The 63,787-nt window shown below is 34.7% G+C and overlaps 3 protein-coding genes and 2 pseudogenes across 4 annotated transcripts; 3 read left to right on the top strand and 2 right to left on the bottom strand.

The window, feature by feature from the left end:
- Positions 1 to 7,266: 7,266 nt before the first annotated feature.
- LOC132191934 (large ribosomal subunit protein cL37-like) lies at positions 7,267 to 8,448 on the bottom strand. The gene is made up of 2 exons (XM_059607070.1): positions 8,196 to 8,448; positions 7,267 to 7,858 (listed from the first exon to the last, which is right to left on the bottom strand). Exons 1-2 carry the CDS (start codon positions 8,323 to 8,325, stop codon positions 7,494 to 7,496), a joined length of 495 nt encoding a protein of 164 aa, XP_059463053.1. The 5' UTR covers positions 8,326 to 8,448; the 3' UTR covers positions 7,267 to 7,493.
- A 1,785-nt stretch (positions 8,449 to 10,233) lies between these two features.
- Positions 10,234 to 13,679, bottom strand: LOC132192065 (large ribosomal subunit protein cL37 alpha-like). 2 transcript variants are annotated; one of them, XM_059607260.1, is made up of 3 exons: positions 13,488 to 13,679; positions 12,206 to 12,563; positions 10,234 to 10,656 (listed from the first exon to the last, which is right to left on the bottom strand). In XM_059607260.1, the coding sequence occupies exons 1-2, from the start codon at positions 13,676 to 13,678 to the stop codon at positions 12,230 to 12,232; spliced, it is 525 nt and encodes a 174-aa protein (XP_059463243.1). In that variant the 5' UTR covers position 13,679; the 3' UTR covers positions 10,234 to 10,656; positions 12,206 to 12,229. The 2 variants fall into 2 exon arrangements, with proteins under 2 accessions (XP_059463243.1, XP_059463244.1); XM_059607261.1 differs by having other exon boundaries at positions 10,234 to 10,609.
- A 9,543-nt stretch (positions 13,680 to 23,222) lies between these two features.
- On the top strand, positions 23,223 to 31,147 carry LOC132162278 (putative receptor-like protein kinase At3g47110; annotated as a pseudogene).
- Positions 31,148 to 31,157: 10 nt separating this feature from the next.
- On the top strand, positions 31,158 to 40,623 carry LOC132162277 (putative receptor-like protein kinase At3g47110; annotated as a pseudogene).
- A 21,669-nt stretch (positions 40,624 to 62,292) lies between these two features.
- Positions 62,293 to 63,781, top strand: LOC132191632 (3-ketoacyl-CoA synthase 19-like). Its single transcript, XM_059606721.1, has one exon. It carries the CDS (start codon positions 62,385 to 62,387, stop codon positions 63,750 to 63,752), a length of 1,368 nt encoding a protein of 455 aa, XP_059462704.1. The 5' UTR covers positions 62,293 to 62,384; the 3' UTR covers positions 63,753 to 63,781.
- Positions 63,782 to 63,787: the final 6 nt, after the last annotated feature.

Below are 63,787 nucleotides of genomic sequence, written 5' to 3'. Positions count from 1 at the left end.
TAGGTAGTAAACAATTCCAAAGAGAGAGAAAGATTGGTAGAAATTAGGTGGGAAGCTGGTGGGGAGTTGTTTGGTTAGGGCAGTAGTAGTGGCGGTGAGAGTAACCCATGGGAAATGAGACCTTTTTGTTCATTGTGCTTTTTCGGGAATACCATTTTTATGTAGAAACGTTTGTGCCTATAAAAATACTAAAGGGTCAACTTTTTTGTTCAATATAAATTTAACTTTTGACTTTTTTTTTTATTTAAAAAAATAAAATAAAAAATGAAAAAAAAATATATGAAGCAACTTTATTTATTTTTTGTCTTACTTATATTTGGTATTTTTCTTTAAGAAAATGTCATTATGATGAAGAAAAAATACCATTTTTCATTTTTTTTGAAATACCAAATAAAAGAAAAACAAAAAATAGGTAAGGTTGCTTCAGACATTTTTTTTTTTTTTATTTTTAAATAAAAAATAAGGCAAAAGTTAGACTTATGTTGAACAAAAAAGTTGGGTTTGTATCATTCCTCGCATAGAAAAGGGTTTGTATCATGCCTCTTCTGCATATTATCGACTTAGTCAAATGAAAGAGAATTTGCTCATGAGCTTGTGATTTTTTTTTTATTATTATTTTTTTATTTTCTAAGCCAATAAGCAAATTGTTAAAAGGGTCAAAGACTCAAAAATGTTTCTGAACAATAGATTGGAAGCGGCCCATCTGAATAAAAAAAAGTGCACAATAAAATGTAATCTTAAAAATTTTCCAGGTCTACCAGCTAAACAAAGATAGTAAAATATCAAAAAACTAGAATCCAATCTTGAGATGCTTGCAACATAGTATAAGCTTCATCAATTCATTCTACCAACACACTTCTCTCGTCTTCCCACAACTACAAATGATAAATCTCTCTTAACCGGAATAGTAAAACACACACCGTATGAGACTGAAACAAAGTAAAAAAACATAGTCTAACCCAAATTTAAAGCTCACACAAAATAACAAAAATACAAAGACAAAAGCAAAAAACACCAAAACAACCAACTACCAATAGCTACTCTGAAGCGGGAAGTGATATTACATTCTACACACATTTATTACACTCGTATCATGTCGAATCGATTGACATGACCAACTTATATTATTTTAAGAAGTGGGTTATGCCAATTCGTATGATATTAATGTGATAAATTAATGTAAAAAGTATTATTATTCTTACATATGTGTAACATTTCTTGTCGAGTTTGTTTTGCGTAGAGAGGTAATGTTTGCTTGTGGAGTTAACTATATAATTAATTAATTAGATGGGAAGTATGTAGGTATGACAAGTAATGATTTTTTTTTTTTTTTTTTTTTTTGAGCTGACAAGTAATGAATCATTTAGGAATATGATCTTCTCAATTTCAAGTGAAATAGAGATGAATCATTTCATGTTTATGATTTAATGAAATGGTGTGAATGATGATAAGTGATAAATATATTAGCATGTCATTCTAAAAATTTAGATGATGTGGTGTTATTTTATGTTTATGCATGCATAATAGCTTATGTATGGAATAGAAATATTCCAATTGTCGGGACAACTATTTGAAATCTTAGTAAAAGACTGAATTTGTTATCTCATGTTTGCTCTTCGTAAAAAGAAAACCAAGTGGGTAGACATCTGTGTGGGTTGTAGCACTACTTAGCAATATATATAGCTATGCGCCTTGACCCTACAACATTAAATTGTAACCATAAAATGACTTGTCTCCGTTTCAAGATTACAGGAGCCTAATCATTTTCTTTAAATGAGAAGGATTGGGATTCTTAGCAGCTCAACCCCAATTCAAGCCTCTCCCGATTAATTAGTATATATATATATATATATATATATATATATATATACTCTTGGCTTTTTTTTAGTCCTACTCACATGCTACAAAGTGTGGGTCTTGGATATTTGAGTTGTTGAGAGGAAATGAAGAGCCTTGAGGACAAAACACGATGGGGCAACTTGAGCAAATTCCACCACCGATCAGGTTCTCTATGGTGCAAGCGTGTCCATTGTGACTAACTAGCCTCTGTTTTCGGTTGCAGACCCATAAAGAAGATAGAGCCTTAGACCAAGCCCAATTAAGGGATGAAGCTCGAGCAATGGGCACAAAATTGCTCATAAAAAATTTCTCTAATCCTAGTCCTTCAATGTTATTCAAGGGTCTACAAGCCGTCACGTATCTCATTAATAATAAAATAATAAAATATTATTTAAATTTTAAAAAGAAATTGTAAAATAAAATAAAAAAATAAACTAATTAAAATATATGGGGTGGCCGGCCAACCCAACTGAGCCACCAACCGTTCTTTGGGGGTGGCCGAACCACCCCCTAGGGCCATGGGAGTGGCACCTGCCGCGCCTTGTAGACCCTTAGATGATATTAGGGGTGCAAAGGCGGTTACGGTTAGCGGTTAGTGGCAATAACCGCTAACCGTAACCGCCCTAGCGGTTAGTAAATTTCACTAACCGCAACCGCTAACCGCCTAGCGGTTAACGGTTAGCGGTTAGTGGCCGGTTAGCGGTTAGTGAAATAGATAACCGCCCGCTAACCGCTTTTTTAAAATTGGGCTTTTTTTTTTTGGCTTTTTTTTACCCTCATTTTTTTTCTTGTATTTTTAATATCTTCTTGGGCCCAATTGCTATAAATATTTGAATTGTCATTGGATCATATGATTAAGTGTTGATCTTATACACTTACAAACAAACAAAAATACTTCAATTGTAGTTATAAGTAACACATTGTTTAATCCAATGTCAATTACTTAATTTGATATTATATGAATCACATTGTCAGTGTCATTGTACATGAATAATTGATTAAGTATTGGAATTGTAATTGGATCATATAGTTAAATATTTATCTTATACATTTATATTATTCAATATGCATATAATATAACTATAAGCAATTATATATATATATATATATAAATTCAAAATTGTTCAAAATTGTTAATTTTCTTTTTTTTTTTTTATTTCAAAAAATGGTTAAATTTCTTTTTCTAAAAAATGTTCAAAAAATACATTAATACTTCAATTGTGATTATAAGTAACAGATTGTTGAATCTAATGTCAATTACTTAATTTGATATTATATAATCATATAGTCTCATTAAATTATATCATATGATTCATATGATTAATTATTTAAATTCTTATCATATTTACTTATAATTTTTTTTCTTTGAATTGAACTTAATATCTAATGGTAAATGGCAATGTTCAAACTCCTAAATCCTAAATTCCTAAAGTATCTAATAATGCTTTAATTAAATTGTAGACTTGTAGTTATAAGTAACATATTGTTTAATTCAATTGAATCAATTGTGATTATCATTGTACATGAATCATATGATTAACTTGTAGACTTATGACGTATGAGTTATGTCATATTATATATGTATTATTTATTATTATATAATCATATGATTTAATGATCAAGTCATCATGTGATATAATCATATCAATTATAGTGATAATATATAAATTACTAAAATTATAATGATAATACATTAGTACTTAAATTATGTTTATAAGTAATACATTGGTCATTGTTTAATCCAATGTCAATTACTTAATTTGATATTATACGAATCATATCATCATTGTACATTAATAATATGATTCACTTGAAGTCTTGAATAAAGTATTTGAATTGTCATTGAATCATATGATTAACTATTGATATTATACATTTATATTATTCATATACATATGTAGACTTATATAGACTTATAGGTTTATAACATACATTGGAAATAAGTCTCTAGATATTTAATTGTTGTATTAGTATGAATAGTATACTTATGAGTTATGTCATATTATATATGTATAATTTGTTATTATATAATCAAATGATTTAATAATCAATCTCATGTGATATAATCATATAAATTATAGTGATAATATATTAATACTCAAATTGTGATTTAATTATTTTTTAAAAAAAAATTGTGATTTAATGATCAAGTGATTATATGATATAATCATATAAATTATAGTGATAATATATTAATACTCAAATTGTGATTTAATTATTTTTTTTTAAAAAAATTGTGATTTAATGATCAAGTGATTATGTTATATGTATAAATATTTTTATAATTATAATTATAAAAATATATTATATAAAAAGGCGGTTAGCGGTTAGCGGTTACGGTTAGTAGACCCAATAACCGCTAACCGCTAACCGCTAGGCGGTTATGGCGGTTAGGCGGTTAGCGGTTAATGCGGTTAGACGGTTAGGCGGTTAGGCGGTTGGCGGTTATAGCGGTTAGCGGTTAGCGGGCGGTTTTTGCACCCCTAGATGATATTGAAGGGTTAGGATTAGAGAAAGTTTTGATGGGCAATTTTTTGCCCATTGTTGGGAATCCCAATCCGAAGCTCTCGTAATTCCAAAAAGAATTGAAATCCTCTCCAATTGAAGAGAAATTGAAAATTCTCCAATTGTTAATCGTGACCCTTCACTTTAAATCCAATGGTTTATAAAATGCTAGTCGTTTAAATGAAGAGCCACTATTAACAATTGGAGAATCTCAAATTTCTCCCCAATTAGAAGGGATCCTGATCCTTCCAAAAAATAGGGATCTTCTCCCATGATTCAAGGGACGAAACCAACTCTCTAAATTTGATGCTTCAAGCCTGAGATTCTCATAAATCGACTACCGTAGCTTAACGGTTACCATGCACAACGCCATATCCAAGTAATAGAGACCTTTTCGTTTCCTTAAAAACTCTTGTGTTCATGTTGTCGTTATTCCTTGTCAAGACATCCCGGTAAGCTCTTGTGCTTACACGGTTTTTTTTTTTTTGCAAGTGTTCATCTCGTCAGAAAAATGTTCTAACAATACATTATGGAAGTTTTCTCTGCATGGTAAATTGGTAATATTTGTTACCATAATAGTTATTGTAATATGGTAGGAATATTTTGTGATTACGTAATTATTGTGTTTCCTTTATTTTCCTAGCATCATTTAACTATAAATGAGATATTATATTGTACAGTTTACATATATCAGAAATACAAGCATATTTTCTATAAGTTCTCCTTTATTTAGCTTTTCTTTTTCTTCGCGGTATTAGAGTCACTGTTTTTCTGGTGCTTCTCTTAAGCCTTCGTTCTCTGCCCGTGTAGTTTTTCCTATATGAGCGTATCTTCGGTGTTTTTCACTGCAACAACAATACATCAAACGCTTCGTTGAGATTGTTTTTGCACATTACGTAAATTTGGAGTTCATCAGGTCAAGCATGCACCTCCACATGCCACCTCTAGTTTCTACCGCCACCTTCATGCACCACACGAGTCGCCTCCGAGTGACAAAATCAATTTGTCAATCATAGATCAATGATTCTATGAAGAAAAATACTCCAAAAACCGTTGGATACGCCTACACGCACCATCTCCAGCTTGGTGTAGCTGCCATGCGTTGCCACAAACCGTCACACTCCATCACTTGCCAACAGTGCCCTCTAGCCCTAACAGAGTTAAAGGCCTACATATTGTTTACCACATCCAATAAAAATCTAATTCCTACACAACTAAGATGTATAAACCCACTGATTCAGTGATAACGCAACTAAATTTGGGTCTCTCACTCTAGATTGTGTCCAATCTGTTTTAACAAACCAAAACCCACAATCAATGGAAGCTCAATAAAGAAAATATTATAACTGTTAACTCCCAAAACATTTAGGCTTCATTTGTTTCGATGTAAAATATTTTCTAGAAAACGTTTTCGCTATTTTCCAATATTAGGTACGACTAAAAATCGTAGTCAAACTAAAAACATTTTTAGTTGACCAAGAAAACCTTATTTAATCCCTGTAAAATGGTTTTTCTTTTTAAAGCCATACACCATTTTCTAAGTTTGAGCTTTTTCTTCTCGCGCACACTCTTTTTTGCAGTTCATTCTCTGTCATCACTAAAGGTTGCCATAGGAGTTTGTCGAAAGTCACTGTCGGCTGCCACCACTAGAAGTTGCTGCCAATTGCAACCATTGGAGTTAGCCGAAAGTTGCCTGCCGTTTCTCGCCACCGCCAGAGTTCACTTGCTGTCGGCTGCCATGGTCACTGATCTTTCATACGAGCCAAATACCAAAAATTTTCAGCTGAAATTATTTGGCTGAAAAATGGTCTTACTGAATATATTTTTCAATATAAAACATTTTTACGTCGAAACACATGATTAAAGAATCATAAAACTTCAAAGTGTGATGGCATAAATCCTCGAACACATGAAACTAGATGACAAGGAATTTCAGTGGGGGGCGGGGGGTTGACACAGTTCAAAGCGCAAAGCTAAGACTCAGCCGCGTTTCTAGTTCAAATGCCAGTAGACTCAAAGCGAAACGACAAAACAGATCGACCAAAACTGTGAGATGCAAAAGACAATGTAATTGGTGTTAAATCCTTCCCATGGCTTCCGTCTCCCACTCTGGTGGTGAACTAAACCAACTCCAGAGAATCCCTTTAAACCCAAATCTTATACCTGCAATCTGCTGCAGCTGAGGGCCACAACAGATGTACATAGCCAGAGTTCCCCACAAACCCAAATTCTTATACCTGGAAACTCTAAAAGGATTGCTTGATTTCCTCCATCAACTCAGCGGCAGCAGTTGACCCTTTAAGGGATTCAAAAAGACTGTTAAATCTGCAAATCCTCAAGTTAAGTGAAATACGGAATTTAGGCACACACCAAGATGTTTGGACCTAAACTTTGGGAATATTGCTTGACTAAAAATTAATAATTTCTGCAGCTTTGTTGCAACTAACGAGGAACTCAGTAATTTCTGTAATTTCTCCAAGTTTAAGAACACAATTTATCTCTTCTATAGCCTGTTTGTGAATAGGATGATAATGCATCCCTTTCATTTATGAAGAATGGTTTACAGAGCATCCACCACAGATTTAGTGGCTTATAAATAAAACACTAGTCTTTCTAGTTATACTGAATTCAAAAGTAGAAATTTTTGAATTTGTGCTCTTTTTCTTCCTAATTGAAGTAAAAGAAAAGAACACTGAACTCTCTGACACAGGATACAAAAATTAGACGTGCTCTCTCGGTCCTTCTCTCATTCTTCTAATTTTCCAAACAACCATTGAATCTGTGAGGCCCATTTGTGGGTTCTGCGTAAACCCCACAAATTAGAATGTAGTTTTGAAAACTGAGAGAATGGGAGAAGAACCTTCGGAGAAACGGAATCATTTCTGCATCCTAATAAATGAAATGTATTTTAAGATAAAGAGGGGAATTTAAACAATCTGTAAATGCAAATATTTCATCTATCAAGACGACTAAAAGATGTAACTTTAAACCATCTACAATTCAACTTGAAAACAAATTGGAACATGTTACATCCATTGAAGTCCTTAATGATGAACAAAGATGTTGTCTGAGCTCGCAAAAACAAATTGAAATGACAGAAATAAGCAAAAGGGTCAGCACATAACCTGCAAGACATGTTGAGGCAAAGTTCAGACATTCTTTAGCTTCTTCATCTTCGAGGGCGGCCATCGACCCTTCTTCCTCATCTTCCGCTTTCGAAGAAGCCTCTTTCTCCTAAGCCTTATCTTCTTCGCCAATTTCATCCTCAGCTTCTGCTCCGCCCTCTCCTGCAGCTTCGACTCTAACGGGAGATTCTCAACCGGCACAACCTCCTCCTCCTTGCTCTGAGCCTCTTCCTTGCTACCTGAAGAAGGCTCACCACCCGTTCCGTCAATGTCAGAAGAAGCTCTGGCGATTAACAAACCCGTCCTGTTGATGATAAAGGGTGTGCGAATCCGAATTCCTTTAAAAGATTGTGGGTGCAGATCAATGGGTTTCATGTGCAACCTGGAGACTGGAAACCAAAAGCACAAGATTTGGATATGAGTTGTGCTTGAAAATACAATAAAAAGAAGGCAGATTGAGTTACTCAAAACAAAACCCAGATAACATAACGGTTTGTGACGTTAAAGAAAGATGGCATTATACCATTTAGAAATTCGTCAAAAAAAAAAAAAAAAAAGGATGCAAATTAAAGTGAAGCTCATGTGTTTGAAGAAAAACCCAAGCGGGTTTCCATTGAACATGAAGTATGGCCCGGCTGCTAAAACAGAGCGTTTCCGAGAACAACAGTCACCTTTCCCATTAAAATGTAAATAAAAGGGGCGAGAGAGAGAGAGAGAGAGTCTTACTTGGGGTAGCATTGATGGAAAAGGTTGGTGATGATGGTGATGATGATGAGGACCAAAATGAAGAAGAAGAAGAAGAGGAGGAGGAGGAGGAGAGAGAGGTGAGAGGATTGAAGCAGAAAAGGAGAGCCATTTTCTAAAGCAGGCTCTCTCTTTGTTCAGTCCCTTCGAAATTTGGTCAGTTTCGATTCGGAGTGTGGATAAGCCTAAGCACCTCGTCCGTCCCCGTGTCAGAGTGTCATCAGCGTCTATCCTCCTCCATCCGATAAGGTCTCAACACGCTCCAAATTTTCCTACCCATCCGGAATTTCATGTCTATTGGGTCTGGTTTTTGGAAAAATATTGAAAATTACAAAATTAAAAATTAAAAATTAAAAATTAAAAATCATATATTTTTAATGACTTTTTTTTTTTTTTTTTTTTTATCCTTAAAACTGAAAACAAAAAGTAATTTTCGATACTAATTTTTTAAAAAAAAAATTTTTTAAATCCAATATCCACTTAAAACATATTTTTACGACAACAGCTTAATAGAATGCTTTTTTTTTTTTTTTTTTTTCTGTTTTTATTGATTTAAAATTTTTTATGCTTCATCTGTTTTGATGTAAAGTATTTTCCGTCGAAAAGTATTTTTATGAAAAATGATTTCATGAAAAACATTTTAGATATATAGTGTGTATGGAAAATCACAAAATTATATATATATATATATATATATTAAACTCTAAATTATGAAAATGTCCTGATCAAATCTTGAAAGTGTCCTAACCGAGTCTTGTTGGGATTAACCCAGGACCTCGCCGAGACCTACTCAGGACCCGACAGGGACATTTTCGTAATTTGGAGTTTAATATGATTTTGCATACATGACAATAAAGAAAAATGTTTTATAGGAAATCATTTTACAAAAAAGTGTTTTCTGCAGAAAATATTTTCTGATGTCGGGTCCCTTCAAGGTCTTGGGCGAATCTCGACGGGGTTCCGGGTAGGTCCGAGCGAATTCTAGTCAAGTCACGACAGGGTCCCGGATAGGTCCTAGTTTAGTCCCGACAGGGTACCTGGAGTGTCTCGGCAATGTCTCGAGCGAGTCTTGGCAAGCCCGGTCGGGTCCTGGTGGAGTCACATGTGGATCTCAGTGGGGTCTGTCAATTTGAGAATGAGATGCTCAAACTCAAAAAATGGTATACGATTTTTTAAAATGGAAATAATTTTCCGAAAACTAAAGAAGAATTTTTAGTCAAATGAAAAATATTTTCCATTGATTATTATTTTACATTGCATCAAACACCTGAAAATATGAAAAACATTTTCCAAAAATCATTTTATAGCAAAACAAACGGAGCATTCAACTAATTCTTTATTGAGATGTGTCATTCCTTTATCTCTCATCTATCTCTTCTTCAAATTCGTTATTGGATATGTAGGATGTGAGTCTTAGAGATCTATTGGTGGATTCTAAAAATATATGGATGAAGATGAATAAGAGATAGAAAAATAGCTTTTCTCCTCTTTGTTTTTTTTTTTTTAAAAAAATAGAAAACTACATTTATTATCCTCTTACACTATCAATAAACTTACAATGTTTCTCTGAACTTTAAAAAGTTGCAATTTCTCAAACAAATCTATCAAACCCTTTCATTAGCCTCCTATTGTTAAAATATTCTACTAACTTAGATGGTTAACACATCACTAGATGTAAAATGTATATTATACCGTACAATTTGTTAAAATAAAACTATGCCCTTAAATTAAAAAAATAATAAATTAGCTATGGATCACACAGTTGTGATGACCTACTACCTGGGTCTTTTTTTTTTTTTTTTTTTTGAATTTTTTATTTTATAAAGGGCTACTTTTGTCATTTTTACTTATTTCTCTAGGATTTACATAGAAAATCTTAACGAGAGATAAATAAAAGGGATTTAGGGCTGGGAGATTAGAAAGGGACATTACAACTTTTTGAACTTTGGGGAATATTGTAAAATGAATGGTAGTTTAGGGGAGTAAGTATTTTTCTCTTCTCATAAATCACACTACAAAATCATTACCAAATTACATTTCTTTACTGAAAATAAAAAAGCACATTTTAACAGAGAAATTTTAACCAAGTTTTGGGGAGAGAAAGAAAAGGATAAAAGGACCAAATCCCCCTAGAATTTAGTGGTCAAATGACTCAAATGTTAACTAATACTAGGCCTCAGAGAGCTAGCAATGACTACAATTTACAACATAACAACAACATTTGACCTAAAAGAAAGCCACACGGACCAGAAAGAACCAAAACAACAAACTCCACCGAGGCTTGAGCAAAAGAAAACAACTAGCAGGGAATGGCTCAGTCAGGGCCAACAAAAAGAATCACCAACTGAGCCTATGGCCTTCATTAGTAGGTTGTAGGGTTAATTTGTTAACATGGCCTGCATTCAACATATTCACGGGCACTTCAGTTAGCTGGTGAGGATATCTGTTACACCAAAGAACAACAGCAAACATGATCATATATGTTCCATCGAAATCAAATATTTAGGTCCAAGAAGAAGAATGCAGCATGAGTATATTAAGTTGCAAGCCAGAAACCCAAGCCATATTCAAAAAGATCATCCATTAGATTTAAATTTCAATCAAAAAGATCTTAGCAAACCCACACCTAGTTCCTGAGCCCACATTTTGCCCTGCTTCTTCCGTTTCTGTGCATATCATGACCGGGTACCCAAAACTTTGAATTTTTTTCCTATCATCCATGCCATATTTCCTTCATTAGAAAGTACAGCATCAGGGTGTAGGTGATCCACATTCAAAAAAAAAAAAAAAACAAAACAAAATTCAGAACTCAAGTTTTCCACTTGAGTGACCAAAACAAGCAAGAACAGATACCGAGAGAGGAAGAAATGTGTGTGTGATAGTGTCTCATACGACTCAACATCCACCTCATTATCATGTGTCAAGACATGGGTGGTAGTTCTTAGCTTCAATTGTTAACTTTATTATTTAATGTCAATATTTGTTAACATGGGTGGTGGGTAGTTTTCTTTAGTAAAAATAGTAACCGTTGTTGTATTAAGTTTATATATGTGTGTCATTAGAATAGGAAGAGTAGAGAAGAAAGTGTTTGTATTGTGGTATTCCTCCAGCCCTAAGTGGAGATTTGTATTGTGGTTACTCCCACTCCAAGCGGAGATTATCAGTCTATCTTTATTGACTTTGACTGGGACCTATTAGTGTGTGTGTAGGGGGGGTGGGGGCGGTGTTTGTGAATTCAAAGCTCAAAATGCAGGAGTGATCCATGTTTTAATGGCGAGTACGCAAGAGTGTCTTACATTATTGCAAAATAACCCTCAAATAAATGAAAAGTTAGGCATATCTGAGTCCTAATTTACTCCTGAATCTTGCCCATAGCTTAATCGCCGATTCCTGTGTGTGAAGCTGACCAACCTCGAAGACAGAGACATGCAACTGCTGACTTTCAGAGTCTCATCAAACCAAAATCTTTGCTCACATCAATCAGATGGATTCCATTTGCTGCCCCAGTGCAGCAATTTTACAGCATGTACATAAAACTTAAAGATTTTGAGTTTCAGAGAGTCACCTCAAACCAAATGTTTTATACCCATAAAATGTGAAAAGAATGGTCAATATTCTTGGTTGATCTTAGTCCATTATTTTAGTGTATGAGGCTTCACTTATTTAGCTGCTCAAGAAAATGTCTAAATATGGATAGTTTCCCCATTGTTGAGGAAACTATAGGTACACCAATAGGTACAGAATCCAAAAGCACAATAGGTAAATGACAATGTGGGAGGACATTTTATCCATGAAGATGGCAAAGGTTATGCAATGCTACACCATCTATTTAACTTCAAAACATGCAGGATCCATTGAGGACACTGAGATTCGTGTAAAACAAGATACATCCATATGAAAAAAAAAAAGAAAAAGAAAAGGAAGCAGATATATTTAAACCGACAAAAATTAAAATGAAATAATATGAGCACAAAAGATGGTCATCACAATACCTGCAAGATAACTTGAAGCAAAGGTCAGACATTGCTCATCTTCTTCATCTTTGAAGGAGGCCAGCAGCCCCTCTTCCTCATCCTTCGCTTCCTTACTAGCTTCTTTCTCCGAAGCCTTATCTTCTTATTAGATAATTTCATTCTCATCTTGTGCTCCAGCTTCTGCTGCAGCTTCAGTGGAAGTCTGTCAAATGGCACATCCTCATCATCATCACTTTCTGACTGGGACTCGCCACCATCAGGAATTTCAGAAGACACATTAGCCATAATTCCAGCTCTTTTGTTGGTGGCAGTAGGTGCAGGAATGCTCACTCTATTGAACAATTTAGCATGCCAGTCAATGGGTTTCACGAGAAACCTAGAAACTAAAAACCAGATCAATATTCAGTCAAAGTACAAGTAAAAAAGGATAGTAAATACAGGCAGAAAACCCCATCACTTCCACTTGTTTTGATACTACCTTTCAAAATTAAAAAATTCTCAATTAAGGTATCATCTTTCAATTTCTTTAAATTACCCCATTCTATTAGGATTTTCAGTTATTTTTTTCAAAATGCCCAAAATACCCCTTTTTATAAATAAAAAATAAATAACTTAAAAAATATTGCAATTTTTTTTTTTTAATATATATAAAATAAACGCTTGAATCTTTATGGTTTTTTATAATAAAACATATGGGCATTTTGAGAATTTTAACATAATTTAATGGAAAATTCTAACAGAAGGAAGGAGTACCCTTAATTGAGAATTTTTTAATTTCAAAAGGTACTTTCAAAACATATGGAAGTTCAGGAAAATTTGGAAAAGTTTCCCATAAATATACTAAGTACTAACCAAAACTTGCTAGAAATGAAGACAAAACCCATAATGGAGATAGAAAATGCAGAATCAAATTAAAAAAAAAAATTCAAAAAAGGGTTTGGAAGAAATCCCAAATCCGTAATGGTGTAACCCTCTGAAAGACATCGGCAACATAGGGGTTTCAAAAAATAAAATAAAGGAGAATTCAACATAGGGATTTTTCAACACCACGTTCTAAAGAGGGACGACATGGGTAAGGTAAGCTGAGGAATCTCGCAGAAATTCTTTCAGTTTTATCCGAAACTAGCAAAAGCTGATATTATACGAGCAGTAAAAGTCCTAAAACCTGGGTTTGGTTCTTCTACAGACAGAATGAAATCATATCCAAGCAGCAATATAATTCATATTTCGTATAACAAGTACAAGTAATTATTGGAGAGTGGTTTGAAGAGGGAGAATAGAAAAGATGACAAAATCTTACTTGGAGCACCATTGGTGATGGCCAAGGTTGATGATCCACTTGAAAATGATGATGAAAATGACAGAGGAGACGAGGAAGAAAGGGCAGAGAAAGAGGCCCGAGAACTGGAGCTGAAAAGAAGAACCATGTTTGCCCTCTCTCTCTCTCTTCGTAAGCAAAGATGGTCTTGTTCGTTCTTGGTTTGCCAGCATTCAGCAGCTTCATACTCTATTTCTTTTTCTTTTTTTTTTCTTTTTTTTTTTTTTAAGAAACAAAACTACTTTTTCCTTTAATATTCAAATACACTCTGGAGATTCAATTTTGAACGTTTCTAAAACTATAGCATACTTTTTGCTTCTCTATTAAAATAATAGCAAAGCTTCCCTTTATATTTCCCTATAATATTAAAATATTATTATTTTCATATTCATTTATTTTGCATAAGAAGGTGTGTGAGAAGAGAAAATGTCTTTTTATGATTATAATAAACCATATGGATTGCTACAATCAATTATAGCAATCCTAATGTATAAGAGCGTTCACAATGGATGAGTCAAATTTTTATGCAAAATAGCTCCTCAAAACTTATTTTTATCTAGTTTAGCTAATAAATTTTTAAATGTCTCTCCATCCGATTAGTTATATTTCTATCTATTCTATTAAAATATTATTTTTTTACTCTTTATTGGGAAAAAGTTTTGGGAAAAAGTGGAAAAAAAGAGAAAACAAGTGAAAGAAACAATAAAAAATAAAATGGTTCCCTTGAAAAGTATTGCTACATTTAGGTTTTTTTTTTTTTTTTGTTCTTCCAATCAAATATTTATTTTGCATTTTTTTTTTGCAAATAAAATGTAGAGAGTTTTTTACAAATCTGAATAGCCATTTTAGATAAAAGTAACATTTGGCTTAGAGTATTCACAATGGAAGAACCAAATGTATCAATTCCGATACTTTCCTTTCCTATTGATTTTTTTCCGATCGAGGTGTTACTTTTATCTAAAATGGCTAATTAGATTTGTAAAAAAACCCTACATTGGATCAACAAAAAAAAAAAAAAATGCAAAGTGGATATTTGATTGGAAGAGCAAAAAAAAAAAAAAAAAAAAAAAAGCTAAATACAGCAGCACTTTTCAAGGGAGCCTTTTTTTTTTTTTTTTATTGTTTTTCTCACATGTTTTCTCTTTTTCCCAAAACTTTTTCTCAATAAAGAGTGAAAAAATAATATTTAAATGATATAGTTAAAAATATAGCTAATCGGATGTAGGAGACCTTTAAAAATCCATTAGCTAAACTAAATAAAGTGAGTTTTGATAAGTTATTTTGCATAAAAATTTGGCTCCTCCATTGTGAATGCTCTAAGGAAGATAGCGGGAAGATGCTATAGATGACTTTTTGTGATTTTTTTTAGATTTTTCCTATATGTAAGGAAGGGAAGCAGCTTTAGAGTAGCTGCTAGGAATGCTATAAGAGTGAAAAGGCGCGCAGTTATTAACCGCTTGCTAACCCTAACCCCCTTAAAAGTGGTTAGTAAAAAATCGTTAAACGCCTAGTGGTTAGCGGGTATTGAGTTTTTAAAAACCATATATAATAATAATAATAATAATAATAATAATAATAATAATATTTATACTTATAACATGATCAATTGACCATTAAATTGCAAGTTTTATTTTTAGAGAATTAAATCATAATTTAAGTATTAATGTATTATCACTATAGTTAATATGATTATATCACATGATCAATTGATCATTAAATCATATGATTATATAATAACAAATTATACATATATAATATGACATAAGTCATAAGTATACAAATTCATACTAATACAATAATTAAGTACATAGAGACTTAGTTATAATGTATGTTATAAACTTATAAGTCCATATATGTTATAAATTATAATTATACATATATGTATATTGAATAATATAAATATATATGATCAATACTTAATCATATGATTCAATAACAATTCAAATAATTAATCATATTATTCATGTACAATAATAATGTGATTCGTATAATATCAAATTAAGTAATTGACATTAAATTAAACAATGTGTTACTTATAACTACAATTGAAGTATTAATGTTGTTAAAACATTGGTAAATGACTAAATGTTATATAACTTGCATTTTTTTTTTCCTATTAGTATAACTGGTATTCTTAACAAGTTATGATTTACATTTAAGGACTTTTTTTTTCTAAAAAAAAGGTACAAGTAGATGTAAATTAATGTAAAATTGGGGTCAAATATTTTAGATTTTTTAATATGGGCTTCGTTTGGAGCAATTTGGTCCAATGTGGTATATAAAAAAAACCCCAAAACTAAAAATTGGCCTAAAGGCCCAACTTTGAAAAAAATCGGTTATATATTTACTAACTGCTAACCGCCTAGTGATTACGGTTAGTAAAATTTAGTAACTGCATAGTGGTTATTAGCAATAACTTTTTCACCCCTATTTGCCTCTTGAGACTCAATAGAGAGTCAGAGAAAAGAAGACAAAAAGGCTTTTTCATACTTACCCACCTCATTCTATAGCCACATTGTTAACGTCTCAATCAAACTATCAAATTGAATTAATGTTCTCCTTAAACTTAAACTATGAAAAAAAAAAAGCAATCCCATAATAACAAACTTCCATAATTTTGTTTTAAATAAAAGAAAAAATAAACTAAAAAAATCTGAAAAAACAAAAACTAAAAAAGGTTTTAAGTTTTTTTTTTTTTTTCTTCAAATTTATAAGAATTTTTTATGGTCATTTTTTACTTCTTGCAAAGTTTGAGGAGCATTGACATTTTTTTGGTAATTTATGAAGAAATTGAGAGTTTGGGAGACATTACAATAAGGTGGGTATGTGTATTTTTTTTCCTTTTTTTTCCCCCCTTTTATTCTACTCCTCTTTTTTATTTATTTTATTTTTTAATTTCAATAGAAAAGAATTACAATAGAGCCGGACCAAACTTGGCTCAATAGAAATTGATAAGGGTTCGAGCAAGACAAAGTTGTTCAAATTCAGCTTCAAAAAATTTAACCAAATTCGAACTTGGCTTGAGTTTGACTCTAATCATCCAAATGAGTGAGCTCGAACTTGGATCGAGCTTTAGACTCCGTTTGTTTCAACAATAAAGGGTTTTCTGTTGAAAGTTATTTTCAACAAAATCATTTTTCAGAAATAAATAATTTTCCTGTAAATATTTTTTGCTGCTCGACTATTATGGAAAATCAGAAATGGCGAAAAATGGTTAGCAACTTTCGGTGATGTAACGCCCCACCGTTTACGAAAAGGCGTAAGTAGTACTACCTAATCAAGCACGTGATATCACTACATCAAAGACAATAAAATCTCACTGCGAAATACATATATTTTTTTTTCTTTAAAATCATAGGTAACCCTCACATAACACATGAGAGCTACTATATAAACTTTAATTAAATAAGTAAAAACATGACGTTCTTACATTTTAAATACACACTAAAGCAACAGTTCCATAGGGGGCACTAAAACAAATGTAGTTATTGTTAAGGATATAAATCCTTTTGATTTGTGATTATTGTTGATTTGATTTGTTATTAATTACCCTTGATTCAAGGAATTTGTTTTGTATTTGACATTATGTCAAAACTCTATAAATAGAGAGATATGTACTCAAATCATGCATAAGGAAATATGTAGCCTATAAGGCTTTAGTGTGTGAATGTAGGTTATATGTCGAACCATCTTAATTTCTAAGTCTTTCTCTCTTTCCTTTATTCCATATTATTTCGCTTTATATTTATCTTATTATATGTTTCTATATGGTATCAGAGCTAACAGGCTAACGCCAATTGTTAAATCCTAGATTGCAAATTTTTTTTTTAAAAAAAAATTTAATTTTTAATTTTTTATACTTCATTTTTCTCTTCTAATCGTTTTCTCTCTGATTTTAATATGTATCAGAGAAGAAATTGATCTACGAGGTCCATTGCTTGCCTAACGCGTTAAAAAAAAAAAAAAAAAAAAAAAAAAGAAAGAAAAAAAAGGTCTAAAGAGGCAGATTTTTTGGCCCTTGGCCCATTTCAAGCCCATAGTTGACTCATTCTGGCCATAGCAGCTGATGTCAAAATTCTGGCCAAAAGTTGCCGATGTCAAAATTTCGGTTAAAGTAACTGATGTCGACCAAAAAGTTGCAGATGTTTAAGTCCCGGCCACAATCGCCGAAATTCAAGTTCAAGAGCACCCGGTGTTTCAAATGAGGCGCCATCAACTTACTCCAGCCACTCAATATGTTCAAGATCAACGATCGCTAACGGACCGTTCATCTTGCGTGGGCATGTCAAGGATGTAAATCCTTTTGATTAATGAAGATTTGATTTATGATTATTGTTGATTTGATTTGTTATTAATTACCCTTAATTCAAGAGATTTGTTTTATATTTGAAATTATGTCAAAGCTCTATAAATAGAGCTATGTACTCAAATCATATATTAAGGAAATATATAGCCTATAAGGCTTTAGTGTGTGGATGTAGGCTATATGCCGAACCACCTTAATTTTGTGTGTTTCTCTCTTTCCTTTATTCCATATTATTCTGCTTTATATTTATCATATTATGTGTTTTTATAATTATATTATTAATACAATACCAAAAAAACAATACATGGTAAAGGAAACATATACACATAAGGTAAAAACAGATACATAGAAAGTGGTAGACTAAACATGGTAGTTGTTCACACAGTTTCCGGCCACCCAAGGGAATTCTTGAATGGATTGTAAGGGTTTTACATATAGGGTACGAGAAGTATGGGAAATGAATTCAGGACCAGAGAATTGAGAAGAAGGAGAAGAAGAAGAATCATGTACCCCCTTTATTAACAATTTGGATTTCTTATATACATGCACGTTCTGTTATAACTTTAATAATACATGTTTATTTAATTCGACGCCCCACAAGCGATTGCTGTTGTCTACCGTTCAAGGACCTCGGGATTGGTCCTTGGCTAATTGGGCCCATTCCACGACACGTGTGCCTTCGAGATATGTTCCATCGTGGCCATGCTATGTGGTGGACCCGGCCCTACATGAGGGGATGTGTGACCCATGCCTTCCGTGCAAATGGGGCATGCCTGGTACCAATCCTATACATGGTAGTTACCCTGTTTGGTGGAGGCTTTGTCTTCGCCAAACACATATGATGTGGCATCTACTGTGGGGCTGTATGAAGAGCTCTCTAGGCCACATGGGTCATGGTACAACCCACGAAATATGGTCATTGTCTCGCTCTAGGAAAACCGGTGACCAGTTTTCCCAGCAAGCAATGAAGTCGTACGGAGAAAGCCGGACCGATTTTCTCTCCAACAGTTACCCCCCAAATTCGCAGGTTTGACCCTTTGAATTCGAGAGAGAGAACTCGAGAATTTCAAATTTAAATGTTTGTCAGTTTTGTCCCCTATAGGCGGCACTCTATCTCGATAAGCCCAATCGGCAGCGAGCCTTTCTAGGCGATTCTTACAAGCGCGTTCGTTCTTGTCTTCTCCATTTTTCACTGTTGTGCTCCATGTGGTGGGCGCGCCTCTCACCTACAGGGTTCCATACCGCCTTCAACTCACCTATTTATGCACTAACTTAGAGTGTATATCTCCCGTCTTTGCAAATATGGAGAACCGTCTGACTTTGCCCTCTTCACGCCAGCTGCATTTCTTTTTCGCCAAAGCTATATATATATCTTGTCGTTACTGCTCTAGTGGTCACCGAGTTCCAGCAGTTCCTTGGACACTCCAATCCTCTGGGCCCATTTTTAAATCTGCTCCTTCCTTTTCTCCGGCCTGCGATACCACGTTTGCAGTTGAGCGTCACCTATTGCTTGCTTCATCCCTGTACAGCCCGTCTCCTTGCACAGTTAGCACCAAAAATCTTGTTTCTTATGGGTAAAAGCAAATCAATTTTATCTGCCGCCTCCTCGAGCAAGGGTAAAGGTAAGGGTCCAGCCAAACCCCGAGGTGATGATTTCTCTGACGTCTACCTCGATTGGCGGTCGACCCTGTCTGCTAAAGATGTCAAACGCATGTGCGATACTTACGCCATTCCTGAAGGCGTGGTTATTCAGATCCCAAATCTCAACGAAGGAGCTCCCTTCGCGTACAATTGTGAAGTTGCCATAGATGAGGCGATGTTCAGGGCCGGGCTTTGCTTCCCGCTTACCCTGTTGATCTGCGAGCTCCTCACGGAGCTGAATTTGGCTCCCAGTCAGGTAAAACCTAACGGGTGGAGGCTACTCGTCTCTTTCTGCGTTCTGTGGCCGATGGTCTACGGGGTTGGTCAGCGCCCATCCTTAAGGGAGTTCCTGAGCTTTTATAGGCCGGCGAGGTTTGGCCATGGTTGGGATTTCCAAGGGCGACCCACGAAACTCATTATTTTACTCGACAAATGGCATCCTGACAACCATTATGAGCGGGACTTCTTCTTCGTTTCGGGTATCCACTGGGAATTAACCGTGAAGAAGAGGTATTGCATGACTCCGCCCTCCATCCCCATTAGGTGGAGAGCACCGCACTCAAGCCGCTTTGATGTTCCCAAGGCCTTCAATGCCTCAGAGAAGGCAAGGGTGGAGTGTGTTCGTGAATGGGCGGTGGATAATCCTCAGGGGTTCACTCGGAGAACCTCATTACTAAGGAAAATTTAGAGATCTATCTAGGCTATCCCAAGGCCAAGTGGAGTTCAGCACTTTGCACTCCTCTCGCTACGGGGAAGGGCACTACGAGTTGGGGGGTAGCTCTTGCGCACAACCCGCCTTTGGAAAATTCTCCTCCCCGCTCACCCCCCTTGGTTAGAAAGAAAGGAGCGGACGCGGCTCCCAGTGACGCCAGTCTGGAGAAGAGATCTTGCTTTGAATCTACTTCTTGCCTATTTGGAGGGATGCTAGTTCAAAGGGAAGGACTTGACTTGGATACCCCTCAACCCCGCGCTTCGATGAAAGTGACCCCCATGACGGGCTCTACTTCACTGAGAAGGGACATCGATGTAGTGGACCTTGAGGATTCGCCTGAAATGGGTATTCTTTGGTCAATCCTAGAGACATGACGGGGGCTATTGAAGCTAGATCGGGATCCAGAAAGCATGTGACTACCCCCCAGTCCGCAGAGGGGGACTATCACAAGTCCGCTGCTTTCGGAACAGATGGTGATCCCGAGCTGGTGGTCGATGCCTTGTCCTAAGACGGGCCTGCTGGTGGGTTGCTGTACCCGATGCTGGGGGAGAAGAATCCGCGACCCAACGAGTCAGATCTCTTGGAAGGGATACCGCTGGTAGGTCGCCCCCTGTCAACGTGGGCCTGGAACCTAGGGTAGCAAATGAGGCACTAGGCAACTCCCCGTCCCCGCTTGAGGCTGATTTCGAGACTGCTATGAACTCTCTCTCTCCTTTAGTGGAGGAGATTGCCGCTGGCGAGGCCTTTTGTTGAAACGGACACCCGCAAATCGGGGCTCACGCGTGTGCTAGATATCGGAGACAGCCAGGCACTTGAATAAGAGGGGGTTGCAGATTAACCTCCTAAATTAGTGACTCCCAGAGATGCATTAACAACATCGGCGAGCTGGTGGGCTTTAAAGGGGTTTCTCGCGGATCCATGCGCCGCTCTGGTGGCGACATTCCTTGTCGGGCTTGCTGTTGCTTCAACTGCTCGCGAGGACCTTCTGGAGGCATGGCAGTAGCAGTACTTCCTTGTAAGTATTTTCGATGTTTTCATTTTCATATTGTTGCTACAAGTTATCTGATGGTGGGCCCCTACTGCAGCAACCTGCAGAGCTGGCTCGTATCTTTGCAGTTCGTGATGACTGTCTGGCCTCCGCCATTTTAGAGGTTGCAAGACTGAGAGCAGAACTTGCTAACTCTATGGGAGAAGTAGAAAAGCTACGCGCCGCCGTTGACGAATTACAAAGGGACCTTGCCACTTGCGGCGAGCAGGTGTTCCGTTTCGAGTGGGACCAGGCTGAAGCTCGCAAGAAGATGTCGCGACTTGAGCGAGAGGCGAAGGAGGCATGGGCGTCCAAGGCAGACATGGCTGCAGAGAACTTGAGCTTGACAAGCAAGGCCAATGGTGCTATTATGGCTCTGGTTGAGGCTCGACAAGAGTTGGGGCAGGTCCGTGTCTCTTTGAAGTTGACCCAGGATTAGCTCAAGCATGCTCAGGCTTCTATGGCGACGGCGGAGGAGGCTTGTGTAGCTGCGTTGTCTAAGGCTACGGAAAAGGAAGAGGCACTGGTGAGCCTCAAATTGTGTCATGCGGTTGAGGTTGCCCGCGGCGCGGAGAAGAAGGAAGCCTTGGCTAAGATAGAATCTTCTTATGCTGTAGGGGTCGCCTGTTGTGCTAAATACCCATCTAAATTAATAGGCAAATACTTGGTACGTCTTACTCGCAAGTGCACAAGATCAAACGATAGTATAGCAGGCAAATACGAGATCATGCCCACGAGGATTGGTAAATTATGTTTAGAAGTAATTTCCTATTTAATAACAGATAAAATTCAATTGTCACGATTGAATTAAAATAAAGAAATAAAATAAAAGATAAACTAAAACTAAAAGGGATTAGGGTTTTGATATCCACCAATAATCAGACTAATTAAGATAACAATATGCCAATATGCCAATCATACCGGTATATTTAATGTTTGCCAACCTAAGGGCATGAGTGTATACTCCTTAAGCTATAGATTTTCCTAAGCAACGATACTAACAAGAAAGAGAACATGTAAAATTGTTGAGAACAACTTTTATAAAAATAAAACTAGTCTTGGTATATATGCATGTTGCTTGAAAATACTGGTCACATATGATATTTGGGCTTTTGATAAAGATTAATACGGCATGCATATATAAAAAAAGATATGGCATAGCTGTGTTGGACTAGACAATATGTAGATTATTTTAATTGAAATATGGGATAAATTACGGGTACAAGGTTTAAACTTAAAATTTTACTTTGATATTATTTTAAATTATTACTTATTTCAAAATTTTAATTTAATAAGAAATTGTAAATTTAAGTGTTTAAATTAATATTTTAACATAAACAAATAAGTGAAAACGAAGGAAAGACAATGGTATGATTCTAATACTGACCTCTTTTATTATCCAGTATCCCAAAAAATTTCACGAGTTCTAATTGTAAAATATAGACTATTTTTCACATTATTTTCTAAGACTAAATAGAATATGTAACTTCTAAATATAAAATCCTAACTCTTTTAAATTATGTATTAAACCACTATTTGAAATCATTACCATGTTAACTTTGCGTGTGAAATATATGAATTGCAGAGTATGGAATGGGTGGTGAGGCTTCAACACAAGGAGATGCCTATAGCTATGGGATTTTTTTGTTAGAGATGTTCACAGGAAAAAGACCCACTGACAAAATATTTAAAGATAGTTTCAAACTTTATAACTTTGTTAACATGGCATTGCCAAAAAAGCTTGTGCAAGTTGTGGATCCAAATCTACTCAAAAGAGAAGTAAATGAATTAGTAGTGGCAGCAGAAGAAGATGGCTACAAGTACAATGATCACAATGATATTGAGGCAATAGAAGAAAGTGTCCATATGGAGAACCTAAACCAGATAACTTCTAATGTGCAGAAGTGTTACTTTCAATTTTTCAAATCTGCCTAGCTTGTTCATTAGACTTGCCAAAAGAAAGAATGAACATGGGAGATGTCACGAGGGAACTACATTAGACCAAAAAAGCTTTTTTAGAGGTTGGAAGCCATGGATAAGGACCGAGTAAGGTAAGGTACTAAAATTTTGATTTAGAAGTTCAGCCAATGATAGACAATCCATAGAGTGACTGAAGTTTTGGCCATAATTAAATTTTAAACCTTAAAGTTTCCAAATAATTCTTTCAAACCACAAGCATAAGAGCTTCATAGGTAGATGACCTGCCAGCACAAGTAGACTTTCCGATAATCTTATTAAGATCAATACACTCGCCAAAGGGTTTCCACCTTATTTATGTCAACAGGTAATCTTATAAGTGAATTAGATTTTTTTTGTTCCTTCCAACTTTTCAGAGCAAAAGTTATTTTTGTTTCTTTTATCTTAGGAGTTTCTAAATTGTCCAACATGGCAAATATATTCAATTTCTACTTTTGTAGGAAAATGGAGCTTTGTGAAGAAATGATCAGAATGCAGAAAAGTCTCCTTTGTAATGACCCCATGGAGCATTGGCTTGGCTGTTTGTGCGAGTATTTATTTTGTTGGAATAAGTCAAACCTACTTTTGATGATCTACATGTTTAAGACAATATATTTTCTTACAAACATTTGTATTTAAGCATATGGTAATGCACCAAAATATATGAGAATAATGTCAGGAGGTATTGTTTACTAAGCCCAATTCTTCTTATTCTTTCTTCGTGCAACCTCAAATGACTTCCAATTCCTGAAACAAAATATCACTTAAATCTTTTCTTGAGCAGTACGTGTGCAAATACGCAACATGTGCAACTTAAGCTAGAAAATGTGGCATGTGTTAAAACCACGTGGCCACATTAACACCCATTGGAGGGGAAGATTTGGTTGAATACTACGGGGAGCATTTTCAAGAGGGGTGTAATTTCTTTAAAAGCATGCACCTCTCTCTCTCGGGAGGGATTGACATGTTTAAAAGCACCAAGTTATTCAACTACTTTCCATGGTCTTGAGAGGGATTGACATGTTCAAAATTTTCTATTGGCCTCAAAAGTTTTGGAGCTAGGCTGATGATTATTCTCACAAAATTCATAGAGTGAAGCATCATCCAACGTACTGATAACACTAATGATTCAACTCCTGTTTAGCAAAGTTGCAAGTGTAATATATATTTTATAAAATGTGTGAGAAATAATTATTCTTTGAGTCTCTGATGTAAATCCGTAATTTTTGCAGAGTATTTGTGACATATTTTGCAAAAATCAAACTAAAGGTTCCCAACAAAATACCATGCATAAAATAAAAAACTGAAAATGACAAACAAAAAATCAAAATAGATCAACTCATCAAAACTAATGCATTTTTTTTTTTTTTTTTTTTGGTTAAATACTCTTTTGTTCCCTATGGTTTCACTACTTTATTTTTTTTTTTTTCTTGGGTTTTATTTTTATCACATGGGGTACCTATGGTTTTATATAGACTAAGATGATACCTTCGTTAAAATTTTGTCCAAAACTTAAAGGAACGCAACATCAACACCAATCAAATGTCCCCACGTGTCATATAATTAATTTTTAAAAAAATTAAAAAGATTTAAAAAATATATTTTTTCAAAATAATAATAATAATAATAATAATTTTGGGGGTGGCCGTATATAGCCACCCCTTGGCCATTTGGAGGGTGGCTGGCCACTCCCTTTGACTCCTTGTGGGTGGTTCAGCCACCCCCCAGGGCCATTGAAAATTTTTTAGCTAGGGTGGTCAAGGCAGCGTAGAGCAAGAATATCTCAAGCCATGAATTTCACGCTTTCTGGCTCTAAGTTATCGAACCCAACCTTCTTCAAAGCCACCACTATTTTCCCTGTTAGTAGATCCTTTGCTTTATATACATTGCTATACGTCCCTTGCCCGATCTGAACAACCAGAATCCAAAAATAAAGAAATCTATAAGAGGTTAAGTTTATTATATCAAAACCCAGTTTAAATTTCGAGGTTAAGTTTATTCCAAACCCACAGGGGTGGTTTTGGTCACCTATAATCATAGAGGGCCACCCATGCAACCCGTGGGATGGCCATTACTATCATGAGAGGGGTATGAGCTGACAGCCACTGATTGTCTGAAAAAAATATATATTTTTAATCTTTTTTTAATTTTTTTTCTAAAAATATTTATATGACACATAGCGACATTTAATTGGTGCTGAAGTGGCATTTTGTTAAATTTTGGACAGAATTTTAACGGAGATAGTATCTTGGTCTTTATGAAAATCTCAGGCACCTCATTTGATAAAAATGAAACCCTAAGAGAAAAAAATAAAGTATAAAAACCCTAGGAAACAAAAGAGTATTTAACCTGCATTTTTTTTCTTCTAAATTTTGTCTTTTAATTTTTAATTTTTAATTTTTTAATTTTTTTTTATCTTATGCAGCATATCATCGTCATTTTAAGTCTCAGGATTGGGAAAATTGCAAGTTTGCAATTTAAGTCAACTCAATGATAGAGCAATAGGATATTTGAAAACAACGTCATTGAGTTAAATTTCAAATGTCTTGACGTTGTTTTCAAATATCCTATTGCTCTATCATTGAGTTGACTTAAATTGCAAACTTGCAATTTTCCCAATCCTGAGACTTAAAATGACGATGATATGCTGCATAAGATAAAAAAATAAAAAAATAAATAAAAAATAAAAAATAAAATAAAATAAAAAGGAGTGAGAGTGGGCTGAACGTCTACTTCTTCTTGGACCAAGATTCGGCCGGCCAAAGACTTTGTCAACGTTAATTTAGCAGGCCAAGAGCCGGGGGGCTCTGCCGGTGTGTGTCAAGGACTCTAGAACTTGTGTTTTGAAACAATTTACCCCTACATATATAATACTCAGTATCTTCCTCTGCCTCGAACAATATTTCACAAATACTCTTCCCTTCTCTCCATTCCAATAAAGCTTCATAGCCACAACTTACTTGCACTATGTAGGGGTGCAAAGGCGGGCGGTTAAAAACCGCCCGCTAACCGCTAACCGCTATAACCGCCAATCGCCTAACCGTCTAACCGTCTAACCGCATTAACCGCTAACCGCTTAACCGCTATAACCGCCTAGCGGTTATTGGGTCTACTAACCGTAACCGCTAACCGCCTTTTTATATAATATATTTTTATAATTATAATTATAAAAATATTTATACAAATAAGATAATCACTTGATCATTAAATCACAATTTTTTTTTAAAAAATAATTAAATCACAATTTGAGTATTAATATATTATCACTATAATTTATATGATTATATCATATGCGATTGATCATTAAATCATTTGATTATATCATAACAAATTATACATATATAATATGACATAACTCATAAGTATACGAATTCATACTAATACAACAATTAAATATCTAGAGACTTATTTCCAATGTATGTTATAAACTTATAAGTCAATATATGTTATAAGTCTATATAAGTCTACATATGTATATGAATAATATAAATGTATAATATCAATACTTAATCATATGATTCAATGACAATTCAAATATTTTATTCAAGACTTCAAGTGAATCATATTATTAATGTACAATGATGGTATGATTCGTATAATATCAAATTAAGTAATTGACATTGGATTAAACAATGACCAATGTGTTACTTATAAACACAATTTAAGTATTAATGTATTATCATTATAATTTTAGTAATTTATATATTATCACTATAATTGATATGATTATATCACATGATGACTTGATCATTAAATCATATGATTATATAATAATAAATAATACATATATAATATGACATAACTCATAAGTCATAAGTCTACAAGTTAATCATATGATTCATGTACAATGATAATCACAATTGAGTCAATTGAATTAAACAATATATTACTTATAACTACAAGTCTACAATTTAATTAAAGCATTATTAGATACTTTAGGAATTTAGGATTTAGGAATTTGAACATTACCATTTACCATTAGATATTAAGTTCAATTCAAAGAAAAAATATTATAAGTAAATATGATAAGAATTTAAATAATTAACCGGTTATGATTTAATATTTAAGGAAATTTTTTTAAAGTATAAGTAAATGTAAATTTTGGGTCAAATATTTTTTATTTTTCAATATGGGCTCTTTTTATAGCAATTGGGCCCAAGAAGATATTAAAAATACAAGAAAAAAAAAATGAGGGTAAAAAAAAGCCCAAAAAAATAAGTCCAAAAAGCCCTAAAGAAAGCCCAAAAAGCCCAATAAAAAGCCCAATTTTAAAAAAGCGGTTAGCGGGCGGTTATCTATTTCGCTAACCGCTAACCGGCGGTTAACCGCTAACCGTTAACCGCTAGGCGGTTAGCGGTTGCGGTTAGTAAAATCTACTAACCGCTAAGGCGGTTACGGTTAGCGGTTATTGCCACTAACCGCTAACCGTAACCGCCTTTGCACCCCTAGCACTATGCACTACATACCTTGCTGTGATTCTTCTCTTTTCTATAACCCTACTGTGCTTCCAACCTGCCACTCTTCTTGCTTCCACTCCAACAAACGAGACTGATTGTGTGGCTCTACTCAAATTCAAAGAAATGGTAACCAATGACCCATTTAACTTCTTCACCTCTTGGAATAATTCCATCCACTTCTGCAAATGGCAGGGAATTACATGCGGCTGAAAGCATCAAAGAGTTACGGCCTTGGACCTGCGTGGCTAATCCTTCAGTGGATCCATATCACCTTACATCGGCAACCTCAGCTTTCTTAGGGTTGTCAACCTCGAGTACAACTTCTTACACGGCGAAATTCCACAACAAGTCACTCATCTATTCCGGCTGCAACATCTGAATCTTAGCAGCAACTTGTTAACGGGTGAAATTCCAAGCAACTTCACCAACTGTCCTCAACTCAGAGTCCTGGACTTCAAAAGGAATAATCTTACTGGGAATATTCCTGTTAAACTCGGCTCTTTAAAGAGGCTTGTGAGGCTTGACGTTTCCACTAATCATTTGACAAGAGGCATCCCACCTTCTCTGGGAAATGTTTCTTCACTCCAAGCACTTGGCTTTGCGCTTAATTATTTGGTGGGAAATATTCCAGATGAAATGGGTCATTTGCAAAGGTTAGTTTACTTCACAGTTGTGGAAAATGATATGTTTGGTACGTTCCCTTTTTCCTTTTACAATATATCAACTCTGAAGAGCATTGAAGTCGGAGGTAACCGACTTAATGGCACTCTTCCAGCCAATATAGGCCTCACTCTCTCTAATCTCCAAATCCTGAACATCGCTGATAGCGAATTCTCTGGTCCAATCCCAGTTTCTCTATCCAATGCTTCCCAGCTTGAATATCTTGATCTCTCCTATAACAATTTCGTGGGACAAGTTCCAACTGATCTAGGCAACCTGCTAAACCTCTCTTTTAGTTGTTGGTGGAAATAATCTTGGAAGTAATTCAGTCAAGGACTTGGATTTTTTAACATCTTTAGAAAACTGCACCAAACTTGAAAGGCTAAGGTTTTTTGATAACAATTTCGGAGGCAGTTTACCTGATTCTATAGGAAATTTGTCGAAGCAACTCAATGATTTATATATTTATGGCAATCAAATATCTGGAATTATTTCTGCAGCATTAGAGAATCTCATCAACTTAAGTCTTCTAGCCATGTATGAAAACTTGTTCACAGGACCCATTCCCACTTATTTTGGAAAGTTACACAATCTGCAAGGATTGTATTTGTATGGAAACAGATTGTCGGGACCCATGCCATCCTCGCTAGGGAACCTCTCTCAGTTGGTCGAACTTTTCATATCACAGAACAAATTGGACGACGGAAGCATTCCATTAAGTTTTGGAAACTTCAAAAGTTTGCAGTATTTAGATATTTCAAAAAATAACCTTAGTGGAGCCATACCCAAAACGAGTTTTTCTTCCCAATTACTAGGACTCAACTTATCACACAACTCATTAACAGGCATCCTACCAACATAAATAAGCAATTTGAAAAATATTGTGCATTTGGATGTCTCTGAAAACAATTTGTTTGGTGAGATTCCTACAACCATTGGAGATTGCTCGAGTTTGCAGAACCTTTACTTGCAGGGTAATTCATTAGAAGGAAACTTACCTCCATCACTATCTTCCTTGAAAGACCTTCATTACGCAGATCTTTCACGAAACAATTTTTCGGGAATAATTCCTAAAGATCTACAGAAAGTTTCTATTCTACTGTATTTGAATCTTTCATTCAACAATTTGGTGGGCGAGGTACCAACCGAGGAAGTCTTCCAAAATTCAAGTGAAATATCAGTGATAGGAAATAAAAAGCTTTGTGAAGGTATCACAGAACTAAAACTACAAGCATGCGATGTCAAAGTTATGAAGCAAGGAAAATCCCATATATTCAAATTAACTGCCATAATTGTTAGTGGGGTTTTATGTTTTATTCTATTTTCATCATTTGTTATCCTTTATAGGAGGAGAAAATCAGAAAAAGAATCATCTTCTACACTCCCCAAAACCAACTTTCTTTCAAATGTTTCATACAAGGAGCTCTATCAAACTACTGGCGGATTTTCTCCTACCAATTTAATTGGATCTAGTAGTTTTGGCTCCATATACAAAGGAATTCTTGATCAAGAAAAAATGATGATTGCTGTGAAAGTGTTGGACCTTCAACATAAAGGAGCTTACAAGAGTTTCATGACTGAATGAAATGCATTAAGAAATATACAGCATCGGAATCTCGTGAAGATCTTAACTTGTTGCTCAAGCGTGGACTATAGCGGCAATGAATTCAAAGCACTAGTTTACGAATTCAAGGCAAATGGAAACTTAGACAAGTGGCTGCACCATGATAGAGAGAATGAAAGTCCACAAAGATATTTGAACCTCCTTCAAAGACTAAATATTGCGATTGATGTAGCTTCTTCACTACATTATCTGCATGATCATTGTGAAACACCAATCATTCATTGTGATTTGAAGCCAATCAATGTTCTTCTTGACGATGACATGATTGCTAAAGTAAGTGATTTTGGTTTGGCAAGGATCCTCTTTGCAACAAATGATGATTCTCAAAATCAAACTAGCACAGTTGGAATAAAGGGTACCATTGGCTACGCTGCTCTAGGTACATCACTACTTCGATCTTAAATCCTTTAAATCATGATTTTGTTCAAGTAGAAAAGTATTACTAACCGTCTTTTTACTATGCTCTCCATACTTATTCTGATAACACGTCCATTAGATATATATATCAAATTTATATGTCAGCTAATTAACAAGAAAGGGAACATGTAAACCCTGCCATAAAAATGGTGAGAACAACTTTTTTCAAAATAAAACCGGTCGTTTGTATACATTGCTTGAAAATATTGGTCACATATAGTATTTAGGCTTTGATAGAGATTAATAAGGCGTGCATATATAAGAAAAGACACGTATAGCTGCGTTGGACTAGACAATATGTGGATTATTTTTATTGAAGTATGGGATAAATTACCGGTACAAGGTTTAGACTTAAAACTTATTTTAAATTACCATTTATCCCCAAAAATTGAGTTGATAAGAAATTGTGAATTTTAAGTGTTTAAATTAATATTTTAACATACTCTTTAGTTTGTCCAACAAATAAGTTAAAACGAAGGAATGACAATGATTAGTTGATATGATTCTATTACTGACCTATTTTATTATCCAAAATCCCAAAACATTTCACGAGTTCTAATTGTAGAATACAAACTATTTTTCACATTATTTTCTAAGAAGAAATAAAATATGTTGCTTCTAAATATAAAATCCCAACTCTTTTAAATTATGTATTAAACCGCTATTTGAAATCATTACCACGTTAACTTTGTGTATGAAATATATGAATTGCAGAGTATGGAATGGGTGGTGAGGCATCAGCACAAGGAGATGTCTATAGCTATGCGATTTTTTTTGTTGGAGATGTTCACAGGAAAGAGATCCACCGACAAAATGTTTACAGATGGTTTCAACCATCATAACTTTATTAAAATGGCATCGACAGAAAAACTTGTTCAAGTTGTAGACCCAAATCTTCTCACAAGAGAAGTGGACGATTTAGAAGTGACAACAGAAGAAGATGACTACAACAACGATGATCACAATGATATTGAGGCAGTAGAAGAAAGAGTCCTTATTGAGAACCTAAGCCATATGAATTCTAATGTGCAAAATTGCCTAATTTCAATTTTCAAGATCAGCCTTGCTTGTTCATTAGCAGCGCCAACTGAAAGAATGAAGATGGAAGATGTCACCAGGGAACTACATCGGATCAAAAATGATTTTCTACAAGTCAGGATCCATGAATAAGGACCAAGTAAGGTAAGGCACTATTAATTTTGATTCATAAGTTTATCAAATGATAGACAAGTAGACTTTCCAGCGATATTATTAGGATCAAAACATTCATTTAAGAGTTTTCACCTTGTTTACATTTGATTTGTGATCCATTATAATTAATTGCCCAAATTGCATGTAATTCGAGTAACCTCATAGCAAGGAGAAGTGTAGGGCCCAATTATTCTCAGCCGAGGTAGCCCAAACCCTAAGTTGCCCAAGGCACATACGCCCCACATATGTCCTCATGGTGGCTACCCAAATTCAATGCAATTTGGACAATCAATTATAAGATATCTTAATTCTTTAAGTCCACTGGTAACTTTATAAGTGATTTGATTTTTGTTTCCTTATGTTTTTTGAACTAAAGTTGTTTTGTAGGAAATGGAGCTTCGTGAAGAAGTATGGTTGTAGAAAAGTCTCTTTTGTAATGCCCATGTTTTTTTTTTTAGTTGCTTTTTAAAATTTAAAATTTGGACGCTAATGACCCGAATGCTTGTAGTGTGTTGAGCTAGCATTGGCTTGGCTGTTTGTGCGCGTATGTGTTTTGTTGGAATAAATCAAACCGACTTTTGATCAAGTCTAGTCTTAAAATTTACAGAAAAAAAAGGTTCCATTGAATATTAATTATGATTGCAAGGAAATACATCGTCCATGAGACCAGCAAAGTCATTTTGTGATGCAATGGATGTTAGTGAGGCAAATCTCGTGTGTAATGTGTCTCTAATGCGAATTGTGTATGCTTAATTTTAATTGACTTATACTTAAAAAAATATAAATCAATAATATAAAATCAGAAAATATTCTAAATATATTCTAACAGGCATGAGGCATGATTTACTATGTAGGCAGCCAGCACGTCATCAAGTAGACGAGGATAAGCAAACCAAACCAAACCAAACATGTGAATGATTTAAACACCGTAATATATTAAAAACCTGTCCAAATTAACCTTATTATAAAGATTTGTTGCCCATTTCTACAAAGAAAAAAAGATATATAATCATGGCCCAGACAAAATGGTTGAATAGATTTATATTGAAAGCAAAAGTCAACAATTCCTTATTTTGTTTATTTTGTTAATTAATGCTAACTCAAGTTGAAACTCAAAGATACGACAATTGCTTTGAAAAGCATCCTTTCGACCACCATTTTGTCTCCTACTCACCTCCTTCAAGTCAAATGTACCTTAACAAGATATGCAGCCGCAACAAGCTTATTAGAATTGAATAGAAACACTTATTTCAATTCTCAGCCAATGATTTCCATACTATTATGTTGTTTCATGCCATACTGGTCTCCAATAGTGGCTCTTGGTAATGGTAGCTGGATATCTATTAGATGGATGAAGTTGACAAGAACTCTCATAATGTTCTGCATCTTTCTCTGCCTTGTTCCAATATTTCACCTCCTTCAACTTTCTCCGCTTCTCATAATGTACTATTGCTGCCGCTCCAATAAATGAGACAGATCGTCTGGCTTTGTTCAGATTCAGAGAATTAATAGCAGATGACCCGCATAACATCTTGAGCTCCTGGAATGATTCTATCAACTTCTACAGATGGCAAGGGATTTCATGTAGCCGTCAGCATCAAAGAGTTACAGCCTTGGACCTACAAGGCTATGCTTTGCGTGGACCCATATCACCTTTCATTGGCAACCTCAGCTTTCTTAGGTTGTTTGATCTCCAAGACAACTTCATATACGGCAAAATTCCACAATAAGTTACTCATTTGTTCAGACTGCAGAATCTCCTTCTTAGCAATAACTCGTTGACTGGGGAGATCCCGAGCAACTTCACCAACTATCCTGACCTCAGAGTGATGGACTTCACAAGGAATAAACTTACTGGGAACATTCCTAATGAGCTTGGCTTTTTGAAGAAGCTTGAGATGCTTCAGATTGGAGGAAACAATTTGACAGGACGCATCCCACCTTCCTTGGGAAATATTTCTTCTCTCCAAGAGCTATCCTTGGCGCTTAACAATTTTGTGGGAAAGATTCCAGAAGAAATAGGCCGCTTGCAGAGGTTATCTTTCTTCGAAGTGGTGGGCAATAATCTGACCGGTAAGATCCCTTATGCCCTTTACAATATATCAACACGAGCATCATATCAACTGCAGTTAACTATCTTAGTGGCACTCTTCCAGCCAACATGGGCCACACTCTCCCTAATCTCAAAATTTTGTCCATCTCGACCAATCAATTCTCTGGTCCAATCCCACTTTCATTGTCCAATGCTTCAAAGCTTGAAGTGCTTGCTTTTCCCAAAAACAATTTTGTGGGGCAGGTTCCTACTTATCTGGGAAACCTGCCAAATCTTTGGTGGCTAGGTGTTGGTAGAAATAAGCTTGGAAGTTATTCAACTAGAGACTTGGATTTCTTGGCATCTTTGGAAAACTGCACCCAACTGGAAATGCTTGATTTTTCAAATGACAAATTTGTCGAGGCTTCTTAGTCAACTATATCTTGATTGCAATCAAATATCCGGAATTATTCCATCAAAATTAGAAGACCTCGTAAACTTAATTAACCACCTTAAACATGGCACAAAACCTGTTCAATGGCACAATTCCCTCTTATTTTGGGAAGTTTCAAATGCTGCAGGGATTGGGTTTGGATGGAAATAGATTGTCAGGACAAATACCAGCCTCTATAGGCAACCTCACTCAAGTGGTTAAACTTTTCTTGTCACATAACAAATTGGAAGGAAGCATTCCATCAAGTTTTGAAAATTGCAAAAATTTGCATGAGTTGGACATTTCACAAAACAACCTTGGTGGAGCCATACCCAATATCAGTATTTTTTTCCCAATTACTAGAACTCAACCTGTCACAAAACTCATTAACTGGCACCTTACCAGTGGCAGTAGGCAATTTAAAGAGTCGTTATCAATTGGATGTCTCTAACAATAATCTATCTGGTGAGATTCCTACAACTACTAGAGACTGCTGGGGCTTGGAGTACCTTTACCTAGAGGGTAATTCATTTCAAGGAACCTTGCCTCTATCTCCGGCTTCCTTGAAAAGCCTTGTCTATTTATAGTGGCAGAGCCAGACAATTTATATTGAGGGTGCCGCTAAAATTTTTTTGAGAGTACCGAATGATAACTTGCGTAAATAAGAGAGAATAATTTTTTTTTTTTTGGGAGTACCATGTTGAACTTGGGAGAAAAATAGCAAAAAAAAAAAAAAATTTAAAAGCACCGCACCCCCAAAAGCCTTAAGTGGCTCCGCCACTGTCTATTTAGATCCTTCACGAAACAACTTGTGAGGCCTGATTTCGAATGATCTACAGAAACTCTCTGTTTTGCGATATTTTAATCTTTCTTTTAATGATTTGGAAGGTGAGATACCAACTAAAGGAGTCTTCGGTGATGCAAGCACAATTTCACTGATTGGAAATAAAAAGCTTTGTGGGGGTATCTCGGTCTTGCAATTGAAAGCATGCAACATCAAAGTTATGAAACAAAGAAAATCTTGTGCTTTCAAATTAATAGTCATAATTGTTTGTGGGGCTGTGTTTTTCCTGATTATGCTTGCATTATCTCTTATTATTTACAAGAGGAAAAAATCAGGAAATAAATCATCTTTTACTCTCTCAGAAACTGACTTTATTTCAAAGGTTTTATACGCAAAACTGTATCACATGACTAGAAGTGCCAAGAAATTTAATAGGATCTGGTAGTTTCGGCTCAGTTTATAAAGGAATTGTTGATTAAGAGGAAATGATGATTACTGTCAAGGTCTTGAACCTTCAACAAAAAGGAGCTTCCAAGAGTTTCATGGTCGAATGCAATGTGTTAAGAAATATACGGCATCGAAATCTTGTTAAGATCTTAACATGTTGCTCCAGCATGGACTATAGCGGTAATGAGTTCAAAGCTCTAGTTTACGAATTCATGGCAAATGGAAGCTTAGAGAAGTGGCTGCATCAAGATTTAGACAATGAAAATCAATCAAGAAATTTAAACCTTCTTCAAAGACTAAATATTGCAATTGATGTCGCTTTTGCCCTACATTATCTTCATGACCAATGCGAAAGACCAATTATTCATTGTGATTTAAAGCCAAACAATGTTCTTCTTGATGATGACATGATTGCTCATGTAAGTGATTTTGGTTTAGCAAGGCTCCTTTCTACAACCAATGATGTTTCTCAACATAAAACCAGCACGGTTGGAATGAAGGGTACAATTGGCTACGCTGCTCCAGGTACATAACTACATAAATCTTCTAAATCATGATTTTGATCAAATTGGAAAATCTCATTAAACTGTATTTTTTACTAAGCTATACATGTTCATTTTTTCCCTTTATATTTATTTCCTCAAGGCTCTATATGCTTTTTTTTGATAACATACCAATCCGATTTACATGGACTAACAAGAAGGAAAGCGACAGACACTGCTGGAAAAATGGCAGGGCTGCTTTTCAGAACTGGTTTCTTCTACAACTGAGGAATATTGGTCCCATATATGATTTTAAGGCTTTGATAGAGATTAATAGGTTGTGCTTAGAACTTGAGCACTATTTAACAAGTCTCAAATATGAGAAAATAATGGCACATTTCCTTTGTAAGAGAAGAATACATTGAGATAAGGATCAAAAGCTGAAAAGTGAAAATTCAAACCAAAAGAAATTTTCAAGATCAAAGAAGACTTAATAGGTACATCTGAGAATGAATGTTGGTTTAGAGGAGACAAAAACAGTAAAGAAGAAGAATATTATCTTTCATCTTGTGTTTTGTGTGTGCAAAGATACTTCATTGAATTGTCATCCAATAAAGAATTAGGTCATGGATAACCAATACATGCAGCCATGGCTTGTTGGAAAGCCTTTATCTAGTACTTAATTGGTCCAGCAAATAAACAAAAACCAAGGGAAGAACATAATTAGTTGATCCTTATCATTAATATTAATTTTGTCTTCCCATTCCACATGTACCAAGCAAGTATGAGAATTGATCCCCTTTATCATGCAATTTCCAAAAAAAAATTAGTTCTGATTTTGGAATGCAGGCATCACTTTATTTTTCAAATATTAACTAAATTTTGTTTCTAGTTACTAAATCCTAGATTTTTTCAAGTATGCATTAAGCTGCTATATGAAATCATTGTCATATTACCTATGAAATCTATTGATTGCAGAGTATGGAATGGGTGGTGATGCATCAAAAGAAGGAGATGTCTATAGCTTTGAGATCTTCGCATTGGAACTGTTCACGGGAAAGAGGCCTATTGACAAAAATGTTTGAAGACGATAAAAAACCTCTATAACTTGGTTAAGATGGCATTGTCGGAAAGACTTATGCAGATTGTTGATCCAAACCTTCTCACAAAAGAAGTAAATGAAATGTCAATGCCAATAGAAAACAATAGTTACAAGTATGATGATCGCGACGATATTGAGGAGGATGAGGAAAGTCACATTGAGAACCTAAGCCAGATGAATGCCAGTATGCAGAAATGTTTACTTTCAGTCTTCAAAACCAGCATTGCTTGTTCATTGGAATCACCAAAGGAAAGAATGAATATGGAGGGCGTCATTAGGGAACTACATCGAATCAAAAATGCTTTTCTAGGTATTGGATACGGACCAACTCAGGTACAGCAGCACATTTTAATTTAGAAGTTTTAGCCGGTGACAGATAAATCATAGAGTGATTGAAGACTTTCCTAAGTATTGTATATGGGCTTTGAATTTCAAACCTTTCAATTTTCAAATAATTCTTTCGGACCACAAGCATCAGTCTTACTTAGGTATACAATCTGCTAGCACAAGTAGATTTTCCAGGGCTCTTACTAGGATGAAAACATTAAATTAAGCTTTCCACCTCATTAAAGTCCACATGTACCTCTTATTAGGACTAAAACATTAAACTACCGAAAATTTCCATCTTATTCTAGTCAATAGGTGCTGTACAAGTCACTCTGGTTTTGCTTCCTATATAATGTTTTCCGAGCAGAAGTTGTTTTCTTTCTACTGTATTATGAGAATTTCCAAATGTCCCAACATATCAAACATAATTAACTTCTGCTTTTGCAGGAACGTGGAGCTTTGTGAAGAAATCAGATTGCAGAGAAGTCTCATTCATAATGCCTCCGTTGAGTATAGGCTTTATTCCAACAAAGTACTTAGATTAGGACCATCCTTCACCAACCTGTTAATCCTATCCACACCAATATGCCCTAACCTTAAGTGCCACTGAAGGCTGGGGTTTATTGGCTCACGCTTTCTCTTAGTTGTAGAGTCCGCCGATGTGGCAGATGGGTCTGCATCTAAAAGGGCTAGAGAATGAGCATCAAAAGTAGAAGCAGAAACATGCAATATGTACAAGCCATTCAAAAGAGAAACAGATACCAAAGGAGATTTCTTATCAACATGTTACGCTTTCCTTAGAATTAAGAGTGGCAAAGACCCTCCTGTGTAACCTTTAATTACTGCTACTATGTTTTGTTTGTTTTATTTTTTATTTCCCTCTTTTTCCCTCGTTTGAATAGAAAAAATAAAATAAAATGATTAACATGTTTAAGACATTCTTAAAAACATGTACTTAGCATATTGTAACGTGCAAAATATATGCTAATGAGAATAATGTCAGTAGCTAAAAGATAATATTATGAGTAATGCTAGGTACCATCAATTTATCCTCTTAAAGTTGATATGGCTTTTAAAATCATCATTAAATTTTATATGAATCATATTTGAATTTTGATCCAATGGTGATTTTGAAAGTCACATTAACTTTAGAAAAATAAAAAAATGATCCCTAACATTACTCCAATATTATACCTCCAATATTATACCCTTGAATCAAGGCACATTTTGTAACATAAAGAAACTATCAGCACTAGATATATTAGTCTAGGGGGTTATTCTCTGCGGGTGTATCTTCTCTGAGGGTGGTACTCTTGCCTTCGTGGGCCAACCCAGCCTTCTCATGTTCTTGGCCCACGCAGATCTATGTTGGACTAGCAGCCTAGCGTTTAGTGAGGGAGAAATGCAAACCAAATGCAAACCAAAATGGGTTTGGACTTTGGACTCGGAACCAAAAGTGCAAAATGGATCAGACAGGTGAATGGGTCCTTATATACAAATTTCCCCAAAAACGAAAATCTAAAAGTAAATATAACAAACAAACAAAAATCCTAAAATTCTGTCCAGCACGGACAGCTTTTGCTTACTTCCCTTCTCATTCAGCTTCACCAACTATCATTCAATGCTCCACACCCAAGGCCCGAGGTTAGCCTGGAGGGCTAGGCGGAGAAGTCCAACGGCTACAATTGCGTGGAAGTTAAAGAAGGAGAAGGGCGCAGTCTACAATTGAAGGCTAGGAAACCGTACAATTTGACCCGAGGAAATGTAGCCGTTGGAAATGTAGTAATACCTTGGAGGCTAGGCAGTCCAACAGCTTTTTCTCTTATTTTTTTAGCTACTAACTTTTCAATATCACTTTCTAGATTTTTTAAATATTATTTTTTATAAACAATTACAGTTTACCCCTTCAAAGTTGACAGCGTTTTTCAATTCGAACAACAAAGTTTCAATTTTTGCAATCCACCCTCCCAAAGTTCCAAATTTTTGCAATTTGACCAATTTTATCCAAAACTTCCCATATTGCCCCTAATTTTTATTTTTTTATAAAAAATTTTTAAAAAAAATTCATGGTGGCCGTAGCCATCCCTTTGATCATCTGGTCATTTTTGCAGTCCCAATTTTTTTTTTTTTTTATAAAAATTAAAAAATTAAAAAAAAAAATCAGGGGCAATATGAAAATTTTGGGATGATATTGGTCGAATTGAAAAAAATTGGAACTTTGTGGGGGTGGATTGCAAAAATTGAAACTTTGATGTTCGAATTGAAAAACGCTGTCAACTTTAAGAGAGTAAACTATAATTTTTCCTATTTTTTAATTAAATTCTTTCACTTCTCTCTCTCTCTCTCTCTCTCTCTCTCGCTCACGACACCGTATTGTTATTGCTAGCTAGTGGCAGACACCTCAAAAGTCTTCCAGTAGGGCGGTCTCAAATTCCCAAAATCTAAGCTTGTTGAAATTAAAAACCCGTATCCCAAATCCACTCTCAAACGTGGGATTTCCAGCTTTTGAGTCCGCACTTGTTGCTGGGAACCGTGACACAGCCGTCATGTTTAATGCCTTTAATCATCCAAAAGGCATCCTTGGTGAGTTGGTGTCATTCTTCTCTTTTTTGTAAAATGCTTTAAAAGGCAATATCCTCGATCTCGACCACCATTTTGTCTCCTACTCACCTCCTTTAAGTCAAATGTACCTTAACTCGAATGCCGCAACAAGCATATCTTTGACTTATTTAGAATTGAATAGAAACACTTCTTTGAATTCTCAGCCAGTGATTTCCATAAATTATCCAGATTCCAGAAGATCTTCAAATGCTGAAATACTATTATGTCGTTTCCTACTTTCATGCCATACTGGTCTACTATAGTGGCTCTTGGTAATGGTAGCTGGATATATATTAGATGGAATGATGGATGAAGTTGACAAGAACTCTAATAATGTTCTGCATCTTGCTCTGCCTTGCACCAATATTTCACCAACTTTCTCTGCTTCTCCAACCCGATGAAGCTTCACATCCCCAACGTACGTGCATTATGCTTCATAAACCTTCATGTCATTCTTCTCTCTTCTATCAGCTTACTCTGCTTGCGACCAACCAGTATTGCTGCCGCTCCAACAAATGAGACCTATCGTCTGCCTTTATTCAGATTCAAAGAATTAATAGCAGACGACCCGCATAACATCTTGAGCTCCTGGAATGATTCTATCAACTTCTGCAGCTGGCAGAGGATTACATGTGGCCGCAAGCATCAAAGAGTTACAGCCTTGGACCTACCAGGCTATGCTTTGCGTGGATCCATATCACCTTTCATTGGCAACCTCAGCTTTCTTAGGTTGGTTGATCTCCAAGACAACTTCATATACGGCAAAATTCCACAACAAGTTACTCATTTGTTCAAACTGCAGAATCTCCTTCTTAGCAATAACTCGTTGACAGGGGAGATCCCGAGCAACTTGACCAACTGTCCTGACCTCAGAGTCATGGACTTCATAAGGAATAAACTTACTGGGAACAATTACTAGAACTCAACTTATCACAAAACTCATTAACTGGCACCTTACCATTGGCAGTAGGCAATTTAAAGAGTCTGTATCAATTGGATGTCTCTGACAATAATCTCTCTGATGAGATTCCTACAACTATTGGAGATTGCTAGGGCTTGGAGTACCTTTACCTAGAGGGTAATTCATTTCAAGGAACCTTGCTTCCGTCTCTGGCTTCCTTGAAAAGCCTTCTCTATTTAGATCTTTCACAAAACAACTTGTCAAGCTTGATTCTAAATGATCTATAGAAATTCTTTGTTTTGCGATATTTGAATTTTTCTTTTAATAATTTGGAAGGTGAGGTGCCAACAAAAGGAGTCTTCAGTAATGCAAGCACAATATCAGTGATTGGAAATAAAAAGCTTTGTGGGGTATCTTGATCCTGCAATTGAAAGCATGCAACATCAAAGTTATCAAACAAAGAAAATCTCATGCTTTCAAATTTGTAGTCATAATTGTTTGTGGGGCAGTGTTTTTCATGATTATGCTTGCCTTATCTCTTATTATTTACAAGAAGAAAAAATCAGGAAAGAAATCATCTTTCACTCTCTTAGAAACTGACATTATTTCAAAAGTTTCATTCGCAAAACTGCATCACATGACTAGCGGATTCTTGCAAAGAAATTTAATAGATCTGGTAGTTTCGGCTCCGTTTATAAAGGAATTTGACCAAAGGCCCAACTTTGAAAAAAGTAATTATAGCGGGCGGTTATATGTTTACTAACCGCTAACCGCTTAAGCGGTTACAAGTAGCGGTTATTGGCAATATCCACAACCGCTTTCTCATCCCTAGTTACTTCTATCCTAATTAAGGACCTTAATTGGACTAGAGATATTTATTCACAAAAATTAACCATCACTATTTTTGTTGTTTCACAAAAAATTTATTCACAACTGAAGTTCTATGATTGCATTTAAATAATCAATCAAGACGAAGGTTTTTATCCTCAGAAAATAGATTTGACTCCCCTTCAACTTCTACTCCCCAATCCTACCCTCCCCCTCCTCTTTCGGTTTTTTATTTTTATTTTTTCTTTATGTTTGTAGGTGTTCTCCGACTAGATCAGTAACTTCGGCCTTCCCGCTATGCGTCCGTCCCCCTTCCACTGTGTTGTGCCGTTCATCTCATTCCCGGCCACTACTACTGCTTGCTGGTTATTTGTTTCTTTTTTTTTGTTTTGAATAAGAGGTTTCTTCTCTCTAGATTGAGCGAGGAGGAATAATTAGGTGTGAGAGGTTATTTCTCACGGTTTGGATAGTTCGGTGTGAGGGGGTTATCTCTCATGGCCAGTTTAAATAATTTTTTTTTAGGAAATTTGGCTCGAAGCAGATCTACTTTTTAACTGTATTTGTATGTGGGTTAGCAGAATATTGAAGTCATAGATAACACTTGATTGTAGGAATGTTTATTTGTATCTATGACTTTGTAACTTCATAGCATGTGGCTATTATTTTGCAGAGTTTTATGTTTTGTGTTGTAAGAGTTTTTTATTCTGCCCTGTAGGAGCTTATGCTCGTGATCTTTAATCAATGAAATACTCAGATTTCCTTTCCAAAAAAAAAAATAAAAAATCAATCAAGACTCCCGTGCGTAAAGAAATACCAATAAATTGGTTGTTGTTGTTGTTTTTTTCTTTTTAATGTCCGATATGGCCGATTATGAGTAGTTAATGTAGTATGTTTTTAAATTTAAAATGTTGTCTTTCTATAGTTTGGGGAGTAGTATATTCTGAAAAAATAAATCTTGCATTAAATTTTTGAACTTAATGAAATCACATATAAGAAAAATTATTGAAATATAATTAAATGTCTTTAATTAAGCTAATTTAATGATCAGTTCACTCTTGAAAAACTGGATCACTATTAAAAAATTGGTTCAAAAATTACGAGTTAAAAAACCGGTTTAGCGTTAAAGAAAAATGGGTTCACGGCATATGCTGCAATATTAGGGCACTTCGGAGAGGGATTTAGCTATTTTACATATATATACTAGCTTATAATTCGTGCTATGCGCGGGATTCTTCATTATAATTTAATTTTAAAATTTAAACACATCTTCATTGTTCTTTTCATTATAAGTTAAAAAAGACGTATAAAAATATATCTCACATCTTTAAATAATAAAAAAAACATTTAAAGTTTTACATCATTATATTACTAAACATAGTGGCACAAAGTTATACAAAACATTGTATGAATATATAAATCACAACAAACAAAAAAAGTACTATCATAAGACACTTAATTTTATTTTAATCCATTAAAATTAAACATATTAAATTTTTTGTTCCCATATGTGTAAAAATATATCACATATCAATATTTAATGCAATCAAATAAATCATTTCACGTCATGTTTAATGCTTAATTATTTCTTTGGTGTTTTGAAAACGTTTTTATTCCTTTTCTGAACAACAATCAAATAAATTTGTATCTTATTTTGCTTTCGAAAACAAAAAATTTCAAAAAATATTCGAGTAAATCATACAAATGAACAAAAAAAATTTCATAAAACCATTCAAATGAATTAAAAAAAAAAAAGGGGGAAACTTCACTTTCCCCCTATACTTTCGCGCTTTTTGCAGACACCCCTCCATTGTTCAAAAACTCTCACTTTGGTATATCAAACTTTCGTTTCGTTCCAAATACCCCCCTACCGTTAGCTTTGCAGTTAAATCAAACGGTAAATTTAGTAAAAGACCATTATACCCCTAAATTTTTTTAAAATTCCAAATTTACCATTATTTATAAATAAAAAATTATTATTATAATTATTATATTAAAAAATAATAATAAAAAAATATAAAAAAGTCGCCGGTGGGTCTTGTGACCCCCGGAGGGTCACTTTTGACCCATTGGGGGTCACTTTGTGACCCGCCGGTGGGTCACGTGGCTCACACACCGTTGGGTTTTTATTTATTTATTTATTTTTTAAAATATATAATAATAATAATTTGACCCGTGGGTCGCAATACGGGTGAGTTAGATCCACCGGTAAACTCACGGGTCAAGATTAAAAAAAATATATATTTTTTAATAAAAAATAAGGGCAAAGTTGTAATTTTACACCCCTCAGTTAGGATTTAACAGAAAATCATAACGGAAGGGGCAAAGTGGAAGGAAACAAAAGTTGAATACATCAAAGTGAGAGTTTTTGAACAATGGGGGGTGTCTGCAAAAAGCACGAAAGTATAGGGGGTAAGTGAAGTTTCCCAAAAAAAAAAAAAGACTTAATTTTAATTTATTCCATATAAATTAAAAAATGTTAAAATATTTGTTCTCATGTGAGTAGTTTAAAATGAAAATATATGCAAGAAGAAAAGGTGTGGATTTTGATTATCAAAGCATTAGTTTATAATATTATCGTTGTAATACCTATTATATTTCAACGCAAACTAAACAAAAAAAAAAAAAATTATGAATACAAAATAAAACAAAATATTTCACTAAACATTCAATCAAATCAATCCTTACATCATGTGCAATGCTTAATTTTTGTTGGTGTTTTGAAAGTATTTATGTTCCATTTATATTTATAAATAATTTTTTGCCTTTTTTTTGCCTTCAAAAGTATAAAAACACTTTCAAAGAATCAAAATGGTCGAAAATCGAGTAAATCACATAAACAAAACAAAAAATCCCATAAAAAATAAGAGGTTTTATTTTAGTTTAATTCATATACATTAAAACATGTTTAAATCTTTGTTCCTATAAGTATATATGATTTAAAATGAATAGTAAAAATAAAAAAAACATGTTTAATGAAAATTTATTCCCATAGATATGCATGGTTTAAAATGAAAACATTGAAAAGTATAAAGAAAAAAAAATAGCATTTTAAATAAATGGGATAATTGGCCGATTTTTTTTTTTTTTTTTTAATATCCGATATGGCCAATATATCGCAATTTTAAGACACTTTTGACTGAAGTTTCAGCTATTTTATATACATAGTTTTATTTTTTATTTTTTTTATGACCGATATTGACGATATGTCATAATTTTAAGACATTTCTAATGAGATTTCAGCTATTATATATATATATATATATATATATATATATAGCTGATTAGTGCTTGATTGGGAGGCATGTGAGACAAAGAGGAAAAGACAAAAGAAGAAAAAAATATATATATATATATGGAAGTGGGTAGTGAGCTGTCCTGCACGCATATATATATAGGGGTGTAAACGAGCCGAGCTTGAGCGAGCTTCCCTTGTTCAAGCTTGGCTCGTTTAAATTTTACTCGAGCTTGAGCTCGAGTTGAGCTTAAGGGCGAGCCAAAACAATCGAGCTCGAGCTAATAATAAGTCGAGCCGAGCCAGCTCTATATTTAATGTTTTTGTTTTAAAAAAAAAATTTAACTTCAAGTACTCTTAAACGGCTTAAGAAGTTAGTTTGCATATGAGTATTTGCTTAGCCTGGCTAGTCGAGTATGGAGCCTGAGTCAATGCAGCAAGGCATTTGGTTTCAAAGAGAGAGGATATGCATCATTTTATAGATAAGCAAACTTGGAGATTGATGTTTTCTTAACAATGTGGGACAAGTTAACAAGTTGCACTCAGACTGCATTGGGACAACGCCCCCTACAAAAAAATATTTTTTTAATGTCTCTCTCTCAATCCCCCTCACTAGTCACAACGGATCTTCCACTTGAACTCTTATTTCCCACTCTCTTACTCTCACTCACCAGACATGTAGTGATAGTGTTTGGGTCTGTTTGATTCATCAATAGTTTATGCCTTTCGCAATCTCCCTCAATAGTTTCTGCTTGATTCTTCTTCCTTTCGTTTGGATCTGCTCTAATTGAATCGAGGTTTTTTTAATGATTGCTCTCTCTCTCTTTCATCACGAAGGGTCTAGAATTTTTCATTCTCTAACGCTTAAATATAAATGCAATTTTAATGTTTTAATAATTATGAGATTTATAATTAATTATCTATTACTTAGTTTATATATATATACACACACTCGAGCTTATACGAGCTGTTCACGAGCTTAGCCGAGTCGAGCCGAGCTTGCTTCGTTTAATATTCGAGCCAAGATTTGTGTTCATGAAGTGCTTCATTTAATATTCGAGTCGAGCACGAGCCGAGCCCGAGCTTGCTCGCGAGACGCTTCGCTCACTTAACAGCCCTATATATATATAGCTGATTAGTGCTTGATTGGGAGGTGTGTGAGACAAAGAGGAAAAGACAAAAGAAGAAAAAAACAAAAAAATGGAAGTGGGTAGTGAACTGTTCTGCACGCGTGGGGAGCGTGTTGGCGTGAATGGGGGAGGGAAAGGAGAAATAAGGCGGTCGTCGTGGAAAAAAAGTGAAAGTAAGAAAAGCTCAGAAAAAAGAAAGAAAGCTATTTTTTGGTTATTTTAAGTTTAAGATTTAGGAAATTTGTAAAATTTTCATTATTTATGTAAAAATATTGATTAAGATTTTTTTAGAATTAAGATCCCTAGTTCAATTTACAATACATATCATTCTTATTTTGAGAAAAATAACAAAAATGAATTATTCTCAATATCATTCTTGACCAAAAAAAAAAAAATCCTTCATCAATTGGGTTCATTTGCAAACAGAGGCTTTGCCTCAATAGGAGGAGCCTAATTAACACTTACATACTCAACCGCAGTTGCAACTAGAGATGGCTTGTAATTATTGTTCTTGTGTTGGGTATTCGATTATATAGATCAATCATAATTTGATTCATTTAATTAAACGGGTCAGATTCTTCAATCCTAACTCACTAATTTTATGTTGAGGTCGTGTCAAATTTACGAGTTATATAAAAAATTATCGGTCATAAATGTCGCTTGTCAAGTTAAAAAATTGAGTCAAAGCACGACGATATATATATATATTAACATTTACACAAGTCATTTAATTAAATGCGCTAGCCCCTTAAACTTGACTAGGGAAAATTTTAGGAAGGGAACAAAACTAAAAAGGTTAGGTAAAAATTAATCAAGTGAAACTTTTAGATATTTATGGATCTTTGTCCTTTGAGAAATTGGACTTTTGAGGATGTCCCAAGGCCTACTCGAGTCATTTTATTAAATGTGCTTGGCCTCTTAAACTTGACTAGGGACAATTTTAGGAATGGGACAAAACTAAAAAGGTTAGGTAAAAATTAATCACGTGAAACCTTTAGATATTTATAAATCTTTGTCCTTTGGGAAATCGGAATTTTGAAGATGTCCCTGTAAGAATTCAATATATAATTAAATGCTAATTGACAATAAAATTAGCAGCGGAATGAATAATTATATAAATACCTCTAGCCATGCTTTGCTCAAGCAGCTTGAAGAACAACTTCACAGCAATCAAACTAAAAACTAAAATTATTATTGAGAGGTTCTTCTGACCTATGCCTACCAGTGAGTGCCAATTGATGGAATACACAGGCCTTATTTATAGGTAGGTCAGGGGACCCTCAATTAGAGCTGTTACCTTAATTATTCCTCCCATCAAGGAATAAAAATCAAATCAATACAGCTAATTGATTCCACAAAATAAAATCTTTAATTAAATCAAATACTTGTTCCACAAGAATTAAATCAGTGATTTAATTCAGAATATTTGATTGAAATCAAATACTTGTTCCTACAAGAATTAAATCAGTAATTTAATTTAGAATATTTGATTTACACAATAAGCTTTAATTGGAATAAATTACTGAACACCGTAATTATATATATTTTATAATTACAATAATATATGTGACATAAGGGACATACTTTAAATGGAATTTCTTACATTCTCCCACTTGGCCCTTATGACACATAAATTCCTTATGGTGTTCAATTCTATGATATGGCCAATACTTTATTTATTCCAACCATTCATGGAATCCTCCCACTCACTCAAGGAATACTACACACGAATCATGGCGGTAAAGCTTTTATATGATAAGCCGTCCCTTCCATGTATCACGATGTGTAATACCTCCCTAAATGAGCACTTTATGGATAATGTACTTTATGAATGAACTTCCTATAAGTCATTCGGGTCCAACTTTAATTTTATTCCTACGGATAAGAATAATATATGTGTGCACAAAAATCTTTATAACATAACCTTTATGTCTATAGACCAATTAAAGAGAAACTAAGCACAAATGAATTAATGAATCCCATATATTTCACATGACTTTATACTTTATTTACCGGTAAACCTTTAGTCATGGGATCCTCAATCATTAATTCAATACTTATATGCTCAATAGACACTTATTGTCACTTAATGTTCTCTTTCATAGTGATACCTTATGTCAATATACATACTTTTGCTTCTACTCAGTTTATTCTTAGAAAAATAACTGTAGTAGAATTAACTCAGAAGATCTTTATGGGTCTAACTATAAAATCGACAATCTTGAGACATTTAACAAAAATGTCTCGACCATGATGCCTGTGTAATTAATTCACACCATGTAATGACTTTTGCTTTCATGGTAAATGTAGCAACTGTAGTCTGCTTACTGCATCTTCAGTACATATATACTGAAGTTGATTCTCTACTATCTACACATTTAGCAAAAATCAAACCTGAATAAACACCACCAAATGGTAAGTGTATCTTTAGGTTAAACTGTAGTTCTTGGTTCATTGCATATTCCATAATACTATATTGACCCAATAGTCCAACTGTTATTTCAATGTCAGGTCTAATGTAGACCTGTGCATACATATGGAATATTTTTCATTTGCCTTTGTTCCAATACATTTTGGGACATTATCTCCTTTAATAATAGGTGCTACTGAAGATTCATAGTTCTTCATTCTGAATCACTCCCAAAACTTTAGTGAGAGGAACTTTATGTAGCAAACCTAAATTAATGCTTGCAAGCAAAATATTATCTATATACAAGACTAAAAGAAATGTAACTTTACTCCCACTGACCTTAAGGTATATTCAATGATTAACAAGGTTCTCAATAAACCTATATGAGGTAACAACCTTGTGTTATATACCACTAGTGAGAGGCCTATCTTAGTCCATTAATAGATATCCTTAATTAGCAAGCTTTCTGACTGTTATTAATAAAACCCCTTAAGTTGTCTTATGTACACTTCTTCCTTAAGATCCTTATTCAGGAAAATTGTTTTTCACATCCTTTTGATATAGCTCTAAAACAAAATGAGATACTCATATCATGATAATCAATGCCTTCCTTTTGAATGAGATCATTGGCTACAAGTCTAACTTTATATCGTTCAACATTACCCGGAAGCATCCTTTTAGGTTTTATAAACCCATTTGCAGCCTATGGCTACAACTCCCTTTGGTAAGTCAACAAAATTGCAGACTTGAATTTTAGCCAAAGATTTCATCTCTCCTCCTTCATGGCATTGAAACACAATGTGAAGTTATCTCCACCCAAAAAAGATGTGAAAGCAAATTTTGGATCGTCCTTAGGTCCGACATAAAAATCAGACTCCTGGAAGCATACAACATAATCACTAGAGATTGTTGGTCGCCTTATTCTAGAGAATCTTCTTAATCCTACTTCATTTACTTTTGACAAAGTCTGAGTAGGTTCATTCTGAACTTGTTCCTTATGAGTTGACTGTTCTGAAACTGATTGTGCTTGAAGATAATCAATTTGATTTTTCTTAAGCACAATCAAACACCCTTCATGTGAAGGGGCTTCAGTCAACTCTTGTGCTTCCTCTAATTCAATCCCTTGAGGATAAGCACTCCCACTAAGTTCAGCGTCCTCTAGAAATTTTGAATATTAGACTCAACAATTCTAGGACTAAATGAAGAATAGTAAAGCCTAAACCCCTTGGAGTTTACTGTATAACCTATAAAATTCCGCTAGTTGTCCTTGAAGCTAATTACCTTAGGTGTGGATTATAAATCCTCACTATAGCAAGACAACCCCATATGTGTAAACAATTTGAACTTGGTTCCATTCATTCCTTAATTTAGGTGTCTTATGGACAACTCTGATTGGAATCGAGTTAAATGTATACACAACGGTTTTCAAGGCTTCACTCCATTAGGAGAATAGAACATTACCTTTCATGTCCCCTTTTCGTGTACCTACCATAATACTATCTGCCTCTATCAGATCTTACGATCTTGATTTTCTTTTGTTTTGTTTCTCTACTTCTACCTTATAGGTACTGGAAGCATTAATGCCCAAACCTTATGATTTAGAAGATAGAGATACATAAACCTTATATGGTTATTACCGAAAGAGATAGGATATCTCTAACCATTTAGGCAAGAAGTATGGAAAATGTTACACTTGTACATGATCTCAAGAATTTCAAAAATCCTTTTGTTGGCACCTTTAGTGGTATAGTTGGTCTGCTTTTCCTTAATGCAGTCCACATAAATACCAAAGGTAGTAAATTTCAAGAGTCGTAAAAACTCTATCATTTATCGACCTTTTATTCTTTATAGAGATATATTCCAATCTCCAATGCCATAACATAGAGGATTTTCTCATTCATAAGACTCTGCTTTATGTCAACATTTATATGCAGGGATTAATTTTCCAAAAATTGGGATCTAGATCAATTTTAAATAGACCATTAATTTAATATTCCACCCAAAAAATTTTAACAATATTCAAATTTGATTTTAACAAACTAAAATAGAAATTAAATTTCTAAAAGAATTGTGGAATATATAAAAAACATTATTAAGGTCAAAATGACATAACTGAATTTTTAAAATTAATCTATAGATCCCAACAACCTCCAATTGTAAACAAGTATTATTTAGAAAACCCTGCATTATGTTGACAACGTGGACCGCTAAACCAAATTCAATCCACATAGTCCTTAGGAGAGTCAATAAAAGAGATTCATGACACACTAGGTGTATGAGATTACCTTTATTTCAAGTCATTTATGATACTTTATGCAATCATTCTTTATATGCCCATAATTTTTCTTAGTGTGAGAGAAACAAGTATCTTAATTGCCATAACACTTTGTTGGCACCTTGTTCTCATTCATCAACTATTGGACATGGTTGCCTATAAAGGTCTTTCCCTTAACATGAGTAACTTTCTGAATTCTCATGTCTTAATCTCTCATCTTCTTGAACACACATGATCAGAAGTTCCTTAATTGATCAGTTATCCTTATGTGTGCCACAAGATATTTGAAAAAAATATCATATTTAGATGAGAGAATAAAATTGACCATAATGACTCAAAAACTCAACCTTTAGGGACTTTATAATGAGCTGTTATGTCCTTCATTTCCATAATGTGCTCAAGCACATTTTGAAACTGTAAAAGGTTTTACTTTAAAGCTTTTCTATTAGGGTGCACGCCAAAGTCTTATTGGAACTCACTAAATGTTCCTCAATGACCTTTCTTTGGCCTTAAAACATTAAGGAATAAAACCCTAATGCTTTCCTTGATATGAGATTTCATGAACGTTGAAACTTAAGCGATTTAAATCACTACAATCGTTCATGTTTAATAATCTCATGTGGCGTACTTGATTCCGTGGGAGAAGGTGATTCGTCCACACGAAACGCCAATTCAGTCTCCAAACACCCCAAAGTGAAAAAGCACATTTTTCTTTTCAGTCAGGAAAAATTACCACTAGGAATTATTGGAACATAAAATACTAATAATTAAAGCAGTAGGAATACATCCAGTAACCAAGAAAAAATTATATACTTTAATGCTATGAAATAACCTTATTTAAATTAACCAATGTTAATTTAATAGTAAATTTCAACCTACCTGTGGGCAAAGGTGCATCACGCATGAAATTTACTCTTTATTAATAAGACTAATAAATTTAGCATTAATAAATAAAATTTTCCGTACCTGTGGGCCTAAGAGAAATTTTATTTTTAATGTTAAATTTACTATCTTATTCTAATTAACTCATAAAAATAAAAACGTCCATGTGGGGATTGGCAAATTAAATTTATGAATTAATTACAACAGATGTTAATTTTCTTTATGAAGTTCATATATATGATCTTGATGCAATTATCATTATAAAATCGGGATGCTGTGGCTCTCCCAAAATTATTATGATAATCACTACTTCATTAACATCCAATAACTGTATAGATGCCACAAATAAAGTTCCCAAGAATAAAAGACAAAACCATCATGTTAGTGGGTAAACAGTATTTTTCCAAAGTACAACCGGATAGTGTCCCAGATAAGTGAGGGGGCGCACAACGGCACACTTAAGTCCCAAGACTTACCTTGCCAGAGCTTTCCGATTGCAATTTTGGATAGTACCATAAACATTCACCAACACATGAGGCTTAGTTAATTATTCTCAGGTCCAGGCATCAAACAATTTATATTTAAACAATTAAAAGAATAAATATATCCTTAAGTTCATGCATTAAAGAAACAATAATTTAATACTGAACAATTTAAATCATAAGATGAATAAAAATGCAACATAAAAGCATAATAATCTCAATAGCCTAATGGTCTTGAAGTGACCTTAAGCCCTTTATACCTTAAGAACCCAAGTTCTAAACCTAATGAGCCCAAATCATTTTCTCCTTTTTTTTTAAAAAAAAAAATCCGGATGGGCCACTTCAAATGGATTGGGCTTTTGGGTCAGCCCACTTAATGACCCAACTCCTTTATTTTTTTATTTTATTTTTTATAACTGGATCGGGCTTGGGTTAAAATAAACCCATACCCAATAGCCCAAAACACTAGACCCGGTTCCATATGGGTTTGAAAACCCTACCCGGATCATCATGTTCCCCAACCCAGAAAAATCCCAAACCCTAGCCATCACCCCTTTCTTCTTCTTCCTCATGCCCCGTCGCCGCCGCCTTCCTCATGTGCCGGCCATCAAGGGCCGAAGCTCAAACGGCCAAACGACCACTGTTAACGACAAGGGGGGGCTGCTCACTTTATGCGGCCAAAGCCGCTGCAGGTGGAGGGAAGACCGGCGCTTCATGCGGCCAACGCCGCTGCCAGGTGGGGAAAAAAAAACCGGTGCACAACCGGTGGCCAGAACTCAAAGCCACCCACGAAGTTCCGTCTGCCATATACCAGGTGGTTCGATATCTCTAATGGTGGTTTGAGGCAAAAGGGAGCAAGTCCACATCATACAATATACCCAAAAATAAAGACCAAAACCAACGATTCCAAAGGTTCTCAAAAGTGGGTCATAGAAGTGGATTCTCTAGTCTAAGCAAGTCTGATGGATCAGCACAACAGCCCTTGGGTTAGACATGGTGTCCATGAGTTTCAGTTTGCTTCTTTACTCATGGCCGTGGGTTTAGCTTGTTTGAACAATGTAGAAACAAGAAATAAAAATATATATCAAAACGCCGTGGGTTTCATGCTTTATGTTGGTCACCATATTTTGTTTCAATAATCAAGTAAACAAAATAAATATTATTGAAACAAAAAATAAAATTTTACAGCAGGCATATCAAAAATATAGACTGAGCAAATATAGTCTAGAGAAGACTCTGATACCACATATAAGAATTCAATATATAATTAAATGCTAATTAACAACAAAATTAGCAGCGGAATGAATAATTATATAAATACCTCTAGCTATGCTTTGCTCAAGCCAATTGAAGAACAGCTTCACAGAAACAAAATCTGGAAAAATAAAAAATATTGAGAGGTTCTTCTGACCTATGCCTACCAGTGAGTGCCAATTGATGGAATACACAGGCCTTATTTATAGGTAGGTCAGGGGACCCTCAATTAGAGCTGTTACCTTAATTATTCCTCCCATCAAGGAATAAAAATCAAATCAATACAGCTAATTGATTCCACAAAAATAAAATCTTTAATGAAATCAAATACTTGTTCCACAAGAATTAAATCAGTGATTTAATTCAGAATATTTGATTGAAATCAAATACTTGTTCCACAAGAATTAAATCAGTAATTTAATTTAGAATATTTGATTTACACAATAAGCTTTAATTGGAATAAATTACTGAACACCGTAATTATATATATTTTATAATTACAATAATATATGCGACATAAGGGACATACTTTATATGGAATTTCTTACATGCATATCCTCTAATTTTCATCAATTTCAATCCAAAATTTTCTTTCATTCATTCTTTGCTTTTTCCTTCCCTCTTTGGATCATATTTCTTCAACTCGATGGCCATCTATATGACTCTTTCTTCGACAATGAGATGTAAACAATTTTTGCTCTACTCGAAAAAAGATCAAAATCATGTCGTTAATCTCTCCTCCATTTGTGAGTGTTTAATTATACATTTGTGCATTTTCTTTACTACGAAAGTGAGCTAAAGAAACCAGTGGAGAAACCAAAAGCAGAGGTCTGAATCTCTGCTTAGTCTGCTAGATTCACTAATGAGTCCATATTAGTAAATTCTATTGATTTTATGTTATTTTTTATTTTAGCTCTAAAGACCAAATGAATATCAATTTATGGGCATGGTATATTTTGGCTGGTTCATGGATTTTAAACTATATATATATATGCACAGCTTGAGAGGGGGAGTTTTTAGGAGAAGGCCATATCATTGGAACTAGTGGCGTTTTATCATGCTGCGCGCCATGTGTCTCTTTTCAGAATAAAGCACGGTAGATGAAACGTTGTTAAGCATATTCTCAGTTTTCTTTTATACGGGTGCAAACATAACTGTCCAATTTAACTGTGCGATAAAAACGAACCTTTCAGTTTTCTACCCACATTCTTCAAACACCCCAAATACCAACTAAGAATCCATCTGTCTCTCTATTCCTCTCTTCGTCCCCATATAACTCACCACCTTCTACCGCAAGTAAGATTTCTATGTTTTAACATTTTTTTTAAAAAATATATATATATATCGTTTTGTGCATTGTCTATTAAGTTTTTAGATAGTGCATTTTGCTCCAAATATGTTTTAGAACTCTGAGAATAACAATGTTTCTACGAGTGCTTTTGTATTCACGCATTATGTTTGTTTTTTGTTCTACCGATTCAAGAGTAAACAAAAAAACTTACAAAACCAAACAATTACAGTCAGCTTAGAAGAAAATACTAATGTACAATCAAAATTTCTCCAGCATCCCCAAAAAAAATCCAAATGGGCTATGTTTGGTCGGTCGTAATTTGAACGGTTCTGAACGAAATCGTACCTCGATTTATCACCACCCTTCTTATCTGTCACTGGCTGGAGGATACGTGCGTTTAAGCCACCGTGTCAAAAACGAACACTCTCAGTCTCTCACGCAATTAGATTCGGACTCGGATGAACAATGTTTTTGCATTCAGTTCAATGCAAATGGAGTGGCCGATTGCAACGGGGCAGCGGAGCCAAAACAGCCAAGTGCGGCATCGAATTGCAAGGCCGTGGCGTTTGCCGACAGATCGTAGCCGCTTTTGCGTTCACTGAGCGGTGACGGGCGGCAGGGTCGGAGAAGAGGAGCACGGAGGACTGGAAAAAAGAAAAAGAAAAAAACAGAGAGATCTCAAAGCTTCAACGTCCGACCTTCAAATGTCCAGCAAAAAAAACAAGGTCATGGGCCTCATGGGTAGTGAAATGTAAGATGAATTAAAAAACGTTTTGTAGGCCCATGTTTAACGGCGGGAATTAATGCAAAAAGTATAAGAAACATTTTGTTTAAAATAATTAATCAAATAGATTTAAAATAATAATTATGAATTTTAAAATTACTTAAATAATTATAATAATTTGAGGTATGCTTATTATTTTACTGTACATATGATATTTGAAATTTGAACACAATGTCTTCAAAGGTAGATATAACTATTATTTTTAAGTCTTAAAAACAACACCCAATTTACCTGAAAAAAAATAAAATTATACGGACTATTTCAAAACAATGGCACTAAAACTATAGCTATAATCCTTATTAATCATGTTTGTAAATATTTAATATAGGTAATTACTTACCATTATCTAAAGTTCTTTTTACTATTTGTTATTTGTTATTATTATTATTATTTTTTTGGGGGGGTTTTGCGGTTTTTTATGTTCCTAATGTTTCTCTTTTATCTCTAAAACTCCCCATGAACACACATCACCAGAATTCTCCGGCAAGAGGTAGTTGAATTTGTATATCATTTCACCCCTTTTTCGTTTTCTTTTGACAACTAACTTTTTGTTTAAAACTATTTTTTTTCTTAATTTTTCTTTTTCGTTACTTATTGATTCGATAAATATAAGAATCTGGGATCTAAAACACAACTATTCTCTCCTTAATCTTTTACACTCTTTTGATATTTTTTTTTTCTCATTATTATTATTATTGTTGTTGTTGTAGCAAGATTTGAGTTTTTTTTTTTTTTTTAAAACCTCAAATTCCCTGATTAAATAATAGTGGACGATATAAAAGCCGAGTCTTAAACAAGAAAGCATATCATTGTGACAAGTGGCTTTATATATATTTTGCTGCCGAATGTTTTTTTTAAGTATTAAACGTGCGTTTAAATTTAGTGGTAAGCTAACCGTTTGTTCAATTTTATTTCAAGGCCAACTGTAAACATCCCAAACTACCAAAAAAAAAAAACGGTTCCACTTTTCTTCACATTGCTATTTATTCGTCAGTTCAGTTCCTACCAAACATAACCATTACAACTTTCTTCCCACATTCCTCAAACACTTGAAATCATATTGGGGAGTCATCGCTATTTCTATTCCTTTGTTCCTCAATTTCTCTATTCTTCCCTACTATTTCTTATTCTTCGTATAAATCACTACCTTGTGAAAACGGTGAATGCTGCTGCAAAACAATGTATAATTTGTAGTACAAACTTCTTTGATGGTTTTGTCCATTAAAACGGGCCTAACAAATGGGTTTTTATTTTGTTTGATAACAATTGTCTCTTCCTATTCATTTCCCATAACCACAAACCAGCAGCTTTTCTACGGTACATATTTTTGGCATAAGAAAAAGTGTTATAGAGGGAAAGGAAATTTCATTGCAATTATTAGTATTTTCCTAAGAAGTAAGAAGTTGAAACAAAAAATGCTCAACTTTTCAAACCAAGTATAGAATGATATTTTTCTTTTGTTTATGCATGATTTAGGAATAAAGTTCTCTCTCTTCAAAAGTATCTTAAATAAAGTTATTCCAGGAAGGCAAAGATGAGGGCACGAACAAAATCAAACCATGATCTTTTTGTTAGTGTTGTATTATAACAGTTTTTTGACACCTTTTAATTTGGATTATTAGTTTCAATATGTGATTCTTCTTAATTTTTTTTTAAAAAAATATATAAGTTCTTTTATATTTGGTAGAAATTGCAGATACAGTTGGTATTCAAGTGCTAAGTCAATTAGCGTAATAGGTTTTTGCAGTCACTTTTTAATATGGATTTTGTTATATTTTTTTATATGTAATACAATTTGAGCATTTTTTTTTTCCTATCATTAATTAGAAGTTGTAAATGGTCTCTCAATGCTTTTCTTTTTTCTTTAAAGCTTTATAGAATTTTTTTTCATTTATATATCCACTAATTATTATTATTTTTTCCTTCCTGTCATTTTTAAAAACAATCCGTACAATATTATTATTTTTTCCTTCCTGTCATTTTTAAAAACAATTGCACGGGTTTCAAGCTCGTTTTTACTTTGCATGGGAATGCACAGGTTTCAAGCTCGTTCTTTGGTAAAAGGCGAAAGAATAGTTCGCTTTGTGCTCACCGCTCGGCTCAGTAGGCCTAAACAGAGCAAGTTGCTTCGCTAAATACGAGTGTGAGTGGTTGGTGTTTGATTGTTGCTTCCGATGTGGGACACTGGAACTCAAATCTCTTTTCTTCCCTGCCAGCTCACTGTCTCACTTTACAGCGCACCAATTTCTTTCATAGTTACACAACATGTGCCAAAGGTTCTTGTTATTATTACACTCATATATGGCAGGAGGTTCTGATGAATTAATCCACATTTCAACTGAACTTGGGTGCTTATTTGATGGGGCACAAGTACATTTCTGGCCAGTTTTTCATCATTTATTAGGGATCGATAGGGTTCTTCTATGTTGCATGATCGATGGCAAGAAGTGCAAACTAAAGATTCTTAGGAAGCAGTGAGTACAGAGTACTACATCTCCAATTAATAGATGCTGGATGAATGGATGAACCCTGCAGATTTTGATCTGAAGATGGCTATACACAAGTTAACAAGATATATGAGTCAACTCAAACATAATCCATTTAATTACTTAATCTATTTAATTAAATGGGTCAACATTTCAACTTTGACACGACTCATTTAAATAAGTGGGGTGACGTAACCCGACCTGCATAACCTATTTAATAAAAATGAATGTTGGATTGACCCAAACAGACAAACACAACCGGTTTGACACATTTCGACATGTATATAAATTTAAATACAATATATACACACACATATATATGTGTGTGTGTGAATTTTTGTTTTTAAGATTTTGCTTTTTAATTGTGAAAAAAAAAAAACTAATTTAATTTTCATGAATTAAGCGAGTAGATCAAAGGCAACTCATTTATTAAATGGGTTAATCCATGATTCGAACCTGATTATACAATATCTTAACTTTGTGTTGAGTTGGTCAATGATGATATTTGTTTATAAAATATGATGAAGAAGTTTAACTACCGAATTGATTGAAGTTGAGATTGATGTATCAGTATCACTGCCTAACTCTCCCCCTAAATTCATCTATTTCTCACACAAATGGTTGTCACTCCTCGGATTCCTGGTTTCCCAACTCGTGACTCATTTTGACAGGGATGGTGCATGTTACTGTGTTATATATGCAGCTAGCGCAGGCTATAAGTTTCCATGATCAGCACGCTAGGAGCAGGCATTAAATAAAAGGATTATCAACTGGCATTGGCTTCAATTATCTGGCAGTAGGTGCATATTAATTAATGGCCCTGATGTTTGTGTATATCTGTAAAGTGACTAAAGTCCACACACATGGAAAAATGATTAATATTAATGGTCCTGATGTGTGTTTATATCTGCATTGGAGTAATGCTACTGATTATCACGTTGATTTCACTCCAATATATATATAGAGATAGGGGTAATGTTATTTTCATTTTCATTTTACATCTGTCTCTAAAGGGTAGCTCAATCAGTTATAGACCACGTCTCATGAAGCGAAGGTCACTAGTTTGAATCCATCATTCCCTTCCCTTGTGTGAACATGTCAAAAAAAAAAAAACACCTTTCATTTTCCGCTTAAATAGTAGAATTACTCGCATGTAGAGTACACAAACATGAGTCACAAGAGGACACATATGATGGTAAAAATTCTAATATGTTTGATAATGTGATTAGGGGAGTGTTGTGTTTTTGTTTTGAAAAAATGTTGATGTGACTAAAGATTAAAACTATTTTTATAGAATACACATGATCACATGCTTATCTTGAGAAGTCCAAAACCTAAACCATAAAAATATAATTTTTTTTGAAAAAAAAAAAAAAACAGGTAGAGGTTACATAGGATCTATATTCATGGAACCACAAGGTTGCCGCTACATGGAAACATGGCCACGTGTGATTAAGAACAGTAACGAAATTAGGAATTTTTAAAGCATGAGCGGGATTAATTAAGTCTAATTTTATCGGGATTTTTTAAAACCCCTAAATTTTTTTAAAATCTCTCTAAATTTTAAGTTTTCGTACGAGTTTATCCCTCTAAAATAAATTTTTTACTATAATAAATATTCCTTGTTTAGTCATGTCCCCCCTATTCTGCTCATGATCCTTAAATTCTTTAGGTATATATATTCTTCGAATGCCTAGCTAGGCTTCTTATGGTCTAGTGAATTTTGAAGTGAACTCTCAATAACTTAAATCTAGGTATATTTATTACAATTATATTTTAATTATGGTGATTATATGATATCTTAATTTATAACACTAACATATAAATATTGTTCAATAATTTATAAGAAATGTTACATATTTGATATTACACTCTTATTTCATCTCAATCTCATTGACTTAATGTAATGGTATCCATATGCAAAAGGATAAGCACAGCTATATATATCAATCTAACGAAATGAGATGGGATGATCGAGAATAGTATACAACATTACTCATAATTTTTTTTTTCTTTATGTTCATGCCTTAGTGGACCCATTTTTGGCCATTAATTGTGATTTTGGATTGCGTTTCTATTTCTTTATCTTGAAAGAAAGTTAAATGATCGATGGGACCATAATCTAATCTAACCCTTATCCTTTTAAGACTTAGATTTACACCATAATCCATATATTTATTCATATTAAATATGTGATGTGGTTTATTTACCCATACAGCTAGTCTTATTCAGATCGTCCAAACTTTTTGTTAATTACGCTATCAGCTCTTGAAATTTATTTTAAAAAATAATAATAATAAAATATGATTTAAGAGCTGATGGACACCACATCAGTCTAGTGACATAAAATGAAATGAAAATTAAGTATGTAGGCTACGCAGCATTAATTACCCGTTCAGACCCGAGTGACTGAGTGAGTTTTTCCATTTCATTTGTGTTCTTCAATTCTACGTTTTTGCATGCATGTCATAGGGTTGCCTTTAGAGGGAAACACGGCTACATGTGATTAAGAACAGTAACGAAATTAGGGTTTCTTAAGCATGGGTAGGGTTAAGTCTAATTTTGCTAGGGGCAAGCCTAATCTTTGTATGTTTAAAAATGTTTTTTAAAACAATAATGCAATTTTATTTACTCAAATTCTTCTCTAGTGAGCATGCCGGCCATATATATATATATATATATGGCCGGCATGCTCACTAGAGAAGAATTTGAGTAAATAAAATTGCATTAATTGCAGTGAAGCAGTAGCCAGTAGTTGATGCAGAGAGTATATATTATAGAAATCAGACATACAATGCAATTATATTTACTCTCTGCATGTACTGTCTGCATCAACCTCACTGCAATGCAATTATATTTACTCAAATTCTTCTCTAGCGAGCATGCGCGAAGCATATATAAATATATATATATATATATATATATATATATATATGCTTCGCGCGTGATTTTCATGCGCCTCACGCGCCAGATTACCTATTGCTACGTGGGCTCAAGCGCCTCAAACCTTATCTAGGGTTTAGTGCATGCATGTGGTGCACGCGTGGCATGTGCACCACACGAGCCATATAAGTTCCAAAAAAAAAAAAAAAAAGGGGATCCAATATTTCAACCCGGTTTATCGGGTTAGAACCGGGTTACATGATTTCGGGATAGACAGACCCATTCAATGGTCCACGGGTGTTGGCCATTTTGGCACCCCACTCATCAACTCGGTTCCAAGCAGTCAACCCGGTCCACCAGGTTAGATCCGGGTTCCATGATTTCAAGCCAGACCGATCCATTCAACGGTCCACGGGTTGCAGCCGTTTTGGCCCGTGTAACCGGTCCAATGGATTCAAGTCTACTCCACAAGCTCGAGCACAAATTTTGGGTCCAATCCATCAAACCTGGTTCAACCAAGTAGGTTAAACGGGTCAATCTCTCCAACCCAATTCAAATTAGTCGACCCGGCCGGTCCACTGGGTTAGACTCGGGTCATATCATTTCGGGTCAAACCATATTGAATGGTCAACTAGTTTTGGCCAATTTTGGCCCATGTTACTGGCCCAATTGTTTCAAGTTTTAGTCCAAAGCCATCTAAGGGCTAACCCAAGCTCATGGCCCATCTAGTAGGCCGAAGTCATTGCCACCAGCAGCTGTCCTCCTCCGCCTTTGGCCGCCATATTCCAGCAACTTTTAAGGCAAACCCAAAAAAAAAATTTATTTCTTTCCCTTTATTTTTCCCAACCTCAATTTTATACATTGAGTTTGAGAGGAGATGTTAGAGTTTATGTTGGGGTTTGTCCCACATTACTCATGAGGAGTGTTACTCCCTCTAGCCTCTTGATAAAGAGGCCTCTATGTAATATCTCAATACACCTTTCTACACCTCTCCACGCTACTACTACATATCAATACAATGTAGTTTCTTGTGTGTTTTCACTCTCTCTTCTAAACATAATTCTTCCACTCTTCAATATATCTCTCTATTATATTTAACAATAAAAATATTTACTTTTTATGTTACATTATTTATATCCTATATTACATTATTTATTTTTTATTATTAGTTCAATAAAAAATTATTACAAAACAATTTTTTTTTAATTTTTTTATGCTAAATATTCTTTACCTTTACTATTTCATAATTCATACACCATTACGTACGTAAACGTAATGGAGAATTATTGGGCAAAGCTTGCTGTTTTTTTTTTTTTTTAAAGCAAATATCATATCACGTTTGCCTTTTGTCGCCGTAGGTTACGTAGCCAGTTTTCTAAAACTTCAAATCATGACATGATCGAGTGATAATAATGGTACAAGACTTATAGGAATGTGGTGGTTATTAGTGTGATTGGTACGTTGCATGAGTATGAGAGTAGGTATATACGTAGTTAAGTTTCACATCATATATATTATGACTGATAAGAATAATAATCTATCCAGATGGGAAATGTTTTTGATCAAACTCTACGTACAAACTTAAGATGCTAGGAATCAAAGATGATTTATAATCAACTTACTAAAAAGAAAAGATGATTTATCATCGGTATGGTATTTATTTAGCGGTGGTTGTTAGGTAGTAGGAGATAAATTAATGTCCTAGTGGCATCTGAAATTTATTCAAGACTTCCCTTATATATATTTTCCACCAATTTACATAAAACTTACAAGGAAATTCAAACTACTGCTCTCTCTGTCTCTCTCTTTCTTTCAAGTTTCAAGCCATCTTAATTCTTAACCATGGATCTCTTCATGGGAATGTGTTTTCTTGCTCTATTCTATGCTTTCTTCTGCATCTGCAAGCTGGTTCTTCAACGGAGAGGCCAAGGCTGCTATATGTTGGCCTATGAGTGCTACAAGCCCCCTGAGGAGAGAAAGCTCAACACTGGATCCTGCGCTAAAATTGTGTTTCGAAACAAGAATCTGGGTTTGGAAGAATACAGGTTTCTCTTGAAAACCATTGTGAGCTCAGGGCTCGGTGAAGAAACATATGGCCCACCAATTGTGTTTGCGGAAAGAGAACAAGAACCAACTCTGGCAGACGCCCATTTGGAGATGAAGGATTTCATCTTCGACACACTTGACAAGCTTTTTGCTAGAACAGGAGTTTCTCCATCAGAAATCGACATCCTTGCTGTCAATGTCTCAATGTTCGCTCCCGTGCCTTCTCTAACAGCTTCCATAATAAACCGTTACAAGATGAGAGAAAACATCAAGGCTTTCAACCTCTCCGGAATGGGCTGCAGCGCAAGCCTTGTGGCCGTCGATCTTGTGCGCCACTTGTTCAAATCATACAAAGAATCTTATGCAATTGTTGTGAGTACAGAATCCATGGGACCGCATTGGTATTGCGGCAGAGAGAAATCCATGCTCCTCTCCAACTGTCTTTTCCGATCGGGAAGCTGCTCCATGCTCTTAACAAACAAAAGAGCTCTGAAGCATCGAGCCATCTTGAGATTAAAAAGCGTAGTTCGAACCGATCTTGGCTCGAACGACGAAGCATATGAATGCTGCATGCAAGTAGAAGATGACCACGGCAACCTTGGTTTTCGCCTCACCAAAGGCCTCACAAAAGCTGCTGCTCAAGCTTTCTCCAACAACCTACGAATTCTCGTACCTAAACTACTCCCTCTTAGGGAACTACTCCGACAATTCTTCGTAGCAAAACTTGAGAAAAATATCAAAAAAACCACACAAGTTGAAACTTTGAATCTCAAGTCTGGGGTGGATCATTTCTGCATCCGCCCTGGTGGAAGGGCAGTTATTGATGGGGTTGGCAAGGGTTTAGGGCTCAATGATTATGATCTTGAGCCGGCTAGAATGGCACTTCACCGGTTCGGAAACACATCGGCTGCCGGAAATTGGTACGTTTTAAGTTACATGGAGGCTAAGAAGAGGCTGAAGAAGGGTGACAAAATTCTGATGATCAGCCTTGGAGCAGGATTTATGTGCAACAATTGTGTCTGGGAGGTAATGAGGGATTTGGATTCTGTCAATGTTTGGAAAGATTGCATTGAGAATTATCCACCTCAATGCCTAGTCAACCCTTTCAAGGAGAAGTACAGTTGGATCAATGATGAATGTCTAAACTTTGTTAGGCTTCACTGAGATGCCTGTATTTTCTTCTTTATCATGCCCTACTA

This window comes from Corylus avellana, chromosome ca9 (assembly GCF_901000735.1).
Source record: "Corylus avellana chromosome ca9, CavTom2PMs-1.0".
Taxonomy (NCBI): Eukaryota; Viridiplantae; Streptophyta; class Magnoliopsida; order Fagales; family Betulaceae; genus Corylus; species Corylus avellana.
Note: the sequence above shows the minus strand (reverse complement) of the source record. Positions and strands in the feature narration are given on the sequence as shown.

Coding starts and splice junctions, on each gene's coding strand:
- LOC132191934 (XM_059607070.1), bottom strand. CDS start 8,325: ATGGCTCTCCTTTTCTGCTTCAATCCTCTCACCTCTCTCTCCTCCTCC. Junction 7,859..8,195: donor TTCCATCAATGCTACCCCAA/GTAAGACTCTCT, acceptor TTTGGTTTCCAG/TCTCCAGGTTGCACATGAAA.
- LOC132192065 (XM_059607260.1), bottom strand. CDS start 13,678: ATGCTGGCAAACCAAGAACGAACAAGACCATCTTTGCTTACGAAGAGA. Junction 12,564..13,487: donor CATCACCAATGGTGCTCCAA/GTAAGATTTTGT, acceptor TTTAGTTTCTAG/GTTTCTCGTGAAACCCATTG.
- LOC132191632 (XM_059606721.1), top strand. CDS start 62,385: ATGGATCTCTTCATGGGAATGTGTTTTCTTGCTCTATTCTATGCTTTC.